Source organism: Etheostoma cragini, chromosome 11 (assembly GCF_013103735.1).
Source record: "Etheostoma cragini isolate CJK2018 chromosome 11, CSU_Ecrag_1.0, whole genome shotgun sequence".
NCBI lineage: Eukaryota > Metazoa > Chordata > Actinopteri > Perciformes > Percidae > Etheostoma > Etheostoma cragini.
In genome coordinates, this window is record NC_048417.1 from 14524647 (window position 1) to 14596735 (window position 72089).

Here is a 72089-nt window from a genome sequence, read left to right on the forward strand (position 1 = left end):
GTCTAAAAGCTTTCCCCTGTGTATATGGCTAACAGGGCTGTCAGAACTGCTAGTTTACCCAGGTGAGGCCTCTGTGTCATTATGGAGCCCCTGTCCATCAAGATCAGAGCTGCTAACCGAGGTAGAGCCATTCTCTCAGCTTTTATCACTTTATTTGGTGTCCATCCTTTCACTGTCTGCAGACAGCAGCAGAGGCTATCCATTTCTACCCCGACACTGATGGGAGGGAGGAGCACACAAAGCCTGGGTGGTACCAATGTTGGTGAAGGGGGGAAAGTAACATGAGGAGAACAGAACTGAGGAGACGGGAGGGGATGGGTTTTTTATCCTGGTAATTAAGGACAAAGTGGCTTCCATGCCGGGTGTGCGGACAGGATGTGGCAAATTACCGGAGACTTTGTGAAGAGAAGCTGCTCCTTTTCTGCTCTGTCCATTCTCAGGGGACCTCATCATCTTCTCTAACAGTCAGGATGGGATTTTGTACCCTCTATTCCTTCACCTTCTCTTTCCCTCTTTCTGTCTTTCCTTTCATTTCCTTCTGTCACCTTCCTCCTGAAATGCATTTCAAAGTCTAAAGCAACATTGCAGCTTTTGAATTGTAAATGAGTATTCTTATTGTTGACTGAAGTGTAAAACTTTTGACAGCTATTTGTGTGGATATTTTCCACTGAAACATGTTTTCATGATAAAATACGGTTTCGTATTTACATTCTAAGAAAGACTTCAATTAGCCAAATTTTCTAACATTATTAGACGGATTTTGATGATTAACTGCGTGTTTCACAAAGCGATTCCTCTGACATGCAGAGAAAGATAGAGAAACAGGCAAACCATAAATGGTAATTTATGTGCACATTTCACTGTCACAAGCGACAGCTCACCAAACACCGCTGAGACCACAACAAAAGTGTTTTGTTATTTTGGCATCGCTGTATAATTTCTGTAAAAGAGGATAATATGCCCATTTTTTCTCTAGACATTTTGCTCTGTGTTCCTCAGGCTGTGGTACTCAGGTGGGCCTTGAGAAAACAGTGGCCCTCATAGCGACACGCGGTAACAGCAGCAGCCGCATGGCAAGACAGCAAGAGAACACTCTGGGGTTTAAAAGTACCCAAAGCATCCTGGGTAATTAGCCATTACGGCGCTGTCACAGAGGGTTCTGCAGTCAATACAGAGATAATTTGGGCAATGGTGAATGACAGTGCTGTCCAGGCTTTTGGGATGATCAAGGACAGATCCAGCTGCACCAGGCATCTGTCAGGCCCATGAATCACTCCTCCAGCCAGCAGCTGGGTGAGTGGAGCAGAGAGAATCGCTGAAGAGGCATGTGCAGACACACAAATAAACATGTTCCCCCCCATCCCCTCACCACACCGGGAAATGGCTATTAAAGGTCTGCCGTTACAGAGCACAGAGTGGAAAAGGCTTGTTACCTTCAGTGGCAAATGAATGACATTGGGAATAAGGTGAGGAATAAAAGTCAGACCAAGAGGATATTTCTCACAGTTATTTTGGCTGTGGTGCTAAAACCAAGGAATGCAATTGGCATGCAAAATTCGATCAATTGTTTAATAAAAGTATTCTACAAACCAATGCATTTACACAAAATTAAGGATTTCCTTCTAGATCTGGAAACCGTTCCTTGCTCTCTTTGACCCACTTTTTGACAGTTGAAAACTTTAGTTGTATTTAGGTTCTAGCAGGGTTTAAGATTTTAGATTCGAAGTAAAATGGCATTCAGACACTATATTGTCATTTTACATATAAGAGTGAGCTGAGAAGATAGATGTTGAGGTACAAAAGAGCATACTAGTGTGGCATGTTGTTGACACAACACTCCTCTTCTTTGAAGTTATAAAGTGTTGGAGTCTCATCCACCTGTATGTTGGGCCTGATCTCACCAGGTTTCAACCCAATACTCCAGCCAGCATATGTGGATCAATAATTATGTTTTTAATTTATACCTGGAAACATCGAAATTACAGCATCCCTGGTGATGCTAACATCTGTTTGTTCAAATACATAGGCTAGATATACATACATAATTATTAAAATAAAAGTAAATAAATAAGTACAGTACAGGCCAAAAGTTTGGAACCGCCTTTTCCTTCAATGCGTTTGTTTATTTGTATGACTATTTACATTGTAGATTATCACTGAAGGCATCTAAACTATGAATGAACACATATGGAATTATGTACTTAACAAAAAAGTGTAGTAGAAGCCACCCTTTGCTCTGATTACTGCTTTGCACACTCTTGGCATTCTCTTGATGAGCTTCAAGAGGTAGTCACCTGAAATGGTTTCACAACAGTTTTGAAGGAGTTCCCAGAGATGCTTAGCCCTTTTTGGCCCTTTAACCTTCACTCTGCGGTCCAGCTCACCCCAAACCATCTCGATTGGGTTCAGGTCCGGTGACTGTGGATGCGCAGCAAACCATCACTCTCCTTCTTGGTAAAATAGCCCTTACACAGCTTGGAGGTGTGTTTGCGGTCATTGTCGTGTTGAAAAATAAATGATGGTCCAACTAAACGCAAACCGGATGGGATGGCATGTCCCTGCAGGATGCTGTGGTAGTCATGTAGGTAGAGGCCTGATTTGCGCAATCTCCTCTTAACAGTTGTTCTAGAAATGTGTCTGCTGCTAGAACTCTGTGTGGTATTCTTCTGGTCTCTAATCTGAGCTGCTGTTAACTTGCAATTTCTGAGGCTGGTGACTAGGAGGAATTTATCCTCAGCAGCAGAGGTGACTCTTGTTCTTCATTTCCTGGGGCGGTCCTCTTTTGAACTAGTTTTGTTGTGACGCTTGATGGTTTTTGCCTCTTCACTTGGGGACACATTTAAAGTTTTCGCAATTTTCCTGACTGACCGACCGTCATTTCTTAAAGTAATGATGGCCACTTTCTCTTTACTTAGCTGATTGGTTCTTGCCATAAAATGAATTCTAACAGTTGTCCAATATGGCTGTCGGCTCTGTATCAACTTGACTTCTGCACAACACAACTGATGCTCCCAACCCCATTAATAAGGCAAGAAATTCCTCTATTTAACCCAAACAAGGCACACCTGTGAAGTGAAAACCATTTCAGATGACTACCTCATGAAGCTCATTGAGAGAACACCAAGGGTTTGCAGCGCTATCAAAAAAGCTAAGAGTGCCTACTTTGACGAAACTAGAATATAAGACATATTTTCAGTTATTTCCCACTTTTTTGATAAGTACATAATTCCACGTGTTCATTCATAGTTTTAATGCTTTCAGTGATAATCTACAATGTAGTCATGAAAATAAAGAAAACGCATTGAATGAGAAGGTATTTCCAAACTTTTGGCCTGTATATACTGTACATTATAAGAAGTGTCTGTGCAATCGCATACATTTTAAATTTAAATTCAGTCCACAATACTGTAAGTAAAAGTCAATATGACAGTTTTTACGCTAAACTGTTGTGAGATTAAAAGCTCCACTGATGTTTAACTGCACCAAATTATTTCAGATGAATATATGTTCAATTTTTCAGACCACTGTGATTTCGTATTTTATCAAAATGAAAGAAAAAAACATCTCATCACTTTGGTGGAACAAAAATATGAATATTTTACTGTTTGTCTCAGTGGGGCTTTATTACCTTGAAATGGGAAAAAATGATATACAATAAGAATGAATTCCTTTGCAATAAACCCACTTTTGTGGGATCATCATACATTTTGAAATGTGACTTACCCTTAACAAAACCTTTTTCCTATTGATTAAATGCCATTTGTTAATTTGTCTATTGAAAAACTTGAAACCTCAAATTTATTTTAATGTGTCATCTTAGCGCACACAGAATTCTGAACACAAAACTAACAAATACGTTGTTATGATGTTTTTAAGTGAAGTATGTACAGTACATATATACAAACTTTTAAAGTCCATGTTTGTTTGGCACCCCTGTTAAAAATGTTGCCCCTCTAACATTTTTTTACACAATAATTGAAGGAACTTACATGTGACAGTTAAACATGAGTTTAATACAAAGTTTTGTTTAAATTTGCAAATATTTGTGTTAGTCATTGATGAGCAAACCGCAAAACAATTTCTCTACTAATATTTAGGTAATCAAACTGCTACTGTTACAGCTACTTATATCGTATAACTGTCTCATTATCATGTTATACTCACCACTGTATGTACATTCCTAATAACTGTGTATTAGCTACTGTATTTGTTAGAAGCATTTGCATTGTTACAAATGTCATCTTGTACCTTTGACATTTGTTAACCAAATAATAACTGGACTACATCTGCTTTGATATTAAAACAGCTATATAAGGTTCTTAGAGCTCTTATTTGCTTCTATTCAATATCAGTGGGAAAGATCATTTTCTGTATAGCTTCTGTCTGAGATGTAGGTCTTACCTCTGTGCAGCGTATTTAATCATAGTGGTAAAGGCTCTGCCTTGGGACTGGAGCTTCTTCTTATCATACTTTAATCAATATCTTTCTCACTATGTTAACACAAAACAGTCCTCTCTACACTATAGAGTGTCCTCGTGCAATGGATGATGAGTCTCCAGAAATACATGTGGAGAAGAAGTGGGATTTTGTGACCTGTGAAAATGCTGTATTATTTAATTTGTATATATTTTTTTAGATGGAGATCAGCTAGTTTGGTATGCATTTAAACAGTCCAGCTTTCTATATTCATCTTGTGAATATACAGAATATCTTTAATTTCACTGAAGAGTTTTTGTTTGTTTGTTTGTTGTTGTGTTTTTTGGGGGGGGCGGGGGTTCCTCAGTATAAATTGGGATTGCATTATTATTATTATTTTTCTTTGGGGGGGGGGTCCTCAGTATAAATTGGGATTGCATAAAAAAACAGCAACCTATTACAGAAAGGGGAAGCAGATTTAGAGTAAGTCACCTTCCTTCAACATAATCACTACCATTCATCTATGAGTGGAATTAACTTCATGATAGGCAGTGAAAGTACCTATCCATCTCTGATACAATGAATTTAAAGATGCACACCACTGACAGTCAATTAAAAATGAAATATAATCCACTCCTTCCTTTTAGTTAAATGCCCGTATTCAGTTTCACATACTCTATGTGCTATAAATACCTGCCATGATTTTACATCAATTTTGCTTTTATCTGTATTTTTTTCTAAAGTGCAGAACCATAACATCTGAATATCTACCTGTGTTTTATCAGGGCTGCTAGCTTCTGGGTGACTGTTGTATGACCATACTTAAGTATTCCTCAGGGATGCATTCCCGTATACGCGCCTATAAAGGGAATTTGTAGAGAGCGAAGTGAACATGTTATGTCGGTCATTTGCTGTGCAAGGATATTTTCCTCCAAACAGCATTTTAAATGCAGTTTCTCCACATTACTCTGCACCGAGAAACACTTAAATGCCTTTTAATTAGTGTGTCCTTCCTCTCTATCGATAGGCCGCTTGTAATCACTCAGAGGACTAACGACTCCTAATTGAATTGCTTTAAAGTGAAACACAATAGGTCCTGTCATTAGTTCCCAAACAGCAACATTTGGGAGTCAATCCAAAACACAGGTCATTTTGTTCAGCATTTCACTAATCGAAGTTACATATTTTCACAGTAGCAGAGAAAGGGCTAATGTTACTGTGGTGATGTAAGATCATGCTCTCTCAATAGAGCCAAGGGAGGGGGATCTGGATGGGGGTTGCTTGTGGATCATCAAAATCTCAGTAGATATTGATTTGATCTTTTCATATTGTCAAGGAGAAATCTAATCATAATAGAGCAACATAGCCTGATATCTCCCTCAAACGTATTTTAACAGCCATTGCGGCTTGTTATCCAGTTTGCCTGCACTAGACCCTCTGATACAGCATGAACTACTCCTGAGCACTACAGACCTGTGAGGGTTGTCCTTTTCATTCACATGCTAACAATCAAAAAGCACTGCTTTTAAAAAAAGACCTCTGGATTTGCCGAATACTATAAGTGGGCAGTCGTGCGATCTGACAAGAAGTATTCATGTTTTTCTCCGGCAGGTCAAAGCAGTAATTATGCTAAATATATTCACAGGTAGTTATAAAGATAGTTAAAGTGGCTACATTCTGACATGTCTTTAAAACAGAGGTAAGGGCTGCACCTCGAGTTAAACAGAAAAGTTGTAATGAAAAGGATGAAGCGGACGAGCAATTTCATATAGATACACTGTACATAGAGATTTTATATAGAACTTAATGATCCTATTTCCTGTAGAGTGTCATTGGCATCACAGAAACTTTCTGTCCTAATTATCCATTTCAGCCTGTCTGTTTCACATCTCTGCAGTCCCTCATTATCCCTACAGCCACCTCACAGTCTGCTCAGTGTTACATTAGTAAAATAGAGCCTTTGATTTGTCCTCAACAGCACAGACGTTTGAAAACAGGAAAGAATGAGAGCAAGAAAGTGAAACAAAGAAAGAGAAGAGAAGAGGCGAGAAAAGCTTTCTATATTAGCCTGGACGTGGCCTCGTGTGTTGAATATATTGACTGTGTCACCCTCCAGTTTTAGGGAGAAACTAAATTCAAGGTTACACAAGGGATTTGATGCATCACAGACATAATAGGGGGATATTTTGGTTTGCTCTGTGAAGTATGAGAAACATTCCCCCCTGTTGTAGGGAGTGTGAGCTACCAAAGGGCATTTGTAAAAACAAAATACTTGACTTGACTGTGGAAACAATGAGTGTCCACACCCCCTGTGGCTGTAATGATACAGTAAAAAACACTTCAAATGTGGTTCTTAAAACAAAACTGCCCTGATTCAGAGAGCCTTACTCTGTGATGTTCTACATGTTAACCTGTGTTTCTGAAACCAAACATACTGCACAAAAATATCTCTGGGCTCCATTTACAATGCACTAGCTGCCTCGGGTTCGCTTGCTATGACATTACGTTGGTCTTATTATAGCACTTGTAGTACCTTACCGGCAATATTTCAGCACAAAAATGACAGCAATAAGAACCTGATAATGTTGGGTCACTCTGTTTGAAAGCCGCCCCTGCCTCTGCCTCCCTTAATTAAACCCACACAGCACTCTTTCCTCTTTGCATATTCCACGGCTGGGACATTGATACTCATTATTTCTTAAGTCTAAACACCAAGACTGTGTCAAGAATGCATCCATCACTAGCAGGCTGCTTGGAGTCAGCAGAACATTTTCCACTCTGTCAGCAAATTTGGCAATTTGCAATTTTCTTACTGGGGTTCTGACATGTTTTTATTGCCAACGATGACTTTCAAATGCAGAGATCATGAGGACGGTGACTTGTTAGTCCTCTGTCCTAGACCCTGCTCTAATGACAGTAATTAACAAGGCTACATTAAAGAGCCACCTCATAAAACATCTAACTGTTTATTTGCATGGCGTTAATACAGGAAGGTGCCAAGGCTTTCCATCAGTACAGCAGTGCAGCGCTGCCTGTTTGGCAAGCCCTCCTGTTCTTAACAGCGCCAGGGCCTGTTCTCCTATTCATTATGTGCCTAAAGCTTGAGTTATCCTCTCCTTCGTAAGGGGATGAATGTTATTAAAGGCATAGCTGCCTGACACAACTCTAATGAAAAATAGGATGTTTCTGAAGGTTATGTTGCCAGCTAGCTCACAAATGCCTGCTTCATTTTTCCCGGCCCCAGCACAGGGCAATGTAATTCGCACCTCTTGATAGATCTTTTTTCTTAAGTTTTTTGTGGCTCTATGTGCAGGAGCCTCATCATAAAGAGACCTTTATTATCTGTGTTTCTTCCTCTGTAGATGCTCAACAAAGGGCGAGTCTGGACTTTTTGGCAGATCATACAATTGTGAAAAACTACATCTGTGTGTCCTAACATGGTGGTCACTGCTGTGTGGGTTTAATTAAAAGGTATTGCTGTATTTTTCATGCATGATGGACTGGTTTTATTTTGCTGCATTTTATTATCATTGAGACTTTTGTCTCATCATTGTTTGTAATCTAATTACATATAAGGTCATAAACATTAATCGAGATTGTAATGAACAAATTACACAAATAGACATTATAAATAGAGGAGTATTACACTCCAGTGTACACTTTGGTCTTCATTCATTTGATGCTGGCTTTGGTAGAGAGGAACAACTGCTCAGCATTTAGGGTCAGATTGAACTTTTTAGATCTCCGTCAGAGGTGGCAGGTTACGCTAAAGACGATCCAACCCTCCCACATTGACGGATCCCAGCTCTGGCCATTTGGTATAAATCCTCCCCTCCCCCTCCTGTAGTGCCCTGCCCCAGTTTGGCCTCGCCAGTCCATAACAGCCTCAGCCACATGAGAGGCCTATGACAGACATCCAAGATACCAGACTGTCCCAATTTACCCCTGTATTCAAATAAAAGACTTTGTAAAGTCACCATGTCAACATCTTTCATAAGTTCATGACTGGGCCCATTGCTCTGAACAAACACAACACTGACGTTACAAAACCGACTAAATCGCACCCAAAGACAGATTGATTCCTTATTAAAAATCAACGTAGGAGGTATTTAAGTGCAGCAAATGCTCTTGTTTTTTTATGTGTGCCCAAAACATATAAAGTATAAACAACACAAAACTAGACTGACTCCCCTTTCTTTATTTGTTAAATGCTCCTTAAGGAAATCAAGTATAGCTGTCCTTTCATTGATCTTGCACTGGTTATCTTAGAAGTTTGAACGAGAGCAATGTCGCCGCCAAGTTACTAATGAAACGTCAAAATACAAAGCTTATAATTCTCTCATAATCTTGATTTAAAGAAAACAAACTGCAGTCTTTTAAAAAGACCTGGGTTTATACTCAGTCATTTCTTTATTATGTAAATATAAATACCTTGGTATTCAAACTTTGTCACAGAGTAAAACTTTCACTACAATCTGTGTTTACCAGACACAGTGGTGGATGGTGGAAACAATCAGCTTTTTTTTTTTAGAACAGATATCATACCTTATTCTTTTAATAAAAAAAGTATAGAACATACTTTGGAAATTTGACAATATATCAGATTTTGAGTGACAATGAAGATAACAACATGCTCCGTAAATAAACAGGGACAAGTGTGTTAATAGGAAAACTGCATTACCCAATATCTAAAAAAAAAACTATGTAAACAATTGCAGTCAGAACTTTGAAACTCTGAAAACAGCATTAAATATTTTCATTATTAAAATAAGGCTTCATATTAACATTCTTGGAAAAAATTAAAGTAGCCTATTTTTTCAACATTAGACAGATTTTGATTTTGTCATAATTGTGAGTTTCACAAACAAACTATGAAACTCTGGAGTTTCAAAATTAGTTTCATAACAGTAGCACCAATTATCAGTTGGAAAATTCTGTCTGCCTTGATTAATGTTCTTTTAACAATCTTTTCTTGATCCCTTCAAACTCTTGGAAATACTTGTCTGCAGAGCCACATGTTAGCAACAAAATGTTACATACAATTCTGTTTTAGGGTTAATTTTTCCCTAAAGTGTGAAAACTAACTGTGACAGTGCTGACTGAGGGATTTATACCTTTACATTGATATCAAAAACATGGAAGTTCACCTTCAGACACAAAGACAGCAGAGTGTAACTCTCAGCAATGTCTTGTTGCATATTTTCTTCTGTATTACTGGACCCCTGGGAGTACACTTGCCTGTTTTGCCTTAATGTTACATTCAAAAATCCCATTATGTGTTGCTGCCATTCAAGTATAATATGTTTCAGCTGCACTATTGCCATGGCTATATTGTTATCTTAGCTGCCTTGTCTGCTGTGTAATCAGGAACAGACCCTAAACACAGATGTTTCAGGGTCAGCCTGCAAGACCTCTGACAATTGGTCACCACCTCTTACTGTGTGTAAATCACAGCCAATGTCAGTGTCCCCCAAAACCATGGGTATGTGGGTGTTCCCTTTCCAAAAAAACATGAGTTATAAGCCGATAGTGATTCCACTTTAATGCTTAATCTCACTTTAATGCTTAATCTTTGCACACGGAAAATTTGGCGTTGGGATCCATGTTAGCATTTTATAAATACTACGTCCATTGTAGTGTAAACCGAAAGCTGGCAATTAAGAAGTACACAGTATTCGGTTTAATACTGTTCATTAGCATTTTTTTCTAACAATAGTTGATGTCCTCATCTTAAATACCTGATTAATTTCATTTGTCGACTTGCGACTGGCTGAAATCATAGCACATAGCATAACATATTACCTGTGTAGCATTTCAAAACATGCAACCCTCGTCACTGTTGTCTGGCATTCGTGGTTTGTTAGGGATGCTTTTGAAGCAGCGACTCGCCGTGTCAGATTATGCCACATATCCATTTGACTTTCATAAGCTGTTTACGCTTCAGAAATTCAGCATTGGCTTCTCTCTTGTGCAAAGGCTTTTACATATGTTGTGTGTCTCAGAAATGCTGCCCCAGTTATAGCTATCATTCTAAAAAAAAAGAGAAATAACAAGCGCACAAGGTTACATGAGGCTTGTCATTTTCAGTTTTCTTTTTGTTATTTGCATCTTGTTTGGTGTGTGGATGAAGCATGCAGAGCTCATTTTAGTGCAAAAAGAAGACAAAGATAAACATAGCAATGAATTCTTACAATCAAAGCGTGAGACAAGCTAATGGCACCTTTTATTTATTTTAACTTTCTCACGATAACCTAATAGCAGTCCTTTTATTTCTCCATTCTTAAGGAGAAACTAGTCTTCCGTTTTTGTAAGAGCAATTCTGTGAATGTATTTAGTGCTTACGTTTTACACAAAGCCTGGTAATAATGTGTTTAATGTGGACAATATTGCTTACACATGGGCTCTTATTAGTGAGTGGTAGTCTGGTGTCAGGATCAGTGGCAGTATCCTTAAGGGATGGCCTCTCTTAGGGAAGGATGAAACAAGTGCATGTGAAAAAAAACAGCATGAGTCCTGTTCAAAGCCGCAGACGAGTACTGACTGGATTAACATTTATTGACCATTCAAGCTTTCCTTTTCTCCACCCCCTTTTTTATTTTCTTTTTCCTTTTTTTGCTCTAGGACAAAGATTCAAACTTAATTGCAGTGGCTGTTCCACCAACTGATCACCAATGTGCCAACAAAAGCCTCCTAATAGGCGCTTCATTAAGGATTAGAAAGTCTCTATTACAAAACAAATTAAGCATGCTCTGATCTTAACCTATAGGTCGAACGGCATTACAGCAAAGTTTAAGCTGTTAGATGGCTGAAAAACTTATTACGGGTTAGCGCTGAGGTAGCAGTTTGGTATTGATTTTACGATAGCTAGGTATGATGATTTATGGAGTGCTTGTGTCAGTATAACAAGCTGAAGGACACACAATATCATCTCCAACATCATTAAAATTCAGAGGTCTCCAGAGCTAGCTCATCAAGTACTGTTCACCACCTTGGAGTTTCACACACACACACACACACACACACACACACACACACACACACACACACACACACACACACACACGCACACACATATGCACACACGCACACACTCCCACACTCACATAGTAAGAAATATCAGGATCAAGATAATGTCTGTATTCACTCAGGCTTTCAGCTTTTTACAGAATTTTTGTACCACTTTGATGCAGTGCTACATTGTACATCTGATTTGTTTAAAACTATAATGTTTTTATCCTGCTTTGGGTTTAATTTGCACCATTACAGCATGCTTATATTCTGATCAGCTTGGTTAATGTTTATATCAATCGTACAGCACAGCAGTTCAAAAGGTCTACCCTCAACACAATCAGCACCTTGGTCTCTGAGCAGCCGCTAACAGTCTGTGCAGTAAAATGTATGGTACACTAGAGCCCCCTGTGGGCACATGAAAGTAATGCTGGCTGGTAGTAATGAGCTCTACTTACTTTCATTTGGATGAATTGGTTGTTGAGAATCTGTCCCATTGGTCGTAGTGACCATGATCTGACTGCTGTTTTTTTATTGTTTCAAAGCAGATTTCAATATTATTCTGCTCAGTTCTTCACTTATCGACATTCCTTACATATGGATAATAGCTACATTTAGATATAAATGTAGTAGTTTTTCTTTGTATGCTAAAAGTCACTTATTCTACTAATGTACTACTTAAACTGTGAACAGACATCAAGCACAAAGTAGTGCTTCTTAAACTTGTTTGCAAACACACATTGTCTGTTCTGGTTTTGTAAATATGTTCCATTAATTACTTGTAAAGTCAGTCGGGCTGCCAAATACAAATTTGATAATTAATTTAAATTGCACTTTCAACGTCAAAAACAACGTAAAGCTACTTTGCAAAAAAAGATGCCTGTAGAAGTCATAGTGCAGTAATAAGGGTGGTGATCATTTAAAAGCAAACAAATCATTTAGCTGTCATTTTGCAGAAACACCCCTCCTGCTTCCCCCCAAAAGAACCCCAACAAGGAGACTTCAGACTACCATATCAGGTCGGGCTGTCCGAGGATCGGCCTGTGGGATGGAGGTAAGCTTCTGGGCTTCTGTCTGTCTGTCTCTCTCTGTCTCTCAGATTCCTCTGGATCCACCCCCCTCCTGGATCCCAGATTCTCTCCATCATCTCCTCCAACAGTGAGGTCTAACCGGCAGGGCAGGGGCGTGTGGGTGGACATGCTGGGCGCTGGCAGCGGGCTCCGTCTGCTAGTGAGTAATGCAAGTACAGAGACGACCCCCTCCACCCCCTCAAACACACACACACACACACACACACACACACACACACACACACACACACACACACACACACACACACACACACATACATCTCATGCTCATAGAAAGAGATGGGGCATAGATGGAAAGGCAGGCACTCCTGCTGTGACTTGGCGCACCCCACTGGACAGCTGGAGACTTAGGGAAAGGAGACACTGCCAAACATGCCTGACAGAGCAGGGGAGTGCTTGAGGTGCAAGGTTGGGTGAGCCCTGAGGTGGCTCCCATACCTGCAGCTGATCACCGGCACATCATCTGTAATTATCTACACTTATATACCAGTGAGATAAAAACAGAGATGGTGAACACACATGCGCATTAATAGTTACATTAAAAGACAATGAAAACATACCGGTGGCCAGCTATAATTATTTTGATTGCTAAATTGTGCAGCAGTTATAGGCCTAATGTGCTCCTGCATTGATTGGCCAATGTCAATTGTGTTTTATAACAACAATTTGCGAAAACTGTGATAGTTATTACTGAACCCGAGGGAACAATGAAATCTATTACTGTTTTGTATGACAATATTCATGTTTGGCAAATGGAAGTAATGTTGACTTAGGGCTGCAGCTAATGATTATTTTACATTATTGATTAATCTGCCAATTATTTAATATGTTTTTTAACTAATAGTTACAGCAAAAAAATGGGGGAAATGCCCATTATAGTTTCTCTGAGTGTGACATTGTAGTTTATCGTTATATCTTGATAGCATTCCAAAAACCCTAAATATTCAATTTATCATATATCTGAAAGACTAGCAGAAAAGCTAAAATTAGAGAATGTTGTTGCTAGATAACTTTTTCATTTTATCAGAATTTAAAGAGCTTCTAATAACCCATAAAAAGAACTATCTGAAGATGGATTACCAAAAGCCAACATTTCACAATTTATCCCTCTCCAGGTCAAACAGCTTGCACGCAGCATATGCAGATTAGAGCAAAGTGTTGCAATCTACATTGAGACTCTTCATCATGGCAGGGTCGGGCTGGAGCTATCTTGCAACTATTGCCTCTAATGCAGTATAGATCCCCCCCTGTACGGAATAATGCTTTAATGTTCTGAATATCAAGCTAAGCAATGTGGCTGTGACCCATTTTCTCCTCCTTCATTCTCAATCTATCTGCTTAATTTTGATTCATCAGTTACTGCAGCTTATTATGGAGCCCTGACAGCATGTTCGGGTTCTTGATAAATGACACTGCTCAGGCCAGATTCAAAATGTAAGGCTCAAGTGCCAATTATCTATGCAGCCCTGGTTAATAGGGGGATCTCTTGTTAACTATCTGATCTCAGCATGTGCATCATTTGTCATGAAGGCCCATGTTTACCTCAGAGACAGGAGTTCCCGAGACCTCCCCTGCCTAACATATGTAAAACCTGGATCTTTGTTCCTTTAATAACCTTTTATTAACAGCCTGACATCATGATTAAGTTTAGGTCCAAACACACACACACAATGAGGTACACAATTACCCTCACCCACTCACAAAACTGCATCAGATCACAGTCAGAGAGAATAATGAATATTGAGCCGGCAGTTGATCCATCCCACATTGAAAGCCCAATTTGCTCAAGCACCTGGAGCTGTGCCACTGCACGCAGTTTTTTGTGGCGATGATGGACTCATGGGAGCTTATTTCCATGAGCACATTTTCTCTTGATTTGTAAAGATGATAAGTGATTTGACCTTAACATTACTCTTATCAACATAACTGATCATTACTGCTCATTAAAGCTTTTCTTTGTTCCACCTTGGAAGAAGAAGCCATTTTTAAATCAGCTTGTTGCAAAGCATTATGGCTCTTGACTGTTAAGAAGTTGGAAGTGCTGCATGTCTGTGCTTTAGTCTTCATTTAGCAACTTCTCTGAGGTCTCAAGGTCTCCGATTAATAAACACTCGCTGTGGTCAGAAGTGCGGAGCAGCCAAGGGAGGTGAGATGCCCCCTGTCCTCTCTAAACCCAGCATTGTCATCCTGTCCGCCACTTCTTGATGTCTGGCTCACAGGCTCAGTGCTCTTTCTTAGTATGTTTTCTCTTCCTGGGAAAGCAGCAAATAAAACATTTTGCAGGTCTGCATAGCCAAGGGACTTTGTCTTCCATCAAGAAACACCTCTTGCTCGTAAGTGCAGAAGTTGTAAAATACTTCCAGACAGCACTTGGAACATTCCTTTTAACCTTAGTTGTCTAGCATGAAATATAGAAAAAATGATTCTTTGAAATAAATAAATAATCTGTTTGTTTTCTATTATTGCTTGGATATGGAGTCAGTAGGAAGCCAGGTGGAGCGATCAGATCTTCCCAGCATCCCCACTTCCTGTCCCCCACAGATCGCTAGACTGTCTAGGCAGCATCTGCTGAGGAAAATAAAGCCCCTTTCCCTTCTCATGTAGAGAGGATCATTTGCATAATATCCCCCTCTGTAAGGTGAAAACAGAATAATAATTGGTTTGCCCTTTTCTCTCTGTGTGTTGTAAAACATTTAGGAATTAATTTGAGGATAACTGTGCAATTAATTCTAAATGCTAAAGATGGCGTGGGGGCTTTGATTCAAAGGAGGGGAAAGGATATACAGGCTAAGGTCATGAAACAAACACTTTGTGTTTCTGCTGCTGCTAGAGCTCACTGCATTTAAAGAGTGCGCATGGGGGTCTGGGAGTATTTGGTTGACAAACAGGGGCGACTTGGATGCACGTTTACCCCTCCACATCTATTATTACTCATTACCCATTTTAGTACCAACTTGCTGTATATACTCAGCTGTGTTTGGGTATTCTCATCTTAATGATGAATAATAGTGCTGCAAGAAAAAAGGGTGCATGAATACTAGGATTCATGAGTCTGTTTTTAACCTCGTTACAGAATGCTGTAAATTCCATATGTATCCCAATCATGGCTAATGAGCAGCATTGTAATTAGTGGCTGACTGAGTGTTGTGTTTTCTTGCATAAATGCTGTGTTTAGTGTGAAGGAACATGCTCCACCTTCCTCAGACAGATGTCAGTTACAACCCCAAGAAGGTCAACATCAAAAAGGGTAGATTGACATGACAATAGAGTTGCTCTGACATTAGAGTTAAGGAGATTTGACATAAGCGCATATCCGTTGAGCTTTCATTTAGGCCAGCCATGTGATATTGGGGCATACTTTACAACCAGCAGTGGCCCTGGATGTGTCTCCTTTCTGAAGCTCGTCCCATTAGGACTTGCAGCTTCATTCCCCGATACTTCCACAGCAGAAAAAGAACACGCCTCACCATGAGTCCCAATTACACCTAATGATGGCAAAAGGATAGAGCACATGCAGATTGTGCCGCAGTTCCTTTGTCACGCCAGGCACAAGGCATGATCATTTATCACACCAGTCATATCCTGCACTCCTCCCTGAGCGCAGACAATGAATCCCAACACATCATCCATGCTGTTATTTGTGTTTAACTACCAGGAAAAGGAAAATAAAAGCCCAGTTACAAGGCGTTGCAAGAACACGGCTGTATCCTGTAAGCAAACGTGAGAGTCTTCTCCATCAGGGAGGAAACGCTGCCGTCCTCCAGTCCTCAAAATAAATATGCTTTGACAAAGTCTACACCCACATACACACACGCACACACACACAAATACACATGCACACAACCAGCCGCCTTTACCCCTTTGGTTTTCAATAATTTAGTTTGTAATCAATTTTGGCTTTGAAATCCAAATGAGATGAGTGAAAGGTCTGTGTGTTACATGTTGAAAGGCGGGGGAGAGCTTAGGGTGAGATTTGGGAGGTGCTGTATGAGTACTCGTGCTGCCGCAGCAGAGAGGCGGCTTGGTGCTTGTCAGTGGCTTTCTCCTAATCCTGGCCTGATCTTCGTGTTTGATCCGCAGCATGGTCCTGAGACAGCATGAGCAGCAGCTATTGCTGTAATTTAAAGTCAATATTGTACTCATGATCCCTCTCCCCGGGCTAACGGAACTGCCTCTCCCCACGATGAAGAAAGTCCTCTCTGCTGCTTAGAGGGAATCCTCAGCTTCTCTTTTCTGATTCTCAAAAGAAACCTGAATGGTGGGTTGTGTTTGTTCCTGGAAAAAGAAAGATTTTGGATTATATTTTCCTCTTCGCTGGTATCTTTATCCTGACTGCTGACATGCCATCTAAACCTTGTACTACGAAGTGCTCATTTCTACAAAAACACAAAAAGAACTGAACATTTTACAATTCATAGTTTTGCTAACCTGCATGAAAAACGTCAAATGTTTTCCAATCTTTCGGAACCAAAGTGTAAAAAATTAAATATATCATACGCTCACTTTATATTATATATATATATATATATAGATACACACACATACACACATATATATATATTTCAATAGAAAATATTACAGTTGCTCATATAAAGTTACTGTTTGTGACCATTCCTACAAACCCCATCAGAAATTGTTATTGACTCCAGGATCTAGCCAACAAGCCCACGGTGACATCAATAGCTTTGATGATTCATTCGGAAGCACTTTAATAGATCTAAGATTAGAGATGGGGGTCTCATCCACAAATCTCCTTCTGTGTTATTATACTGAGAGCTAGATATTTATCCTGTGTGAATGGCATAAGATATATACTGTAAGAGTGGCTCAAGGGCCCCTTAAATCCATACATGTCATGATCTGCAATGTGTTGCACTAAAACTTTCGAAAAAATGCGTTGCTGACCAATTTGATTGAGGCTGTACAGAGCTGTAAATTTAAAAGCCAGGGTCAGTGAACTCTGAATGGATGGAGGTGAAATGTCAAAAATTGATTTCTTTTAGTGGCCACAATTTGTTTTGATATAGTGTAAACCTTTTGAAGGTTCTTGTTTCAACCAAAAGGCAGCTAATGCACTGATAACCATGTACAATCAGAGGAGGAAGGGACCAACCATTTTGATTGTTGTGGCAGTCTACATTTCAGAAAGGTTAAAGGGCCTTGTCCTATAGGAATACACCATAGATTGGTTGTTTAATAAAATCATCCATGCATTCCTGTTAGGGCTGGGTATCATTTAAAACATTATGATAGCATGACCAATACCAGTACCCTTCAAGTGAGACCAATACCAATAGAGAATCCTTCCTTTTCTACCTTTTTTGTTCTGCTTCATTTGATACCCATCATTTGAATGGCAAGGCAAGGCAACTTTATTTGTGTAGCACATTTCAGCAACAGGGTAATTCAAAGTGCTTTACATAAAAAACGTTTAAAAGAAGAATTTAAAAACAGTTAAAATATAAGAAAAAAGTTACAATGCAGTATAAGAATTTAAACATTAAAGAGCAGGAAAAAAACAGCTAAAAGTACAAAATCAGATAACAAGGCAACTTTAGTATAACAAATGAACAATTTATTTAAAGAAACATCAAAACATCAAAAAGAAAGGTCTTCAGCTTTGATTTAAAAGAACTGAGAGTTGCAGTGGACCTGCCGGTTTCTGGGAGTTTGTTGCAGATATGTGGAGCATAAAAACTGAACGCTGCTTCTCCGTGTTTAGTTCGGACTCTGGGGACAGAAAGCAGACCTGTCCCAGATGACCTGAGAGGTCTGGGTGGTTCAGAGTGTAGGACCAGACCAGAAATGTATTTCTGCCCTAAACCGTTTAGTGATTTATAAACTAGCAAAAGTATTTTGAAGTCTATTCTTTGAGGGACTGGAAGCCAGTGTAAAGACTTCAGAACTGGAGTGATGTGATCCACTTTCTTGGTCTGGCAGCATTCTGCATCAGTTGCAGCTGTCTGATTGATTTTTTAGGCAGACCTGCAAAGACACCATTACAGTAGTCAAGTCTTATGAAGATGAAAGCATGGACACATTTTTCCAAATCCTGCTGAGACATAAGTCCTTTAACCAGGTCTGAGTCCAAGACTACACCAAGATTTCTGGCTTTGTCTGTTGTTTTTAACATTGTCATTTTGAGCTGAGCGCTTTCTTTTAATTGGTCCTCTTTTGCTCCAAAAACAACCGCCTCAGTTTTTTCTTCATTTAATTTGAGTTAAAGTTAAAGTTTCTCGTAAATACAGTGATTATTTTGTTCAACTTAGTCAGTTTTTGTATTAGAATGGAAGCATGCAGTTGCGTAAAATCCCATCACCCCTCCAGTATTGGGCCAATCACACCTTGCATTAAATCGAAGAACGCGTGTGGTGATTGGATGCAAGCAAAAACGTTCAAATAGTCATTTATTTTCTAGATCTGGACACAAAACGGATCAAATGCAGGTTTTGTTTAATTGAAGTTTTGATACTACTTGGTACGGGAGTATACAAAGTAATAAAAACAGTAAACAGCACATACATTTCCTAATCAGCTGCCCTTAATGTCGTAATAAACAACCTGAGCTGTGTGGAGCTCTCCTGGACTCTGAAATCACCCTTCAATTTCTTTAGAGTTATTGTCTTTATCTCATGTGGAAGTATCTCGAGTGAACAGCACTGACACCCTAGGGTTCACCTAGTCCTGCAAAATATCCTCAAATTCTCTCTCGATTATAAAACCACACAGAGCTAATTACCAGTGCTTATCAGTGCTAACAACTGCAAAATGTCTGCTCTCAAATTCATCAGATAATTATTCCTGTTTTTTAGCTCTTAAAGCAGGTCATGTATCATATTGCATTCTTATTTTTTAAAAAGAACACTCCAACTTATTGGGACTTTAGCTTATTCACCGTCACCCCCAGAGTTAGACAAGTCGATACACACCCTTCTCATCTCCGTGCGTGCTGTAACTCTGTCTGACGCCCCCACTGGTAGCTTAGCCTAGCACAGATTCTGCAGGTAACTGGTTCCAACAAGCCTACTGCTCCCAATAAGTGACTAAAACGCTAACATGTTCCTAATTACATGTTGTGATTTGAAAAGGGTATGTATTAACTTGTCTAACTCTGGGGGATGCAGTGACTAAGCTAAAGTCCCAATAAGTTGGCGTGTCTTTATAACACAAATAGCTTTGGCATAGCAGCCCTGTCAGATATGCAGCTTTGTTATTCTCCCAACACAAACGTATGGTTGCAATGAAGTCACATAGGTCTGTAAATCTTTACTTTTTTAGTTTTTAATTTAATCTTTCACTTACTGTTCTCATCTACATTATGGACACAAGGTTAACCTTTGGCTTTTTCTCAATGGCAAGTTGACTTAATACCCCATTTAGCCCTTGAGCAAATCTTACCCTGTAGCACCAAATTATATAAGTCAACACTAGGCTAAATCTAGGACTGTGTCTATGAAAAACAATTGGAGTTGCTGCAGCACTAAGCTTAATCAGTACCCATGAATGCAGACATACACCAGTGGCCCACTTATAGCTTAAATGACTAGTTTAGTTAACCTTCCTGTTTAAGTCTAACATATTGTTATGACAGCAATAGTGCACTACATAATTTCCACGGCATTAGCATCAGTCATCAGCCTGCCTGCTATAAATACATCTGACAGCAGAACTGTTTCGGAAGTGTTCTTCGCAGGATAGTGCACAGGACTCCAGAGGTGAGGTACTTTGATAGTGCAGCTCATGAAATATTTGCTGACTTCTATCACCTATGGGACTACTGTTCTGATGGAGCCAATGATATGTGTCTTTTATTAGTCTCTAAGGATGTTTCCTAGCCCACTTTCATCCGAGCCGTGCCAATTATGTACCAGAATTATGTATATTAGTTGGAGTCACTTGCACTTCCACGCAAAGGAATGCATATAGGAAAGGGTGACAGAGGGATAGCGTTGAATTATTAGAGTGAATTTTCAGAGCCCTGGAAACTCAATCATATTCTGCCATATGCTAACTATTTTTAACCTATTCTTTGCTCTTATTCTCCCCTCTCTTTTCCTCCTTCGTTCATATATTCCACTGTAGAAATGAAGAACAAACGCGGTCTGCACTGCTGTTACTTTACCTGAAGTCATTCTTCAAATTCCATATAACGACTAAGGCTGATAAAAACACCCACTTTGAAAACAGCCTTTTTGAAATTTTAAAGGCACACTTCCTTAAAAATAATCTTGTTTTAAAAATGTGTGTGTATGACAACAACTTTCACTCTCATGTCTAATTATCATTTTCCTTCAGTAATAACAAGTAAATGAATCCCAAACGCTACGCATGAAAAAACATTAATTGAGCTTTCTGTAAACTAATTACGTCACGCTTGGTTTGTCATCTATACAATGCTCACAGGCAATGGCTCTTTAGCCTTATTTATGGAGCTGGGTGGTTTGTGGAAATATGGAGTGTCACAAGCAGACCTCTAATCCTCACAGACACTTCCCACAGTCATCAGTATTCTAATTACTCACCACTGCCGTCCCAGGGAGTTTATTTTTAGAGATAGAGAGATTGATGAGATGCTCATATCATCCTTAACCACCAACTAATTAACTAATTAGGACATTCAAATAAAGACTTGCTTTGGATAATGCAGCATGGCTTTGGCATAGGCAAACAGCGCTTGAATCTAACTGCTTGACTCAGCTTCAGTTCAGGAGGGGCACAGCATCATGGTCTTTTGCTCATGGTTCATGTTCACTTCATTGGTGCCAAATAGTTTTGTTACATCATTGATGAGGATATATATATACAGTATATACACTGTATATACACTATTGGTTTTTTTTTAACCAATGACTCATTCACCCTGTCACCTTGTTCTCACCATGTTTACATTCTCTCTTGGTCAGACCTGTATTCTTATCCATCTGTTTGTGCTGATTGATAGCCCACCAGGAGTGTTGTGTCAGCATTTAGTTGGAGATGATAGCTTATTGAAGTTGTAGCTCCTTAAAAATGTGTAGACCAGCCCACAGTCTCCTGATTATGATTGAAATGATGCACCTCATTCTCAGCTTGTTTTGTAAAATAATGCTTTTGACACTTACATTCAAGGGTTTAATCCCATATGGCTCTACTTTAAAGGTTAATAATCCTTTTAATTAAAGGATAAGCCTGGTATTGAACACAAAATGTAATCACCAACGGATTACCAGCGGGATGAATATAGCCATAGCAATTAGTCCAACAATTAAGGTTTTAGTGCCGGACAGAGATAAGAGAGCTCTGGCGATATGTCATAAAATTCATAGAGTTGTTAGGACGCTGTGAATATGTTGGTTGGAGCTTTACAGCAGCGCACCTGCATGTGCACTTGGGGTGGTGGTAAAACATGGCGTCCCAATGGATGGAGCCGCAACAGCTGTTCTCGCCTGAGCCTGGTGTTCCGTACAATATGATTGCTCCATCAGCAAGCCCACTCCCCAAACAGCCGCATCTGCATTCACCAAACACACTTATCAATAAACAGGGCCGTGCAACAAATAAATGATCTCTGAGAGGGAACAAAACAGCAAGCCTGGAAAAGAATGTCAGCCGTACACTTTAATCACTGATGTTGTTAATCAATAAACCAGCTTCATATATTTTAATTAAAGTTTTATTTGCAGCAAATGTTTACTGAATCCTTCTGCATGACTTTTGTCTTTTTCATTAATGGGACCAGTTGGGGCTGGGGAATGGAGGTGGCAGCTGCTGATGACCAGTCACGATGGGGCACTTGTGTTTGTAATTGCATTTTGTCACCTACAGAGGGTGTTAAGAATCCTTGTTAAAGGCTGGGGGAAATCTCACAGTAACAATTACTGTCGAGCAAATTACCAGGTAGGCAATATCTAAGCTGTCAGGAAAGGTTAGGAGAAATGAGAAGAAGAAGATGGACTATTCAGATATTCATCATGGCCATAGTTGCCACTTCCAAATTGAAAATTGGAGGAAATACATCCTTCATTTCCTCAAAATTTGAACGAGTTAGTTCTGATTATTGCTGTGATTGACAGAAAGGCCTTGATAAATTAATAGAATGGCAATTTGTGTCTGTGCTTGTGTCTTAGATCCATTCTCACATATATTTTCTTAGGGTTTTGGCGTGAACAGTAAATGACGAATGAGATGTGTCCACGTGTGCATCAGGATCAGACTGCCCACATGAACATGTATGTGAACAGGCTCATGATAGATGCACATGAACATGTATTAATAGATCTTATCTGGCCTTGGATGGTTTTGGTTGGGTTTTTTCATTGGCACTGGCTGCAGTGGTACCATTGCGCAGGGTTGCCACATGAGAGTTTCACTCTACCATCTGTCTCTTTTAACGCTGTATATTACATTTATACCACGCACTTGGAAATGTAGCTTCCTCGTTTTAATGGGAATGTGAGGCAACCGTAAAATAAATATTCTCTCTTTTTTTCTGGCAACCGGAATGTTGCTAGAGCCAAAAGCAGCCTCCGTGTTCATTTGCAACAACATTGTCCTTTGAATTCCATTTTATAGCGAGCTATAAATTGAATTATTGAAAAGCTATTGTTTGTTGCATGAAATCAGTGAAGCAGTAAAGGGGTTAAAGTCAAAGAGTCATAAAAACAATAAGCAAGAGTGTGAAAAAAATCTACTCCAATCAGGATTGGGTCAATATTTAGCCCCTCTCCATATCACAGAATTTAATAGGACATGCTCCATGTGTATTTATGGATTGCAGACATCTGCTGAAAATAGGAAAAGGTTTAAGTGTTATTGATTCTGAATTTTAAAAGTTTTACTCAGTAACACATAGGATAACTAAGTTTATTGGGGAAAGATTTTGGGACATGATCTAGTTTAGTAGAAAAAGTAGTTTTACTAGCTTGAAGTAATTAAATGCTTTTCATATTCATTTTAAATCATATTTTAAGCAGAAATTCTAATAAGCCATAGGTTTTTAAACAACATTTATTTGCAGGTGTTCTTCTATGATATTGCACTGAATATGTTGGGGTTTTATACTATTGCTAATTGATTGCCATTTTTGTACTATTTTCTGACATCTTATGGACCAAATGTTTGATGGATGATTAAGTATCAGTGCTGGGGAAAGTACTCCGATCCTTTACTTAAAAGAAGAAATACCATAGTCTAAAATATTCCATCACAAGTAAAAGTTTAAAGGGTTTAAAAAGGAAAGTACTCATTCTGTAGAATGGTTCCTTTCCCGGTTGTAGTTCAAGTTAAAGATTATTAAATATTCTACTTTTATCACTAACCGATAACATGCAAGAGCATTTTGATGTTGTAGTTCATCGATGTGGAGCCAATTTTAGATACTGTGTATACTACTGAGTAGATTAGTAGTATAAAACTGCATCATATCATGTAAGCATATGTGTTTTTAAAAGTAAAAAGTAGGTACAATATTTACCTCTGAAATGTAGTATTAAGTATAAGGTAGCATAAAATGGAAATAGTAAAGTACAAATGTCTCAAACTGTACTTAAGTACAGTAATTAAGTAAATGTACTTAGTTACATTCCACCACTGGCCTTTACAGAGAAAAAAGAGCTGTCCTAGTACAATGTATTATCCCCCGTCTCTGTGCTTATCACAGTGTCTCTGTTTAGTCATTTGCAAGCTGTGACCATTGTTGATTCAAGGTGAGACCTGATATTATTGCCATATAGGCTTGTGTTTTTATTGTTGTTATTTTCAAGAATGGGCCCATTTTGTCATTTAATTGAGGCTCATGGGCTTGGCTGTGAAACGGCACACGGGGGAATAAGACGTCAAGTGGCTGAATTTCCAAAGCCATTAACTGTTCCACACTCAATTAGAATGCATAGGATCCTGACATTTCATAACTTATGGGTCTCCAGGCTGATATAACCCCCCCACTATAAAATAAGCCACATTCTGAAGACACAGAGCCAGATACTTACGTCCTCTTTGAGATTTAAGCGATTGTGAATTTTTGCAGTGCAAAATCAAGGCTGGTTAAAAGGCATGCATGATGTGATAAAAATCTTCCAGGGGGCTCAGTGTTATTGCTGCTGTTTATCGTGCTGCGTTGCACAGTGGATGCCACAGATGACTCTTCAATTAAATTCAGTTTCATGACAGCATTCTCATATTTTGATGTCAAATAAATAATGTTGCATACTAGAAATAACAAGAATGCAGGACACATGGATAACACTGTCGTGATGCAGCATAAATATAAAATATGAACATCAGCATATTGAGCTACAAAAACTAGGATTTGATGTGTTGCCTTGAGCCATCTTAGAAAGGTGATCCTGACAATCCGAATTATGATGGTAGAAATGTACTTTGATGGCTGTTTAATTTTCTTTGGTAATCTCTCACCACCACTATAACTCAGTTTAAAAACAGACTGGTCCTATTTGCCAGGTAATTAATAACAGGCCGCTGAGGCAAGATTTAGCTATTATTTCTAATATGTTGTGTGATTGTAAAAAGCACCTTTTCCAACAGTACGATTGCATTCATTTATATCTTGTTATTTTGTAAATGCTTTTCCAGAGCTTTAATTTATACAAAGTGAAGGCACATTTTCAGCATAACCATCAGCAATCTAATTTTTTAAAAAAAGAGTCTGCTGCTATCTGGAGGGTTACCAATTAATTCAAATTGATTGCCTGTATAATTTAGTATATTACAAAGCGCAGTATTAAGCTTTCATCATACTGGGCATTGGCTGTTGGTTCTTTTGAGTTTTTCCAACTTATTTCCAACCAATTTCATTTCAGCACTTTTAAAAGAAGAACCGTAAAGCCAGTCTGATCCTTAATCAGTTAAATCCTGAATACCAGCATGTAATGTAGAGGTGATGAGTTTTAAGAGCGTCACTTCTAATCATAAAGTAACTAACATTGATTAGGAGCAAAGGAAAGAAATTGAAGTCAGAGGTTGTTCAATAGATCACACATTCTTTGGGTTCTCCGTTGGTGGCCAAGCAATAAACTCGAAATAGGTGAGGCCCTCTGCCATGGACAACAAAGCGCCATCAGCCGTGCCACCAAGGTGGAGCCTCCTATAGGTCACTGCTGCTGTGACTCTCGACAATATGACAGATTAACGACAACAGGTTGAGCCCTGCACTTTCGGCCGCCCACAATCTCAATTATGTCTGTCTTAATGTACACTGAACAGCCACAATCGCAGGGCCATGGACAGGGTAAACACACTTGCAGGAAGCAGACTAGTGACAGGATAATAAAGTGCCATGATTGATTCAGCTCGCTGTGTGCCAGATCGGTTTATTGTTTGGGAGAAGTGGTACCAGATTGTGGAGGTTTCTGTGGTGTTGTCTTGGTAGAGACTAGAGCTGAGGCAGGCTTAGTGATGATATGTAAATGTTATGATTTCCCATTCCTATTATTTCCTTATTATTTCCTTCAATAGATCTATAGGTCTGCATAGTCATTTTGTATTTTAAAACATATTATCACAGTGGAGGAGAAAGTATACATGTCAAGAAGTAAAAGTGAAGCACGCTGTAAGAATACTTAATACTCAAAGTAAACGTGCAATTAGCTAAATATACTTAAGTATCAAAAAGAATTGAAAGTAAAATCGACCTCTGTGATAGTAATAGATGTAATCTATATAGGAAATCGATAAAAAATCGATTTGGTAGTTTAACCTGTTCATTATCATGTCTTGTTTGTAAAAGCTTAATCAGCAAAGGAACTAGTTATTGTAGCTGTCAAATGAATGTACAGACGTCTAAAGTACAATATTTTAAAGCATTTATTGACTAATCTAACAAGCATTTTTTTGAATATTATTATTGTTATTATTATTATTATTATTATTATTATAATTATTGTCCATCACAATTTCTCGAAACCTAAGATAAACCTTATCTGACCAAAAGTCCTTACCTCAGACAAAATGAGTCTATTATAATAAATGACATACAAAAGCATCAGATAATCACTTGTTTTAAGTTGGATCCAGTAAAACTTTGACATTTTTGGTAGAAAATTGATTGAAACAATTAATGGATTATCAAAGTAGGTGTGGATTAGTTTTCTTGTCAGCAATAGGTTTTTATGATGTCAAAAGTCATTGTGTTTTACAAAAGATTAAAAGAAAACCTGTTACCTGGGTGACGTGTGGTAAGCAGCGACTGTTTGTCTGTGCTCCAACATTGGAAAAGGAGTTAATGCATATTAATGGTGCTTGTAAAAGCAACTAATTGAGCATTCCGGATCTTGCTGAGTTGGGGATCTGTGAGTGACATTGTGCAGCTCCAGGACCTCCACCAGGCCGCCTTTATTAGCCCTCTGAACTGGGATGTAGGTCAGGCCATTAAAAGCAGGAAGGGCTTTTCCATTAAAAATTGGTGTGACTGCCTCATATTTGACACCCCAATCTGTGAGCAGTGCTTAGGAGACATTTGCAGCAACCGTGCGGTGAAAAGCTTTGAGTAAGGAGACGTTATATAACGGATTGCCCCTCCAAAAAGCTAATCCTAGTTTAAAGCGATTAAACGAGCACAATAAAATTCAGCCATATGCATCCCATAAAAATCCACAGCGTTTCATAAGAGTGCAAAGTAACCGTGCCTTGAAAATGACTTTATGTGTAACAAGTTTAATATACAAGTGTTGGTAATGGAATTTTGTTAAAGATTGAAACAGAGCCTGCATTTGTTTGTTTTTCTTTCATGGTGATTTTCATATTAGTTAAAGAGTGAAAATAAGCTTAGGGGTTGAATGTTGTGAACCCATCATTATTTTAGAGTATAGATTTGTTTGATTTAACAAAAGAACAAAGCTTTGGCTACCTCCAAAACGAAGAAATCTTTTTAAATCAAAAGCTCACACATTATAAGTCGGAGCTACGACTGAAATAAACCAAACTAGACAGAACGCACTAAATCACCATCTAAAACAGTAAGTAGGAGGGCAATAATATTTCAATAGGGGGCAGCACACTGCCATTACAGATTGGCCTTTAAATCATATTTAATTGCTTTTTCGTGTAGTAGTCTGTAACTGCAGTTTGACTGGAGCTTGAAACACACCGTTCTTCTAATCTACTATACTGTGTGCCCCATATACTGTCTGTCTATCAAATCCACACTCCATATGCCGTCCTTAACAACCTTCTGTCTGCTGAAACTAACGTGCACATCTTTGTAAGGTGTTATAATAAAAACAGACAACAGCACATCCTAGTAATGGATCACAGTATGAGGTCAAGCAGATTCCTCTAAAGTGGCCGGCTCGTTTTCTTTTCCTGTCATCAGCTTTGGGTGGCTTTTACTAAAGTGTCATAAGCCATTTCATTATAAATCTCGGTGACCTTGAAGTCACTAGAAAAAGCACAGATCCGTAAACCAATCATCGCACGGCTGCCCCTGTCAGCCACGCTCCTGTTCACACAGTCACTGCTTGAATTTCCTGATGTTAAACAGAGAAAGGAAAGAGAAATAAAGCTTAGTTCACGCAAGTGTTATATGTCAGTTTTACAATTTATTTAAAATCTAGCTAATAATAGTATTACAGCACTGCTGTTAAGGAATTATTATTAAAATCACTGTTCAGATGAAAATCCCTAGGCATGGGGCGTCCAGTTGATATAGAGGTGTTACAGACTTAGCTGAAAAGTCAGGATAAAGACTAATGATACCGCATGCCTCAGCATTTCTTAGACCATTTCCAACTGCGCTGCTCACAAGCTGCACAAAGATCAGTGTTATTATGGATTTGTTGAAAAATCAATTTTGTAAATGCTAATGTCCTTTATATCTTTCAGAGCTAAAGAATCCTTGGTGCATTTCTGTGTGATGATTTCCAGTGGTATCAGGGATACCGTGGGCTACTGGACTGTCTACACTGTCAACGAAACAGGTTCTCAGCTTCTTTCTATGACCCACACAGATTAAAGAATTCGCAAGATGAGTCATTGCCGAGCTCAAGTGTGTGTGAAGGTCTTTAAAACAAAGTGATCTGGATTCAGTTTCAACCTGATTTTCCACCTGTTTTCCCAGCAAGTCCTCCAGACCATACCACGATACTGTATATATTATTCCTACCCTCTATATAAGACCCACAGAAGCGTTTTATAAATTAGCGCCCCTAGTAGTGCCATGAAAAACAACCCACTGGTGCGTTTTCCGTCCATCTGCCACCCCAATCTTAACTCCTTACGCAGAATTTGGCTCCCTTGACTTCAACAACTTACCTCTTGCTTTGCTCCCTTCATAATCACTATGGACACCAGGGGAAACAACCACTAGAAAAGTCATTCATATAAAAAAAATTAAAAATGATATATGTACAGTATATCAGTCTTAACTGCTGCTTGAACAAACAACTTATGTGGGCATTTTTCAGGGGGGGAAAGTCTTGTTATGCAGTTTGCTCAGGGAATAAAACAGCAAGTGTTACCATGGTGTATGATGATCGCTGTTTTAAGATTGACTGTACCACCCCGGAGAAAAGCACCGTCACATTCTGGTTATTTAGAAATGGCTTTCTAGGGATAATTTAATTGTCTACTTCTCCTGCTTTAAGCTTGAATTGATCTAATACCATAGACTGTAAAGCCAAATAAATAACATTTGAATTGATAGTAAGACTTATACGTCAACAGAAAAGATAACCCACTACCATAAACATTAATATTTGAAACCCTTTGATGATATTGCCTGTTTGCCATATAAGAGAGGAATGCAAATTACACTCCTACGTTTCTGAGCTTTAAGGCTACTCTACATGTTTGGGGACTTTATAATAAGGACCCAAGGGCGTAACATTGGATTTGATTATTTGGGAGGGGCTGTAAATGTAAGGACCCCAGGAATCTGCACTCCCACTATGTCTTTCAAGGAAAGGACAGTTACTGTATGTGTTAACGTGTTCACAAATCAAAATGGAACTGGAACCACTGGAGATGCAGAAAACATTGTTTATTACAAATTAAAACTTTTGCTATGTTTCTGAAGTTATTGAAATCAGTGTGTATCATAGACGTGTGTGGTGACCTGTGTTATTGCATTTACAGTATGTAAAATTTGTTAAAGCATAACTCTGGCTAAAATCCAAGCTAAGGACTTTTTGTGAATGTACCGAGTCAAACTTTTGTTTAAAAGCATATTTAGAATGGAAGCGCCCCTTTTAAGATTGATCGTATTCTCGTTTTTCACTCAAATGGCCTTTTGAATGGGAGTGCTAGTGGCACTTTCATGCTAGTCTCCAAATAGCTATTTTTAAAACACTAAAAAGGCTCGACACAACATGAGGCTTTGCTCAAAGTATTACTAGGGGCTCTGCATGTGAACTCCATGAGAACATGTGTACACAGAGTTTACTCAAATGAAAGGTTTTGAGCAACTCACATTAGCAGTAGTTGTTTACGCGATCTGTGGCATTAAATTGAATTGAGAATTAAAGGAGTGGGTTGGCAAAATAATACTGTTGTCAGTACATTGAATGTAAAATACAGTATACTGCAGATGCATTTTATTTTGTTTTATTCACAAAACCATAAGGCACCTAAACAGTAATACCTGAGAACAATGCTTACCCAAGTTGGATATTTAGGAAAGAAATAAGAAAAAAAGTATTTGAACACCAGAAATGTCCTGACGTTTTTTTATTTGAGGGGTCACAAAAGTGATTGCTCCATCTGCCACCATTTATCAATGTTAAAAATGTTGCAAGTGAGCACTTTATTTGAAGGGCCTTAAACGTGATGAAAAATGAAGAAGTAATTTTAAGTTAAGTATTGGGTACTGGGTGAAAACTTAATGTGGGTGACATCATTTTCTGTCGTTTAGTCCTTGTCTTTTATATAACCAAAGAATAGTGTTGTAGTTAGATCTTGTAGTTAAGTTATTAAACTTCTTTTCCTGATTTCTTTTTGTCCCCACAATCAGATTTTCCGAATGTTTGGATAGATTTAACTTGCCCGATGTCTTCATAAGACGCTATCTGATTTATCTATTAGCTTTAGTAAATAACTGCCTTAAGCAATGTACGTGGGAGTAAGAAATCAGAGGTGGAGCGCAGATGAACTGTGGGCCTACAGGCTGTGCATCCTTGGTCTTGACAAAGAAGGGAGCCTTACTAGCTTCTGCAGCATCCAGGAATGAAGATTAGCATGGAGCCATCAGCAGCGCTGCAGTCCCTCCCTACCCTGCTTCTCCTGTCAGATCGCCTCCTCCCTGCTTGTCAGGAGCTTCGACGAAGAGCTGTAAAAACCTTTTCCCCTCTCCTTAACAACTGCAAAACAACACGCACACACCCCGGCTGAGGTGCCTGCTTTTCTGAGGCCTCTGACAGGACGTGCTGCAGGCACAAATTGTAATTCATAAAGGTTAAGGGGGTCAATGCCTTTTATTACCAGTCTGAGTGCATCCAGCTTGATGGGGCGGGCATGCAAATGGAATGTCTCCGAGTGTTCTATGCAAGAACTCAGACAGCGAGTGCGTGCGTGCCTCTGAATAGGAGGAAGTAAAAGGTGGTGGGGGGTGCGTGAGATCGGTTGCACTCCCCACCTTCCACAGCCATGTAGGACCACACAGCCGCTGCCTGGTTAATTAGACAGTATGACATTGACCTCAGGTAGTTAACGGCCACTTTGATATGTGCCGTCTTGCAATTAATATATTGTAAATCTTCATGTTTTATCATACGGCTAGCTCTGACCTATAAGGGTCCGCATTACACTTGGGCTTACAAAACATTCTTACACTTACATTTGCATTAACAGTAATACAATATCAGCAATGTTCTGACATATGATAGTATTGTCTTAAACTTACATAATTAACAGGAAGATTAACAGGTTTAGACCAATCTACGAACAGAATCACAAAAATGGCATAAATACATATTTTATCCATGGAATAGTTTTTGAGATGTATAACCAGAACAGGATATTTTCTGTTCTTGATAATCTGCCAGTGAATTATAGAACAATGTTGTTGTGATATTCTGTTGCTCACCTCTTTTGTGCAGTTACCATGACCCCGGCAACCAAGGCTATGATCACATTAGACCATATTGCACCCTCTGCTGGACCTTTACAGAAATGACCTTATTCTTAGTTGCTACAACTAATATTTAAACTATTCTCAGTCTCAGACCAGATTGGGCATATAATGATGCAATAACAGGTTTGTGACTTTCTGGTGTTATGATACAGAAGTTTGGTTTGAGCATAGCAGAGGTTATTGCTAACACTGACATGGTGATGAATTCAATCATGTGAAATAGGCTGTTAAAAAGGACCTACTTGGCACACAACTACTACAGCAGAGTGAAAACGCTCAAAGCAAACACTTGAAACACTCTGCTAACAGAAATATTGAAATAGAATGTTTGGAATATAACAAAAATAGATTAGGACATAACAGAAAAGAATGGAATAGGATAGAATACTATAACAGAATACTATAGAAATAAAAATTCATCAGAACAATATATAGTTTAATGGAACAGATTGGAATTTTATACACAGAATGTGAGAATAAAATACTCAGAATAGAATAGGATTGACCCTATGGATAGAAAAGAAAATGATAGAATACAGTACAACACGACAGAATCGGATTTATCGTAGAACAGAATTGAGTAGAAAACATCAAAACAGAATAGAACAAAAATAAACAGCACAATAGAATTCAATCAAACAGAATTAAATATAATAGAACAGAACAAAATAGAATGGGACATAACAGAATAGAATTACTTGTGTTCAGCTATTCTGTGATTTTTAATGCAATCAGGTTCTACATTTATGTTCATATTTATGATCTACTGGCTGTTTGAATCTGTGGCTTCATGTTAGCTATAAAACTGAAAAGATCATACCTGAGGAGCCACTGAGACATTCTTCTCTTAAAGCCAACATGCAGCAAAGGCAGACTCCCTGTGCTCATTACCTTTCTATCACAGACCAGCTGCTGTGGAGTCATTCATCACGATTACAAATCTGCCCCAGTGTTGGTAGCCTACAGCTCCACCATCAGCCTGTGAGATGCACAGGCAGGGCCCCGAGCCGTCAGTCCCTCTGGGCACAGTGTTAAATTTACACCACAACAGGTAGTGGACAGTGGCAGGCAGCTTTTGTTACGAGGAAAAAACTCATTTTGAAATACTGGTTGAAATTCTACTTCGTCTGCAGCCACAGGATGGAGACTATTTGACAAAAATGTTAGATTTTGTGCTGGTATCATGCTAATCACAATATCATTTAGTACCCCTTGGAAACAGGGTTTTCTCCTTCTAGCTACATTCTTGATCCACTGAAAAGGTGTCACTGCGCTGTATGCAAATCTATAGGAAAGGGAAGCACATTGCCTTTCAGAAATTAGTAAGGATCATGCTAAGCTCATCTAAATTGCCGATATTTCCTGGTTTGACCCGCAGTAATGCTACAGCCAAATATTTCCACCTTTAGGATAGACCCATGTTCCCATTGAGCAAAGGTCTATAAGAATGGGTTATCTTAATGGTAACGGTGACAACTTCACAAGAAGATTTTACCACTACTTTCCATCAAAAATAAAACTGTTTAACCAGAAATGTATTTATAGTTATTTTAGAGGTAACCTACATTATACAGGCCTATTTTATCACCCATCATATGCATACAGAAACAAAAAAAACTAATCTGTTGAAAGCTTCCTCAGAAGTCTGTTGTCAATGCAGTCAGGCCAAACTACTTTTTATGGTGAATGCATCTTTAAATATCTTTAAATATCAAATAACCCATTAAAATCACGTTCCCTTTTAGTTTCCCCTCGATGTAGCTGTTGGAAAAATAATCTTTTTCAACACTTTCTGGCAACACAAGTTATTGGATATGGTGTATGCACCATGGATGTAGCCAAGATATCCGAGTGTTTTTAAATAAAGTTTTGTGAAATGACCTTCCATTGTCATCATCCGGGCTTCTGTATACGTCACATAGCGCATGCGCACTTTTCCACTGTGGTTCGACCTCTGCAGTCGGTAAGTGGGCAATGGCAGTTTGAATGAGAAGTCTGTCTTTATAAATCTCTTTTCATCCTCTCTCTTAACTTCACATTGCAGTGCACAAGTGAGAATAGCATGCAGAATGGATATGAATGTACATATGAATGGCTTTATTTTCTTTGTGGAGCATTTTTACACCCGTTTGACCTTACTTTTCTCCGGTCTTCCTCCTCAGAGAGACCCGGGCTTCTACCAGATTTGACCGAACCGGTTAACATTACCTAAAGTAGAAAATGTACGCCTGTGCAAAGTTCGTCTCCACGCCGGCTCTGGTGAGTTTCTTTTATTCGTTGTTTTTCATCCTGCAAGTTTGAGTCTTGCTTTCTTAATATCACGATTAAATCCGGTGGGCCTCTGGTTGAACTTGACTGTAGCTGACTGGCAAGGATATTAAATGGAGTCTAGGCCAACAGGCTAGATTGCTAATGCTAAAGCACAGAATGACATCTTTTTAACCGGTGACTAATATTCATGAATAAGGTGCATGCATGTTATGTTCAAAAGACTGCCACTGCCTTTGCTTTCGTTAGTAGCCGACATGTTTAGTCATGGCCGTTAGCTAAGGTCATTACGGCCTCTGTTTGCCCAATGTAGTGCATTGTTAAGCAGAAAATTCATAAACAGGGCTGTGGCATTGATGCACAAACTATCACTTTGTGTATTTGTGCATTTTTTTGTTACAAAATATATGCAGCCCGTGTTGATAGTCCTACTCCAAGGTCATATTTCTGTTTTTAAGTAGCTTTAGCAGGTTAACCAGTTTGAATTACAACAGGACAAGTTGTTAGTAGGCTTGCCATCAGTGTTTTTGTAGTTTGCCAGCTCCACATAGGAACAAGACTTCAAACTAACCAGGAGTGACTTTGACCCAAAGACTATACTCAAATCATTAAAGGCCACAAGTCATAAGTGTTTGCATTGCAGTGAATGACATGGATTGACAAAGTGTGATACAAGTTGCCTCCCACCTGCTCAGAATGGGAGTAGCTAACAACAATATATTTTTTGTAACTTTGCTGCAGGTCCGTGCTGGTTCCCGGGCTCTTTACAGACCCCTCTCTGCCTCTGTGCTGTCCAGGCCTGAGCTGCAAACACAGGTAAGAGGACCATTACCACTTATTGCTAATTTTGACTGATTGCTTCTAGTCATTTATCCTATAAAATGTCAGAAATAATGTCCAAAATCCATCACAAATGTTAAAGACCACAAGGTAAACTAGTCTGGCCAATAACCTAAGACCTAAAAAGACCCCCAACCCAACTACCACTTACTAGCTTTTCAGGATTCAAAACTAGTTTTTAATTTAAAATGTATAGAAAAAAATGAACTCTTTGCATTGCGAAGATTAACATTGAAAATGGCTAAACAAAATTATTAAATGATCATGAAAATTGTAATTTAGTCGGTGTGTAATTGTTTTTTCCTATTACCAATATTTGTTTCAGCATTGTTTTGAATGTCCACTAACTCATGGCATTGGTTTTAAAGGTGACATGTATAGTTTTTGTCATTTCTTTCTCCAGAGCAGTGTTGCTGTGATTCAACAGAGCTCTGTCACCCAGGTCACACAGAGGGGCTTCCAGACTAGCGCCATCAGCAGGGACATTGACACCGCTGCTAAGTTCATTGGTGCTGGAGCTGCCACAGTCGGAGTAGCGGGATCTGGAGCTGGAATTGGGACTGTGTTCGGCAGTCTCATTATCGGCTATGCTAGGTTTGATGCTGCATGTATACATCCTAAAAATATTACAATTAGATTAATAGATTTCTGGTGCATGCTTTGTTTTTTAATGTTGATGCATTGACGTGGTTTGTTTTTGTTTTCAGGAACCCATCTCTGAAGCAGCAGCTGTTCTCATATGCCATCCTGGGATTTGCCCTGTCTGAAGCCATGGGACTGTTCTGTTTGATGGTTGCTTTCCTTATCCTGTTTGCTATGTAAAACTCTGCTGCAACTCTGCAACACTTTCATTACAGATGTGACTACATATTTTATTGTGGCTACCAAAATTGTTCCGCGTTGGCGTCATGGAAATGTACATTTTCAAGTCTTTCAGACACTGTTGAAATACGCAAAGCATGTATTGTACAAATGTAAGGAATTACGTGATTAAAATACATGTATTTGACTATTTAACAACGGCAGTAACTTTTGTCTGGGTATCAAGCTAGAAAGGGAAATCTTTCTTGAATGTCATCTTTTCTGCAAAGCAGCTGCTTAGTCTTGCCATTAATCAGCCTTGATTTCTCAGCACATCACATGCAAGCTTTTTGTGGTCCACCCTAATGAATTCTTGGTACAGATGCAGTTATATTGTAGTACTGTAACTAGGCAGCAAGCAAGTGAGTGCTTGCTTTTGTAAATGATATTAAATAAATCTAGATTTAATTGAGCTATTTAATGAATTTTGACTTCATTGAATGTCATGTAAAGTCCACTGGGTTGTTAAAAAATTGACCAACTGTGGTCATTGGACCTTTCTGTAATGCAAGCCTAGTTTGCACAGAATTTAGTTAAAACTGAAATAAGTAACCCTAAGTTTTAATAATCAGTCATGGTTTATCAGTTATAAAGCAAAAATGGAGGATCAGATTTATTTTTAAGTTTTCAACTGGTAAGTGACAAGGTTTTAATAATTGATATATACCAAATGAACTAAGCTGACGGTTTAGGGTGTCGGACGAAGTTGAACGCTGCTATTTGACACTGTACAGTAGCCTAAAACAATAAAAATACTCTCTTTGCTTCTGCAACAAACCGTTAGGATGCAAACCTTTAAAGTGAACACTGGCTACCACGATACAATTCTTTAAATGAAGTATGTCAAGGTGTCTGGTATGCAGGAATTTAACAACTAAGCTGTACTGAAACCAAATTATCAAGGAGCAAATATAGATGATGTGGCAACATAAAGCCGACAAAATATGAAAGTCATTTGTTTATTTTAGGTTGGAGGCATTTTGTTTAGTAAATAATAGTATGAAAGGAAAATATTTTTCAAAGCAGTTTATATGTTTTTAAAGATTTCTGAAGAGGATATATACTTAAATTAATGAATGTTTAAAAAACGACTTGAGTATCCAAATCAAACATAAGAAAAGTGCATAACCAGATTCTGGCTCTGTCCCGTAGACTGAATACAGTCTATGCTCTGTCACTCCCCGACGTAAGTCGAGTGCAGATTTGAGTCGCGCATGCGTCACTTTGCGACAAGTAGCCTACAATGAGAGACGAGAGACTTTTGTATTATCAATAACGAATATAATGTTTATGATGAGATAAGTTTATTATTTCATGGATTTCACAAGTTTCCGTAGGACACGTAATGCTGTAAACCGTTTAAATCAGAGCATGCGCGACTTAAATCTGCAATCGACTTACATCGGGGAGTGACACTCCCCGTGTGTGACGTTTACGGAAGAATTCAAGCTGCTCTCGCGAGACTTTGGAACAGCAGTGGGATTTTGGAAATTAAGGGTTGTGGCTGAGGGGTAAGTGAGCCTTATTATGGATCCCACTGATAGGGAATGGGTAAAAAGCGGCTGTAATAGCATAATTTCTGGTACCGCGAGCGACTTGTGCTCCGGTGCAATGAACGACCTCGAAATATACGTTGACATCTCTGTTTACAGTGATATAAAGGTCCAAATATGGCGACGGTTACAAGGCTCGGGTTAACGTTATTTAGTGGAAGCTGTACGAGATCAGATGATCCTACTCTGTAATTACGTTTTTGTGTTGTGTTTCGTCTTTTCATGATACTAAACAATATAACGGTAAACATGTCAGCGGAGGATTACTCAGGATGTCCTCCTCAGCCGCGTATTTGGAGCAAAATAAACGGCCCGTCTTTTTCATGACACTGAGGTGTAAACAACCAAAGCAACCGCCCATCATCGATATGCTTTGTCCACATTTCTAGCTGTCCTCTCTCAGGACATTCATCTGTACAGTGCCACTTCAACCGTCCTTTAGTCACACATCATCCGATATCAGCTCTAATTGCTGAAATATTGTTTTACTATAGTTACAATGTTTATTCTACAAAACTTGATGGAGCCATAATCTTGTTTGTAAACCATTGACTCTTTATTGCATGCACATCTTTAGGTCTAAAATGTAACTCCAGGTTTTGTTTTTTGCTATTTAAATTTAGGGTGACATAACAGGAATTCCTTAATATGAGTGATGATAAACCTTTCCAATGCACTGCTCCTGGCTGTGGACAGGTAAGTCATCTCTGTTATTTCAAATTCTACTTTGTGCCACTGTTTCAAATCACCCTGTGAGTAGACAGGCCTCTGCCTGGATCATCATGTTTGGGAGAATGCATTATGTGAGCACATTATCAACTATAAAATACTAAAGGTGTTCTAGCTATATTTTAACACGTGGCCACTTTAGAAGAGAGGACTACAAGATTATGCAACAGTGCCAGACCCAGATGATTTTGTACTCTAGTGACCGATTCACAAACAAGTTAGCAAGTAATCAAATTACCCAAATCCAACTGACATGAAGTGAACCTGGGGCTCGTGTGGGTGACATGGACTCCCGGGAAAGTTTCTGGTTCTGCCTGGTTGGTCATCTAACTTGGACACGCCCTTAGCCAGAATTTTCAGTATTCTAAAGTCATAAGTCCAAGCAGCCAATTTCACAACCCTCCAAGATAATTTTAAAGAAAGTTGTTTCTGGCATTAAGTCTACCCTCATTAATACGTGAATGCAGACACAATATTAGAAATACCTGACACTCGGGGTGGGCGGAAACATCGATTCATAGGTGCATCCCAATTCTCTCTAGAATTTTTAAATTCTTTTATATTATATAAAATTTATTGATTTTTATTTAAAAGTTAATGTCTCCAGACATGTTCAAAATAGAGTGACTGAAAGAGGATGGGACAATGGACAACTACTTAGATTTTAAGCAAGAGTGCAGGAAGAAACAACACAAAAAAAAAAAAATATATATATATATATATATATATATATATATATACACACACATGATCCAATAAGACATACATAAAATAATTAGGCATAACACATGAAGGCTGTTCATCTATTTTATCACTCTACATCTGACCATCTCATGTTTCATGTTCTAAGAAGCCAATTCACTTGTAAACACGACTGAGCCTCTGACATAGAAGCTCACTGTAAGAGGAGGTTACTTTCACAAGCATCTTTAAGGCTTAAGCATGGAATGACTACAAAATAAAAACCTTAGTAGACAAAACATTTCATTAAAACTTGTCTGTGATGAATACTGTAAACGTCAAAAACTAAGAAACTCAGATTTATGTGTATATATTTTTTTAAATCACGTATGGAAATGTACATTAAAAAGTTGTCGTCGATTTTTCGGTTTACAATTGAATCGTCGGCCTCTGAATCAGAATTAAATTGAATCGGGAAGTGCCCAGAGATCCACACCCCTACCTGACACATATTTTTAATCTAATATTTGGTCTTAACCTGAGGAATGACAGTAAAGACGTTTAAAGTGGCCGCCTGCAACTTATTAATGACATCTTTGTTGGATGCTGCACTTAAACTGTTAATGGGTGTTCCAGAACTTTTCTTTCCTTTCTGTTTTCTGTTTTGACTGTACTTAGAGATTTACAAATGAGGATCACTTGGCTGTCCACAAACACAAACATGAGATGACACTGAAGTTTGGCCCAGCGAGGAATGACAGTGTCATCATTGCTGGTAAGTGTTCATGAAGGTGAGATATTTTTATGTAATTGATACTTGATACATTACGTCTTTTGTACTGAAGGTTTTCCTTTGCAGACCAAACACCTACACCTACCCGCTTTCTGAAGAACTGCGAGGAGGTTGGACTGTTCAATGAACTTGCAAGTCCATTCGACCATGACTTCAAAAAAGCGACAGAAGATGACATTAAAAAGGTTGTTCTCGTAGTCAAGCTCCTTGTCAGCAGGTCATCTGACTTCTCTTTGCCCCATGGTTAGCATTTATATCACTGATGGGTTTAACTGAGATTCTTATTTTTCTGTAGTTACCATTGGATTTGTCACCTCTTGCAACGCCTATCATACGCAACAAAACTGAGGAACCCACAGCTATGGAGGCCCATCGAGATAGCCCCCTGCCTCACCCTGAATCTACCACAAGTGATGATAAGGTAAAGCCTTTGAATTAGGCGTTTCTAGTATTTGTGCTGATCATGGAGAGTTTACAACGCTGTCATGAAGAGTGAATAACAGGTGTTCTCCTGCTGCTTCTGCTATTGGTTTCCTGTAGAATTACAGATCCATTGGTATGAATATCAATTAAATAAGTGATCAGATTATTTTGTTTCAGTTTTACTTTTTTCTCAACACTCAAAGATACATGAAAAAATGCTAACAGTACTGCCCAAAAAAATTGTTTATCTCTTTTAATCCTTATTTCTTTTTGAATTACATTGACATTTGGCCTTCCTTTTTATCATAAGAAGTAACATCTGGTGTTCATTAAACACTTCTTTCAGCTAAGGTCTTGTATGATGTTTTCAGGAATTATCTTTGCAGCCTGCCTCACTGCCAACATCCACTATAGTCCATCCTGCATCCCTCCAAGTTCCCAATGTACTTCTAGCAACCTCAGAGGCTAATATTGTAATACAGCAAGCTCTTCCATCACCAACATCTAGCTCTGTTATTACCCAAGTCCCATCCACTAATAGACCTATAGTGTAAGTAACTCAAAACGTCAATGTTTTTTTTTTAAACATAGTTTTAAGAAGTCATCTTTTTTATATTTGTGCAGTTTTGTCTTGGTGAGCTCATATTTCATGAGGCATGTGCTTGTTTATTTTTTTTAATTTAATTTCACTCTACAGGAATTTTTCTTTTTGGCTGTAGACCGCTGTAGTCCCATCTCCAAGAACAATATCAGTGTTGCTCAATTATGGACTCATAGCTCCAGTTCAGTTACTGAGAGGTGGAAAAAAAAAAATAATGAAACGGTTTTCCAAATAATAATCCTAGTCACTTTATTAGGCCAAATGATTGTTTAGTATATTGAGCCTGTTTTTATTTTAACAAAGATACAATACAATAAAATTATTGTTGTAGAACACAGTGTTCAGTAAATCACAACTTAGCCAGAGCTAGCCAGCCAGATGAATGTGTACAGTGTACATGTTTAATAACAATTATAATAATCAAAAGCTTGTGAAACTGAGCCCCAGCTTCAGTAAGTTTCACAGATCTAAATTGTTCTTGTTAAAAATCTGTCCAAACAATGTGTTGCAGTTAAACATGGACAAGGATTTAATTCTAAATCTGTATTTAGCCGAGTCTCCTTGGGCCCACACCTCACAAATGTAGCTGTTTACGCTTTGTGTTTGATCCCACTGAACCAAAAAAAGGACTTTGGTTGTAAAATATGCTTCAAATTAAAATACATGGGTAAAAATATTCTGTATTTAAACGAATTTTTGAAAAGCCAGTAGGTTTGGTGAAAACACCAAACCAGAAATCCATATCTGGGCAACACTGATACCACTTATGGGGTCTAATGTGATGACAGAATATGTTTTCTAATAATATTGCTTGAACCAGATGTATTTCTTAAGTTGGATTTTGTTTTGGTTCCACTTTATTTCCATAAGTTGTTGCCTGATTATGACATAATGTGTTTGCATTAGTAGCCACCTTTGTTTTTCATTTGTGAAAGATTCTGTTTTATGTTTTAATGAAAAAGTTATTTATTTTTCTCACTGGGATTGCTGTTCTCTCCCCTTTCAGCCCGGTATCTGGCACCTTCCCTGTGCTCTTACAGCTGCCTAATGGCCAGAGCATGCCAGTTGCTATACCTGCGTCTATTACAAGCTCGAGTGTACATATTCCAACTGCAATCCCTGTGAGTGTGCTACTGGGTATAGTATGTTAATGTTGTGTTTCCATGTGTTTTAGTTAAAGCAGAATTTTGAAATTAGACTTTTCTGATAATTTGGTGACTATTTGATTAAAACTGTCAGAGAATTAAGAATGCATGCATTGACCTCTACAAACAGTGATGCTACTAACAAGTTTTTGCCGACAAAACAATCTCCCCTCAAGGTCCAGTTAGTAGCTGTCTGTAACTTTCTATCCTATCGCAAAGTTCCTGAACAACCAATACATAAACCTTAGAGTTTGTTGTTGAATGCTCTTTCCTAAATAACTATTAAACAAAAGCATTTGTTTCTAAAGCAGGGACATTTTAGATTACTATATTTTAGTCCAGTCAGTGTGCAGACTAACAGATTGACTTGACTGTGTTGACTTACTTAATAATTTGCCGGTCAGGAGTTCACTGTTTGTTACTCACATTTTAAATTTAAAATGTTGCACGGACAATTGTTAACATCAGTGAAATGAAAGTCCTTCCAAAAGTGACATTCAGACTACACAATGCTGTAGCGATACATTAATACATATTTTCTTTGCTCTACTTGGAGAGAGGGAATGTTTACAGCTTTGGCACCTCATATTTGGCAGTGAATTCAGAGCAGTAGCGGTTGAGTGAAATAATGGACTTTAGAGTATAACTGTGTGTCACTGTGGCAAAGACACAGGGTTTGGCTGGGGCACAGCAGGCTCCAGTCCAGGATACTTCACTGCTATTTGTCCTTGTACAATTTGAATCAACGCTCTTGATTTCTGGCAGAGCAGATAGATGATACTGCTAATGTGTTTTGCAAAGCAATTATAACTGCAACCCAAGACAGTGTGTCATATAGAAAACATGTTGTAAATGGAGATCTTGTTGGTATTTTTGTTTTAACTCTCCCATGAAGCGTGTCTTGTTGTTCACCATGGACCTGATTGTCTGCGTGGAACACTAAGCACCAGGTGATTATCTCCTGATAGCAGCACAGCAGGAAAAAACACTCTAGTTTCCCTGTCTTTGGGGATTGGGAAAGCTGTTGACGAGTAAAGGAGGGCAGTAGTAGATGGAGAACATGAGCCACCAGTGGGCCTCCCTTTCACTCGATCATCTCTTCCCCCCTTACTTTCTCTCCCTCTCCAGCTCCCCCCACCTTCCGCTGTCTCGTTGTCAGCGGCTGCAAGAGGAGGCTTGGCTCTGGCCTTCCGACTTGTGTCTCTCCATCCTCTCCTCAGCTTCCCTGCCCATATGCTCTCACGCAGGCAGGCAGAGGTTCATTAGCGTGCACACTGCATCTTCATGTGGCGCTGCCTCCACGAAATAACAGGCCATCCAACCTAATGAGGCTGAGATATGAGGAAACTCTCAGAGCCTGCCATGACTGTGTTGTGTGGGTGCGCCGCCTGCCTTTTTACTGCTGAAGACTAATTTCCTCTATGCTTATCTGTCTCTGTGTCTCTGCCTTCAGCTTGTCAGACCTGTCACCGTAGTGCCTAACGTCCCCGGGATCCCAGGACCTCCCTCTCCACAGCCACAGCCCGTCCAATCAGAAGCAAAGCTGGTATTAATTATATCTTCTTTTACATTGAATATTATTTCCATGTTGAGTCTGTTATTCCCATCTTAGAGAGAAAATAACAACCAAAGTAATGAGGGAGCTTGGCGATAAGCGGCCTTTCTTTGACCAGATGATAGCGCCAGTGGTGGGCTAGACCAATATATTCCAAAAACTGTGTTGTTAGATGTGTATAGCTTGCATAACTGCTTTTGTATAGCACCTTTCATGCAAAGATGCAGTCCATTAAAAAACAATGTTCTGCCAAAAACGAAAATGAACCATTATAATAAATAAAACAGTTGATAGAAATACCAATAAAAGGAATGTAAGCAAGGTTTGCTGCTCATCTTTGTCATACATGATAGTAGACTGAATATCTGGGTTTTGGACTGTCGGTCGGACAAACACTAAGGCTCTGGGAAATTATAATGGGCAGTTATCACTACTTTCTGTACAAATTGTATAGACATAATTATGAATTCATATTTAAAAATAATAATAACAAACTGATTTCATAAAAGAAAAAGCTGAAATCAGAAAGAATAAAATTCCAAATATTTCTCTGTGTAGTAGAGATGGTCGTAACAGTCTTGTAACTGTTACGACACTCTTGTAAGTCCTCTTGTATAAACAGTGATAGTTGAAGGGCAGGGATATGAAGTGTTGAGCGGGAGATCAGTGGCAATGTGATAAAGCATGGATCACAGAACATTTAAGTGTTCGCAGCATGCTCCGCCTGTGGAAATTAACAGATAAACTGCGGAGAGGAGGTGTGTGTTGGGTGGGAAGGATTGATCTTGAATGGCCAGGAAGGAGTGAAGGGAGGGGGAGGAGAGGGGGTTGTCGAGGATCATGGGGTACGGAGATGACAAACGCGGAGACAGCATTGTGCTCAGCACGCCATCACTGGGGCCAACCAGAGGGGGCTACCAGCGAAAGCCAGCTGGGGGCATCCTGGCACACGCTCAGCGAGGCACATTAAGTCGGCCTCACCCTGCATGAAACCTTTTGTTCAGCAGAATCCTGCCTGACCTGCATCCCCCCCCCCTTTCACTCCTGACGCCTCCCACCGCACTCAGCTCATCAGCAAACACCTAATGAGCGTACGTCAAGAAAACAGACCCCCTCTCAACCTGCCTGTTCCCCGCCCCCACCCGGCTCTCGGGGGGCGCAGAGACGGCACTTTACAAGGACTGATGATGCTGCAAAGACCACAATAATGATAATTAACTTGCTGAATTTAGAAGATTATGCTGTTAATTAGTTGCAAAATAAAGATAAGTAATATAGTAGCAGATGGTTGAATAACACCCATGAGATGGAGGGTTATTACACTGATGAGGTTTCCATGGCAGAGATGAAATATGGATCTGACTGGCTTTTCTCTCTTTCTATGGGCCATTCCAAGAGAATAATATCTTGTTTCTGCCAGAAGAGCTTCTGGAAGGGTATTACACGATAAACTAATTTGGTAGATAGATTGGCCTGGCAAAGGCAGTTGTTAGAATAATGTGGTCCTCTGTTTTCTCATGTAAATGTATTCCCTCTCACTTTGTTATTGCTTCGAAAGGCTCATTCACTTTCACCTTGTTTGCTCAGTGTTTGATACTAGAGGAATTGGCCTGTGAATCATGGACACCAATCTGTAGAGCAGTAGTTTCTGTGAATGGGCCGTGTTTGTGTGTGGCATATGCAGTCATAGTCAATGTTCGAAAAAGTATTTTTTTTTATAGTTTGGGTCACATTATGTAGCGTGGAAGTCCATCACAGTTGGTGTCCAGATAATATTACAACCTAAACATATGCAAAATACATGTGAGGAGTGTGTTCTTCACCAGACAGTTCAGTCTGTAGTGTCTTTGTGAGGTTACTTAAAATTCAACTTTTTAAAATTTGTTTACGTTGCATTACTATTTTCAGGATTTTTTTTTCATAGTTTTAGTTTTTTCCTGCTGTATTAGATTTTTATTTTAGAAGTCTTTTTTATAATCTTAATTTTGGGGGAACATGGAATACGTAGCTTTATTGAAACAAGCTGTTACAGTATGTTCACTAATGCTAATGCTCTAATAGGTCTGGCGTTTTTAGTCACCTTTAGGCACCATGTTTTCAAATTTCTTGGTCTTTCTATTTCATTTCAACTTCCCAAACATAATTCTCAACAGTTAGTTTAGGATTTGTGTTCTAAATGATCCCACAAACTGCTAGCTACATTTCCAGCGTGTAATTCAGTGGCTCAGGTTAATTTTTTTTACAGTCTTATTGCAGTGTATTTTGGTTCATTTGAATTTAAGATTAATTTTAAATAAAGGCTATATGTTACTAGCATTTGATTTGAATTAACACCTTTTTTTATTCTTTTTTTTTTATTTGTTATATGTCTTAATTTATTTTAATAACCATGTTTGTTTTTCACAACCAGCCTAATTGCTAAACCTTCGCTCAAAAGAAGGTATTACAGATGGAAATCATAGTCATGAAACTTTGTAAAGTCTTACATTAATAGTCTTATTCTTTTAAATGTATTGAATGATAAATGATACAATAGCAAAAGTATCAGCATGACCTCCTTTATACCATGTTTATGTAACTGGATATAGTTTTCCTCTTGTATCAACCATTTCTTTACATGAACATTTCATGACTGTTGTCCCCAGGCCAAATTCTCTTCCCAGAATCTGAAAGCCACATTAAGCCAGCAGCTTCCTCAGGTAACCAATGGAAATGGTGGTGAAGTGCAGAGCAGCGCCATAACCGACACTGCTGCTCCCACTTCTCCTGCTCCGACCCCAGCACCAACTCCAGCCCCGATCGCGGTCCTAACTCCACCTCCAGCTCCTCACCTGCCCACAACAGAGGAACCTTCTCCCCATTCCCTTCAGCAGCCAGCCACCTCCACCACAGAGACACCTGTACGTATTCACAAGTGCCGTACAGGACAATCTTCTGTATGAGTGTTTCATAAAAGAGACATCTTCTTTTGTGTCTTTTATCTGTGGGTATACGTAAATGCAGAATAATGATCTTTATAATTTGAATAATTTTCAAAAAAGATGGTGTCAAATCTTTGGTCAAATTTGTAATTGCAAGTATGGTATCAGAAGAAAGTGTGTTTTTGCTGTTGGTAGCAAAAAAGTACTTTATTAAAAGTAATATGAACATATTAAACAATACCCAGTCTGGATGTACAGTAAATACATGTGCAAAATTAGTTTGCTTTCTCATTGTTAGCTTTCAGCTAACGCTGAGAATCATTCCTGCCCGCGTTATTGTGGATCCCACTGTTTTCCTTGGCAAGGCATGCCCTGCATAGCATTCTTTCTGTGAGTTAACTGACATGCCAAATGTATTACTCTGGGAAATTACTGTCCTGATCAACAGAAAAAGGCAACTAAATAGAGTACATAATGTAATTAATCACATTAACTTTAGTATTTTATGAGTGTAACCACACCAGTTCAGTTACTCACTATGCAATATTCAGTGCTGTACCACAATGTAATTTGCACATTACAGATGTGGTGGTGGTTTTGTTCTGACAGTTATTATTTAGTCTTATTATTATTTGCTCAGGCTTCCCCGGCACCCCCTGCGCAAAACCCCCCAAGCACAGGGGGGCGGCGGCGCAGAACCACAAGTGAAAACCCTGATGAGAAGCGGCGCAAGTTCTTGGAGCGTAACAGGGCCGCAGCCTCTCGCTGTAGGCAGAAAAGGAAAGTTTGGGTCCAGTCTCTGGAGAAGAAGGCTGAGGACCTCAACTCCATGAACGGACAACTACAGGTGCTCTTTTCCTTTCCCCTTAGTACAGCATGCAACAGCTACTTCATCTGTCTTGGTTTTCCTGCTCTTATTTAGCAGTGTCAGTTTGTATGCATGCGTTTGTCTATTTATCACCATGTGCTGTGCTGTTGGTGTAAGCGTGTGTACACAGACTCTTCCCTTCTATGGTGATGAAGTCATTAAAGACGATTAAGAAGAGCTGTCATGTGACAGCAGCGGTGTGTGAGCCCTTTACATTGATATGTCCCTGTCAATAAAGATGTATCCTCCAGATGTCAGCCGCGCACAAGCGTGTCTTCGCTTCTGTCTCAGCAGTTTACGGAATGGCCTCAAAAATCTCCTAGGGAAAGGTGTCTTTTTGAACCTTCATTTTGCTGGAAGCAATTAGGATCTGATGCTGACAAGTTCGAAACAGTTCATGTATCTGCTGTCTCTGTTGATAAGTGTGAGCCGGGGGTGCAGCACATCGGTGTTCCAGACAATTAAATGAGATGTGGTTTTTATTTGTTTACTGTCTTATTTTTCTATGATGATTAAGATGTGTAAGGTGGAGGAGGGGATAGACTACAATATAAAGAAATAGGTTCATGTTGTTAATCTCTGGTTCAGAAACATATCACCACTTGTCGTGAGTGTGCTTTTTGAGATTGTATTTGAATATAGGTAGATGAAAAGGGAAGGACAGGTGAGGGGATGGGGTTATACACAGAGGATTGCTGTTAACTACAAAGAAGGGAACAACATGTGGCTGAGAATAAAAGGATGCTTTAAATTAAGGCATTAATCAGCAGTGCAGTTTTTGGGGAAAAAAAACCATGCTGACATGGCCCAGCTGATCAGTGAAACTACCTCTAATGATGCACAATTATTTAAACATCATCCTTAACTGGCTTTTTAATGAGGTGTCAGACCAGGCAGCTCACAGGGCTTCTAGCATCGCCCAAGGCCCATTTGCTCAGTTTTGATTAATTCATAAAGTTAGAAACAAGTTTAACTCTCAAAAGTCCAGTTTATTTCCAGGTTAAAATTGCAGGTATGATGCAGTTTGACGTTTATGTAGGCAGAGCGTCAATGGCAGTCTAAATGGCTAAATGTTTTTGTAAATGCAGGTGAAAATCAACCAAAAACTTTGTATTTTTCACTGCAGTAGAAGTTTAGTTTTACTAAATCAAAACAGGATTTTGGATGTTAACATTTGTGACTTTTCTCATATGCTTCCCCATGGCTGAGTGGAGGGAGAGTTTTAAATGTTTGTGTTTATTTTGGTGGTAAATGGCAACAGTCATGGTGGAAGTGATGTGAATATGGCTTTGGCAACATGTGATACATACGCTCGTCCAGCTGTGTTTAAATCTGTCTAACAATAGCTCACCTGCCAGCAACATAAAGACTAAACAGATGGAATCAAATAAATTGGCTGCTTTTAGACTAATAGATTAAGCTGCCTGTAGTCCTTTAAAGGAGAAGAGAAGGAGCTTAAATCTGCCATTGGGTGTTCTGCGGGGCCCCGGCCGTTCTAAATCCAGTTAAAGTCACCTTCAGCATAATGTGGCCGTCTTTACGACATGCAGAAATCCTCAGCTCCCGTGGGAGCTGTAAGGACACAAGAGTGTAAATCTTAGCAGCATCTACAAAGTTGCAACAATCCGAACAGCTCACCTCTGACAAATGTGCCGGTCGGTAGCCAGTGAAGGGCCATAATTATTGTGTTGGAAAAACATAAATGAAGAAGTGCATCATACTTTATCCTGAATTCATTCATTACGCTGCTACCTTTCCCTTTTGTTTACTGTTTCTTTTAGAGTTTATCTGCAGTGATGAAGTAGTCTTGTAGCCTTACTATACAAAGGAGGTCTTGAGAATTTAACCCAGTGATCCCATTAATAACTGGTATTAAAATCATCCATGGTAGATAAGAGACAGGGCTGTTCATTTGGAGCAGGCACAAAGCCACATTTAAGCTACAGATGGTGTATTTACCGTATAGAACATTTACTGTATATATGCAGGTTTTTGGGTTCAGACTAGAGCTACACTGAAAAAATCAGGTAGGGCTGACAGATTTGCAGATATTTTCTTTTTGGCAGACACTTAAATGTGAGTCAAAAAGTAACAAGAACAATACTGAAATGCTAAAGATATGTTTGAGATCATGTTAAAACAGTGTCATCATTACATAGTTTGTCCACCAGAGAGCACCAACATGTTTATTTTTTTTAACTGTAAAATGCCCCACTCAGTACATATCCTGGTAACAGATCTTTACAAAAACAAACAAGATAAATGGTCCTAATTAAAAATGTTTGTGTTACATATGTTGTGTGTTTATGAAAAAAAAAGAAAAGTGGACAATGCATTGTTATCGGGCTATCTATCAGGGCTATCTATCATTGTCAGCCTTAAACATCAAGTATGGGTCTGTTTCTAGTAGTTCAAACATAAGTTTAAAACTTTATAACTGGATGAAGAAATGCTTTTCAATTGTTTTTTAATTAACTGAAATCTGACCTTTATCTGATTTCGGGAAATTCCTTTTCCAGATCTGAACTATCTGTGCATGTCGTCTGTTTGAATACACGCTGTAATCTGACATATTGTATGCTCCAAAGTGACCATTTAATTGAGTGTTGTTGTGTGTCTCCTCTCTTAAAGAATGAAGTCACCCTGCTGAGAAACGAAGTGGCTCAGCTGAAGCAGCTTCTTCTGGCTCATAAAGATTGCCCTGTAACCGCCATGCAGAAGAAATCTGGCTATCACAGTGAGTAATGCTCCATTATTTTCAGCCCGAGGCTTCCAGTGAAACACTTCTAAAATGAGCTCCAGCTAACCACTAGAAGGACATGTCTTTCTTATGGCCAAACAGCTATTGATATATTAGATCACCCTTTTTTCAACTTTGCAAAAGTTAAGTTATTTATGGTCAGTGCAGTTTCAGACAAATTCTTGCTGGCGTCTTTTCAAGAGGCCACAGGTGCTAACCACAACAAACCAATTGTTTCCTCCTCATTTGACACCTATGTGATGAAGCTAACTGTCTTGGATGTTCAGAAACCAACTGCTTGGGTTACCTGGAAGTAAGCATGATCTTACTTATACCATACAACTAATATGAATATTTGAATATATATAAGAAGATTCTGCCCGTTTGCAGCCTGTCCTGTTGTTAGCCTGGACAGTGTCCTCTCCAGGCCAGTGCTCATAACATGGTCTCATTAAAAATTATATCACCAATATTTCTTTGTTTCCCGAGGCAGTGGCTCTGTCATTCAGATTTTTATGGTCATAACTCACCTTCCCTCACAAATGAGCCAGTATGCAACAAGAACAAACGGTGATCCAAGCCCCCTGTCCAATGTTCTCTAAATGCCTCCGCTGACTTGTATTGACAATGATTGCCTCTGAAATGAGTCCATTAAAGCCGCAAGCTTGACAAGAGTGCAGAGCATTCTCATTGCGGGGTGTCCACCAAGCTAGGCTGTTCATTATACATCCCTTATTGCTAACCATCCTACTGACACACGTCATGGGCATTATGGGACTGAGGGTTTCCAGGCTAGAGTGGGCTGTCAGAGCCAGGTCTCATTTGGTATTGTCTGGATTGTTTATTAAGAACGGATCCACAGATGAATTGCGTCATCTTTCTCATGTGTTTGCTGAGGACATCTGTCCCATGTTTTGAGACCTTTGTGAAGGATGACACTTGGAGCACTTTTTACGCTTTTTGGGAAAACTCTCCCAAAAACTTGAACTCTCTTTCTGTAGCCATCTACTTCCTTCATATATCCATTACTTTTCATGTGTGTTTAGATGTCTCTGCTTGCTTGCTGACTAGTTTTTATACACTCACAACATGTAGTTGACAGGTGTTATGGCAATATTTTAAATGAAATAGTAATTAAATCTTTTTTTAAATGAGCTTCTCCACAATCTTTCCATATGCCCCCTGGCAATTGCATAAGTACACCCTGAGGTATAAGTACCCCTGTTTGGGAATCACTTACTAATTAGTGAAGCACATTATTTGATTCTGACTGATCTGTAACCCTCGTTCATGTAAAGGCCTCATCAAGCCCCTCTTTTACTTTGTGTTACATATCCCATAAGAGTACACTGCAACCCCAGACATGGTAATACCCTTCATCGTCCTGCCCAGGCGTGGCCATGGCAGGTGGGAGGAAATTACCCGGACTGCCCCACAAACAAGCCAGGACATGCTTTCACTTGGCACACAACACTGTCCATCTGCTTACAGCAAACCCCACTTCAGAAACCAAGAGAGCAGAAAAAGCTCTGGCTGCCCAGGCAACCAGAATTTCTTATTATTATGATATAGACAACCACCTCTTAATGTCTTTAGGAGTAATAATGCTCACTTGAACATGGAACAAAACCACCAAGCTGATTTATCCTCAGGTTGACCTTCTATGTAGTAAAAGAGCAAGGGGGTTTATAGCGCTTTGACATTCACTTGCACTAAATCACACGGTCAAAGTCCAGTTAAGAAGGCAGATGAAGCCTCCAAAGTGAAGGCATTTGTGTTGCATTTTAATTGCTTCTTCTTGCTATGGAATCTGTATTTTATATTCCCAAATACGAAACCCAGTCATTAATTACAAAGTGCTATAACAAGTGACTTCATATCATTAACAACATTAATTATCACTGTGCTCCTTTTTCCTTTACTAAACAGAGCATGAGAGTAGAGTTTTTTTCCCGTCAGGATCCAATTAATTCAATGCAACTGCATAACAGCTGGTGGCATTTCGACTCCAAGTCTTCCCTACTCTCCAGTGTGAGCATCATTAAAATCAGGTGCTGTAATCATCTGTCGCTGCAGTAGTTGGCGAGGTAACAAAAAAACAAATGAGAATGCAGTTAGGGAATGGAAACTGCCACATGCCCCAGAATATAATGTACCCTTATGATGTGGGTTTAAATTGACATTGGAGCTTTAATTAAAGGAAGGGGTGCAGAAGTAGCATTATGGGGATTAATGAAACAGTTTGCATACACCACATGCAAATAGCTGTTTTAAATCTGATAAGGCCTACATGACAAGTCCTTCCTGAGCCTTTCTGGATTCTTTCAGTTAAATGCTGCAGGTAAACTGCAATGTGACGAAATCCAAACATTATAATGCTATGAGCTATTTCATTGGTTATTTTCTCATCTTCTGTAACAGTCTCTGACAAAGAAGAGAGCTGCGAGGAGATGTCTGTCCCCAGCAGCCCCCAGAACGAGGCCATCCAGCACAGCTCCGTGAGCACCTCCAACGGGGTCAGCTCCTCGTCCACGGCCCCGTCCGCCTCGGCCCCGTCCAGCGCCTCCACCACCTCATCACACCAGAGCACAGAGGAGACCCAGTCTCAGCCTTCAGGGAGTTGATCGTCCCAAACTGTGCCCGAGCCTCAACACTGGAGTGCCGTTGCCTCTTCAATCTCTCTGACAAACGGAGGAAGGCGATTTTTGTTTTTTTCCCGGGCTTCAGTTTTGTTTTTAATTTATTAATTTATGTTGGATCAATTTTGTCCTCCGTTGGCAATGCTTTTTAAAAATGCAAATGTTTTCTCTGGAATTGATGAAGACAAAAGAACAGGCACTTTAGGTGAAAGATGTAAAACAAGTGGTTCTAAAAGGTTTTTGTGTTAGTTATTTAATTATTATATATAAAATTTGTTTTTTAAGCAATCAGCCGGAAGGTTTGATCAGTGAATTGTTTGAGACTTTATAAAAGTGTGATGTGGTTCATTTGTAGTTTGCTTGATTATTTTCATGACTTATATAAGCACTGTCTTTATGATAGAGTGACATAAAATGCAGTCACTTTTGTCATAATTTGCTTTTTTCCATTTTGCACATTTTGAGAAATGACAGGTTTACCTTTTTAGAGTTTTGACCGTCCAATTGTTATGTACTGGCAGCTTTTTAGAAGTAGATTTCAATACTGTCACATTAAGCAAACGTTAAATGGCTGAATCAGATTATAAATTTGACAACTTTTCTGTGAGTGAAATCAACTGTAGTTGCATTGTTCAGTTTGAATGTTTGAGCTCACCCTGGCTTGTACAAATAGTCTTAAAGAGGTGAGCTGGTTAGAAATGTGTGTTATTTCTTTAACATTCCACCTGTAGTCTGATTGTTCCTGAAGCAGTGATTGTAGGATTGCAGTACCTTTTCCATTACTCAATCTGGTGACTTCATTCAGTGCCATTAATGTTTTTGTATGAATTACTTCTGTACATTTTTATTGCAGATTACCTTTAGTTGATAGCTGTTCTCTCAGAATAAGGGTCTCATGAACATCATTTCCCAGTAAGGAAATATCTTGCTTTGTATACTGTCTTTGCTTTACAAGTGAGTGTTTCTGGCTTTTATACAGAAACATTTAAGGGCAATATGTGGTTTTAATGATTTTTAGAAAACATTGTAAATAACAATGATACATTATATGTGATCTTTCTAGGTGTTATGTACTTTGTTTTTTTTATAGAATAGTCTGGTTTCAGTAGCTGAACCCCGCGGATCACTTAAACTCTGTTAGCAGTTGATCGTAACAATGTTTCAATCATTAGGCTAGGCCTCTTCCTGACTCCATTCATTTTCATGTAATATTAAAGCATTCAGATCTGAACTGGAATCACATCATGTATATTAGAGTAACACTTCTACCGCCTGTAAGAATTGTAAGCATTTCATCATTGCATAGGGAGAAAATCACACCATGAAGTCAATTTGCCTTTTCTCTTAGTCTGTACTAGCTTACTACTGTGTAGTTTTATGAGAACCTAACACATTGTTTTCTTAAAGTATGATTTTTTTAAAATTTATTTTACTATGGGCTGTCTGCATGAGATAATAATTCTCTGCGAGAATTTAACTGTTTATTCTATAATGTCTCGGTCCGATAAATATTAAACAAGTTGGTTCAACTTGAGTTGAGGCTCTAAGTTTATGAAAGCTTTGGTTATTTGTTGTACCTCGGCTTAACTGCTAAAAAAGGAGTGTTATACTGTGTTGAAAATGTACTTGTAACTTGTGAAAGTTCTGTATAAAAATTTAAATTGATAAGTTGTTGTAATAAACCTTTTAATATGTCTTTAAAATCCAGATTTCCTCACTTTTCATTATCCAGATGAAAAGAAACTCTGAATATGTTATTTGTAATAACAAATAAATGGCTGTGCAATAAGTTTCTACCAATAAGATGAAAATTTCAATAGTAGACAAGCCCAGTGCTCTTAATGCAAAACAGGACAATGTATCATTGTAGCTTACACACAAAACGCAGTATATTGATTTGAACTGAGGGGCTGAAGTCACGGGAAGCTGTTGCTGCTGCACAAAAACATGTTACGGTGTATTCTGCCACCTTGTGGTCGAAGAATACAGACTTGAACATATCTTTTATGCCATTTTAACAACTTTACATACTGCTGGATAGTATTCAATAATTATTGCATCATATTTTATGTGTTGATCATATGTTTGGTGTGTAAAATCTGCAAAGTAACTACAGCTGTCAGATAAAAGTCGAGTCACATTTACAATATTTCCCTCTAAAATGTAGTCAAATAGAAGTATAATCATTAAATGGAAATATACTAGAAGAGTGTCCTCTTCTACTTGTGCCTTGTATCTATGTGGTTATATGTCATATGTTACCTGGTTAAGGACTATGGATGTAAATAAGCATTCTTGCAATTTCCCGCATGTTCACATCCTGTATATTATACTGATGTTCATTAATGTGCTTTGTCCCTATCAAATTAATAAATAAAAATAAATTGTTACAAGTATACCACAAAAAAGTACAATACTTGAGTAAATTGTACTTGGCTACTTACCACTGTTGATATTAAAAATGTTGTATTCTGATGCAATTTGAACCAGCCAATGAACTTGTAGGCTAGTTCATTAGAATATTTTCATGTTAAAATGTGTTCCCCACTACATTTGCAGATTATGAGTTTAGATTCAAACCTGATCAACTGAGGTCTGTCCAAACTCTTAGTTTTTTTTTTTAATCCAGGCATAAAGGTGCAATATGTAATATTTTTCACTGTAATAAAGCCCAAATTGACCCCAATGCGTCATCAGATATTAAGGACACATGCTAAATTGAAAGACTATCTATTCTGACAACAATGCTAATGCCTTTTATATTGCCATTCCACGAAATGTCCGTTTGTTTTTGGGCCTGTGTGTTGTTATCAGCCACCGAGTTTGCCAGCCAGGCCGGATTGCCAGATATACCTGGAAAAACTTAAACCCAGCACGCTACAGCTGTAACGTTAGTACAGCCATGAAAGCAGCAAACAAAAAACAAACAGGGTCAAATAAGATAGGTTCTACCCAACCTAAAAAAAACTGGCATGTTTCTAACAGTTGCATGACCAGAGACGTAACAAACCCGTGTAAATATTGGAGATGTAATTGAAAGATGAAGCAGTTTAGACTTTAGAGCCCAAAAGGACTAATTTCCACCTGAACAGGTAAGCATTAGCTTCTGGCTAATTCATCACTGCTACTAGGGACGGGCTATTATGTCCTTTCAACATTCAAGTACTCACGTGGAATTATATGGCTGTATAGTACTCGTGTTGGTTACTCACAAAAACAATTGAGACACAGCAAGTAAAGTGATCCCGACTGGTCCTGGCTAACGCCGCCATGCTAACCCTGCTGCTAATGTTACTGGAGGAGCAGGCCAGCGGGCCACGGCTGTTTACAGCGTGTAGCCTGTGTAGTGGTAGTAGCAGACAACAGTGAGTTATTTTAAGCCAAGAAAAGGTGCTGCAACTCGGGAAGAGAGGACCGTGAGTTTGCAGTGTGTTTAGCAATTGTTGCCTTAATTCTAAGCCAATAAGGTGGGTATTTCAGGAGGATGGCAATGTAGTATATTTGGCGGTATTTTTATTTTTCTAAGCCGATGAAGTGTGTCTGTCTGGCGTGTGGAGAGGACGATGAGGTTGTGGGGTTTTTAGCGGTTCCTACCATAATTCTAAGCTGAAGAAGTGTGTCTGTCATTTGGGTACAGATCTCCGCGTGAGCACGGGCTTTTATGACTGTCAATATAACCAGCATCTAACGTTAGCTACTCCGCTGCGCTGTGGAGTAATGTCTGCATATGTGAGATACGTTTAGCAGCAGTTGGATGCTACGGTCTCAGCCTGGCAACCTCCGTGAACTTCAAGTCTGAGGAGGAGGGGCTGGGGTAGCTGACTCTCTCCAGTATTTTGAATTTGGACTGCAATAACTATTTTAAATGCTAGCTGTCAGTATTACATAATTCACCTTTAACACTTTGTTGTTTACATGGACTATCTAGGGACTATTCCTGTCTTTCACTTTATTGCTCTTTTATTGTTTATTCATTTTAAATTTGAATGTCTTGTTGAATCCAATGCTTTTTGATCTAAGCAGAGTGTTGGTCGTCACTCCAGGCACCCAAATGTATGTGCACAAGCACTGAAAAAGCGAGCTTTTCATAAAGTGTCAACTTTAAAACATATATGTGTGTTTTTATGTTGCCTTGTGTATCTTTTGTAGCATGTCTTCAGGGCTTTGTATACAGTATGTAATGCACTTTGAAATGCCTTGTTGACTGGCGCTACACAAACAAACTTGCCCTTCCTTACTGAACCAACACTGAGCTGTTATTTGTCTTTTATCACATTGTACACAAAACACACCTGAAATGAAGTAGCCTCGGTTATCTTGACGTAGCCAGAATATAAAAATGTTTCTTGTAACTGCAGCAAGAAGCCAGTACATACACATATACTGCTGTGCAGGAAAAACTATCCTGCCTTTCAATTTGTGGACTATTAACTGAGTGCAACATAGGATGATGTGGGCTCAGATGAAATAAACATTGTCAGCTATTGACACCCTGCATTAATATAATATGAATACTACATAACTTTGATTGTTTGTGATATTTGCTCACATAATTGATTAAACATTAAACCTGAGCAAAGGATGATCTGCATTACTCACAACTGAATGTTTTTTTGATGAATCCACCAAGCACCAGCTCAGAGTGTCCAACAGGTGGCGATACATCCAAACCAATGCCTCAAATGGCATTCAATGGCATTTCATTTAATTATTGGATCTACTTTCATGAAAACTTAACTCAGATTAATGTTAGGAGAACTTCAAGACGTTCATTTAAGCAAATAAGCCGGTCAAATTGAAGATTTATTTTATATCACAAAGTAGATTCAGTTTTTTACTACTTTAAACATTTTTTTTTTTAAATTGAGACTGTAATGAGACTATAACTTTTCCTTTAAATGTCAATGATAATTACAAAATACTTTCTTTTTTTGTCACTCAGTTTTGTGTGTTTATTATGTTACGGAGACAGAATTCTGCCTTCCAACACATGGACATTCCCTAACAGTGCTTAAGGGGGGCAGTCTTGATTAGCTGCTGATCACAGAGAGGGAGAATTGTAAATTGTGCTATGTAGGTCACAGTATTCACAAATAACAACACTTTTGGCTCAGTGCTGCATATTCACAAATCTGGAACTGAATGATGATACTGTACAGTTCTGCATCTTTGAAGTGAAATCAAAGGAAAGAGAAAAAGCGGAGCATCGCGGTGATATTTTTCTATTCCTTTTCACCTCCACATGCAATTAATTTTGATTGTTTGATTAATTAAATTCCCCTTGGCAAACAGCTCTGCCTTATTCATTATTCATTCCATAAGGATTTTATTGTTAATTTTGATGAGGTTTTTGTTAATGAATGCATGTTTCGAGGTATCCCCATTTTCTGGCTTCTGCAGCAGGAAGAGAAGCTTTCAGACCGACAGCAGAGTCCTGTGTGGTGAACACAACCCACACGTTGTGGAATAAAAAGCATCATCAATGAACAAGACACAACACTCTCCATATTCCATAAAACGATGAGTCACACATGTGGAGCCATCACATACGGCAGAGCCTAATTGGGAAAGAATGGGAACGAGATAAAGATGGCCAACGTTGGGAGTCTCTCTGCTTTACCCTCTCAATAAATGAGCAGGATAATAATGTGAAGCTGATCGGCTGACAGGCAGGCTGCTCCAGCTGTTCCTATTACTCGACAGGTATACGCTTTGGCTCTTAACAGTCTGCCTCAGCAGACTGGCACTTAATTAGGCAAGGATTAAGGCCAAACAGCCTAATTTACGTGAGTTGTATCATAAATACAAACTGGCTACCCTTTCCTTCAGGGGGCATGAGGGGTGAATTTGAAAAACGCAAAGGTTTACTGAAAAGAAGATGCTCCAGGGCCTAAACTCCAGATTTCTCAACAATGAAGACTCTTTCCCCTTGCTGAGGGGTGCTGTTTTTGAGCACACGCTTTAACCCCTCAAATCCAGGGAGACAGAGATGAAACAGCTTGATTTACATTTAATTCAGATTATGTAAATATACTGGTTGTGTCCCAAACCAAACATGGGACTTAATGCAAGCTGCCTGCAGCACCCAGCAAAGATGGCCTCTATTGTTATTCAAATTGGGGGAATAAAGTACTTCGTTCATTCATGGTCTGGACATTTAATTAAACTTGTGATGAGATATAATATGTTCTCTTTACAAATACTGTTAACCACTCATTATTTTTACTTGGCAACCTCCACATATTTTCATAGCGAGTCTGTTTGCTTTTGCTCTAGATTGGAAGTCGACTGGGCATGGCATCTGGCTTCGCCAACAGAGATGTGCATCTCTTTAATAGTATTATAGGGTGTATCAGCTCAGTTATCACCGAGTGCACTGCTCTGGTGGAAGCAAATCCCCAATGGGCATTTGCATCGGGTGAGCTTGACTCTGCCGATGCCTCCCCTGGGCATATCCTGGTGCGTCTGCAGGCATCAGGATGTCTCCTCCTTTAGCCACTGCTGACATTAAAATGCACGAGGTCTATTCACTTCTGCTTCCCATGTGAATTTGTTCATTTTGTTATCAATATTTTATAGTGGTCCACTTCACTCTCTATGGTGACATGAACGGATTATGAAACCACAGGCTTCCTACCCCTCTTACATTGAAGTAGGGCACAGACATTTCAAACAGTTGCTCATTGTTTTCATCGTTTGTAGTCATTTTAAATCGGTTGTGTCTTTTGTGTCTCTTTGCAGTTGCTTTGCATCTCGTTGTGGTTGTTTTGCATCTCCTTGTGGTTGTTTTGAGCTTTTTTGCATCTCAGAGGGATTGTATTGTGTCTCTTTGTGATTGTGTTGTGGTCATTTTACATAACTGTAGTGGATTAGACGTATAAAGTAAGCGGATTAAAGCATTTGATGCAGTAACAAGACCTAGTAATTTCCTACCACTGTTTGCTAGAAAGTTGTTAAAGACCTGCAATTTAACATTAGTAAATCTTATTATTATTATTATTATTATTATTATTTTTAGCCTTTGTAACACATCTTCTATAATTCAAAATGCAATAATGCTAAAACCGCTTCTAGATCCTGTTTTCCTCTTTGACCTAAAGAAAGTTATTCAATCTCATCCTTCTGACCTAAAAATGATTGAGAACGTCCAGAGCCGTACATTTCCTGACCCCAGCTGATATTTCAGAGGTGTTTTCTTCTTTCAGTATTTGCTACATGTCTCATATCTGATCCATGTTTGTCAGCCACTCTGTTATATCTTCTAATGAGGTGTTTGGTGGGAACCTTTCCCCAGTTTTATTAATAATAGAAAGTTGAGCAAAGGTATTTAGTGAGTTAATGAGGATTGGAATGGTCTAGGAATGGTGACCGAATATTCTTTAGGAGCTTGAAGTAGTAAAACTAAAGCGTATTTTCTCAAGAAAAACACAAAGATTAGAGAAAAAAATCTCTAAAATTCAAAACATTTGAAATATAAAATGGTTTGGCAGAATTTAATTAGTGAAATTATCTTATGTCTTATCTCACTGTTTTAGGAAATTGCTGAACCTTTTATTTTTTTTAATTCTACTTTATGTTTGTGACCTGCTCTCTGTGCTTGGGGCTCAGAGCCATAGACAAGGTAGGGAAAGCAGAATGTATTGAAAGATGAACAGATTGTTGATTATGGTATTATCATTGGATTGGACAATAAGAAAAATATAGACAACAGAATTATCTTTAAAAATAAACTATTCACATATCCTCTGTCCTATCTTCTACTCTGTTGCACGATGAAGTTTCAAAGCTGCTCTTGTCTCCATCCGCATGTCGCTTTCTTTGTTCATGCCAGTATTTAAAGTTTAAGGATGTTTGTTTCTGTTTCATAATTCATGAATATTGATTCCCTGATGACAGCGGTGGAATTGTCTTCTGATCTCAGTGTGAGGACAATTTATATATTAAATGATTTCAAAATGGGCTGTCAAAGGATTCTTCTTCACTAACTGCTGATCAGTGCAAAGCCTTATTGATTGTCAGACACTTCAGCACAGATCTGAGGATTGATTTCTTTTGGAGAGGTGTCAACAGGAATTCTTATTAATAGCAATAATTACCATATTTATGTGGATTTATTCGAAAGTTTTTACTGATTCATTTTATGATGAAGATTAAGAATAAGTCAAATTATGCATGTATAATGAAGCTTTTCGCTTTCAGAAACCATAAAACGTTATCAATTTGCTCTTGACATTGACATGCAATGTCGACCACCATGTCTGTCCCCCTCCCCCCTTCAGTCTTTCTCCACCCCCCTCTCCCTCTGCTCCATGACCAGTGGTACTTATTGCTCCTGTATCATTGTAGGCACAGTTGTGTTGATTTATTGGCTCTGCAGCGATCTTGATCCCCCTCATTAGCTCTTTCATTACGCCGTCGATCATTTCATGGTGGGCCATATTGTACACTGAGTTTTATTGAGCCGGCTCTGAGAATATTCTTGTGTTCGTTGGTTATTATGATATAATTCCCTATTTTCTCCCATTTGAACTTCAGTTTTTAGTCCCTTTTGTTGTCAGAAATAACTAAAGGCAGTTCAAGGACCAGAAGAATTTCCTCAGTTTACTTTATAGCATGTTGATTTCTCTAAGTTAATGTAGGGGTTAGATTTGACCAAAATAACTATTACACCATAAGTTATTAATACACAACTGTTAGTAGACACACACTTTGTTTACAAGTGCAATAAGTGTACACTGCGATCTGCAGACATAAGACACTTTATCCACCGCCCAATCCCATTACCTCAAGTGCAATATTTGTCATTTTTATTACTTCTTCCTTTAGTCCTTACTTATGAATACACTTTACAGTTACTAACTATGTAGGTTGAGTGTATGTATTTAGTTCTAGATTAGTTTCCATGCTTTATTTTGCTTAGGAGTTCATAATGAATATAGTATTTGATGTGATCAATAGTGTTTATCTTCCCCTTCAATTCAGAATTGTTTCACTAAAGGCTTTGTTCTTTTCTTAGCTCTACTAACACCCACAAAACAAACAAGCAAATAAACCCATCATACAACATCAGGGAAGAGTTAAATAAGTCCTGTTCAGCCAATCGTTTGAGCATCGAAAGGAATGAGGGAAGGCTTTAGTTTTTAATTTGATGTGATAGAGAAAGTAAACAGGCTTTCAAATAAGCCTGTGCCTGTGCCTGCTGCTGCTGTTCAGTTCATTTGTTCATTCATTATCAAAGCATCAACAAACTGTACACCAAGTTCAAGGTCGAATACAACACTTTGCTGCCTGGACAAAGTGTTTTGTGTGTTTCAATAAAGTTACTGATTTATTACAGATATCTAAAAGAAACTGATTGGCTTCTAAATGATGCTTGGCTCCATTGTCCCTGCAAAGCGGTCGTCTCAGGTTTGACTCACCGTTCTGCTCACAGAGTGCAGCTGCAATGAAATGACCTTGAAGGATATACATAGGTGAGAATTCACATAAATACAGAATGAAAAACACTCTTTTTCTGCTGTCACTCTGAATTATATCAATCAACACACTCTGCTGTTTTCTACCACTAAATGCAGTTATAAAATCTTTTCATCAATAAGCATCTATCTAAACTGTCTATGATTGTGCTGCTGCAATTTTTAATTTCATCTGAGCCATAAGAAAAATGAGCCAAGTCCATTTTTGTCACAACAGCTGTATCTTCCAATTTCTTCAGCACTAACTCAAGTCAGTAACACCTTTAATGGGATTTCCATAAATCAACTAAATGGGTTTAAAAACCGCCTAACCCCGATGTGGATTTCAAAACTCCTTATGTGGACTCTTAAAATGTTCTTAAGATGCACACAATTTGACCAAATTTGTTCTGTCTCAGCGAGCTCCTCTTGGTCACACACCCATTTTCTCTAATGATTAAATCGTGTCTGAGCTTGATGAAGTTAATGGGATTACAGAAGAGGCTGCTAACCCAGGATTTAACTATCAAATGTTTAAGAGCAGTGCCGAGCTAATGAGGGCACTTCTCATCAAACATGAGGGGGGGCGGGATTACTGTGGTTTATCAGATGACACAAAGGACTGTGAGGTCACCGCTTTTATTGGCAATATTAAAGTCTGTCTTGTGCTCTTCTTGCTCATAAAGTGTGTTATAGCGAGGTGAAACGGGGATTGTGTCTGCCTGACAAGCCAACAGACAACATAAACTCCTCAGCTCTTCTGTGCCAGATGTTGACAGAATCCAAACACTGAGCTGTGAGAGGGACAGACATGATATCAGGACAATGAGCACCCACTGTTTACATACCAGAAATCAGTAGTTTTAAAGGTCTGATATATCTTATTTCGTTGTGCCATAGAGCTCCATTGTTGTCCATATAAATGAAGCACACTGTTCCTTCATTATACACACACATTGTAGTTTATTTTGAGTCAATCCCACATAAACCCGCTACTATAAATACTCGCTAGAGCACCAAATGCGTATTAATCCGCTGCTAAAAAAAGTCTAAAAATAGTCCCCCAACAAATTATCCTGTTTGGGACTTTGGTGTTGCTAAAACACTACAGTGCAGGTGTTTTAGGAAATTACTAAGCCTCTCAAAAAAGAAGCTATTCTATATTTATGCTGCATGAATGTCAGTATGGATGGATGATGAAAAGGAACATTACATATTTGTTTATTTATTAGAGCCCAGTACTTGGGTGCACCTAAATTTCCATTGTATTTCTTTTTACAATGACAATAATGTATCTATCTCTATTTTAGTGCCACTGTGTCTGCAGCATGATAGCAGGACCCTGAAACTGGTGAGTGAAGTAAAGTCTACACCTCTACACTTATGGTTTTCCTGCATAATCAAACGTCAAAATACCTACATTCACAGGAAAGGGATGAAAAGCAGACAAACATGTTGTTTTTTTAAATCAATATTTCCGGTCTTAAATTCATCTTGTAGGGTTTCTTTGACTTTATTTTGAACATGGCGAATACAGAGATTTGCTTTTATGATCCACTGTCACAATATTGTGTTTAGCTGATGAGAGCAACTATGTATATTGTGTCGGCTTTGTTGATTTGATCAGACAGTATAAAGAGGAAAAAGACCTTGCCGTCTACAGACATAAATTGGTCATTGTGCACCATTTACAGCACATCCGTTTACACATAACATCTTGAATGCAAAATAACCTTTAAGAAGTCAATTTTATGATGTGTTTTAGATACTGCCAGTCACAAAAAACCATATGTAGGAGCCTTAGATTGTTCCCAAACCTGTGCCACGGACGGGTCCTTTGTTTTAAATAAACAAATTAAAAGATTACATCTCTATGAAGCAAAACAAAGAAATCTCTCATCTACTCCTTTTAAAGTGTTTCAAGTGATTTGGAGGAGTAGGCGTACACAGATTTGATTCTTAATTAATATCTGATGCAGTATCTATCTGCTTGGGAAATGCAATCTATAAAACACAATATAATTCAAAGCACAACATTTAAATTTGAAAACACCGAAGACATGATCACCATTAGAAGCAAATGGAAAAATATGTTGAATCACAGTTTTTTTTTCTCTTTTATAAATTCCAAAATCATGATTGATAATTTTGTGCTCTGTAATATCTTTCCTTTATACCAGACAGTCGTGAAGATTGCTAAGTTGTGATGATTGTTGCTACTGATTAGCAGACTTGCAGCTGCCTGCGTTCACACCAGCGAATGAATTAATCAAGCCAACATAGACGACCTAATCACTGTTTTAACATTCCCCCATTAAATAAAGTGACGGCTAATTACTGTTTGTGCTTTAAGACTGGCTTTCGGGAAATTTCGAAGTCCTTTGAAGTCAGATATCATCTCTGAATGATTTAAAAAAGATATTGTATTCTATCCTTACACTGATGATTTTTTTCTGATCGTGTGTACTGAGATACATAAGCAACTTTATTTCATCTATGTACTGTATGTAATATGTACATGAAGTAAATTCTCCCATAAATGTACACTTAAAGTATGTCAGAGAATTTAAGGACATAGGGTTAGTTCACCAAAATTATAACAAAACACATTGTCCTATTTCTGCTCTATTAGCGTCTGGCCATGAAAATAGTTTGTCCAGGTTATGGTGGTAACAGCGCTGTGGAGATAGTTTGCAAGACTACAATGGAGGTGAATGGGGTTTTGTGCAGTCGCAGTTTTAAACCATTACGTTTAAAAATGTAACTAAAGTCTCTCCACCAGGTACTCCACAGAAACTATTTGTTCAGTAGCAAATTGTTAAAAACTGTCCTGAATAATAAGGGATATTTAAAGTGCTCATATTATGATCATTTTCAGGTTCATAATTGTATTTAGAGGTTGTACCAGAATAGGTTTACATGGTTTAATAAAAAAGAAAAAAAACACCATATTTTTGTTGGACTGCACAGTTGTGCTGCTCCTCTTTCCACCCTGTGTGTGCAGGTCTCTGTTTTAGCTACTGGGTGCGACATTTCACTTGTCTACCATCTTTGTTGGGAGTCACACATGTGCATTAGTTAGGTAAGGATCACATTAGCTAGCTAGCTATCTGTTTCTTTAAGTTTGGTTAGTACAAGGCAGGATTAGCTAGGAGACTCTTTCTAAACAAGGGCGCACTTCCAACTTTGTGTGGAATACCTGCAGAACAGGGACATTTAAGTAGTTCTTTTGTAGATAATGGTGAACTTGTGTGTGTTGTAGCAGTGTTTTGCCATTGAGAACGAGGGGGCTGAGGCATGCTAGCGGTTAGCCCCCTCGTTTTGGCAAGTGACGTAGAAAACCCTGTAGATTTTGAACTCCCAGAGAGTGTACTGTAGTGTAAGTTGGTATGCTTGTGGAAGCACCAGAGACATGAAATAACACCCCAAATACCAACATGTTTTTATAAGATGGGCACTTTAAGAATTTACTTTAATGTCAACTTTTCATCCAGTATGGACAACAACTCCTTAACGTGTTCACACAATTAACATTTCTGAACATCTGTGATAATTAGGCACCTCCATCTGTTGAGTAAGATCTTGTAATACAATAGAAAGCCACAGAAAAGCCACTAAATGGACCATGTAGCGCAACTGTTTGGTAAGCTATTTTGTCCAATTTTTAAATTTTTTTTTCTAACTTACCATTAGAGGCAATTGCAACAAATGCTAGTTTTTGTTTTCTTTCCCTTTTTTCATTATTTTTGTTGAACCTATAATCTGGTATAAGTTACAAAGGAAAGGTATTTTCATGGTACAGGCTTGTCACACCCAAATTACAAAAAACATCTAGTTTTATCAATTACCTTTTTCATTGTAATTACTTTTTGAAAAAGAAATAATATCTATGAACACTTTGTATTTTGTCCATTAACCAGACAAAATAACCAACAAGACACATGATTTTCAAAATTACCAGTACACACGTGCTGTCCAATGACCTCCAGTGTGTGTGTGTGTGTGTGTGTGTGTGTGTGTGTGTGTGTGTGTGTGTATACACATACAAACATACATACACACACACATAAAATGACCTTTAAACAATTAGTTGAATTATTTAGTTACTTATTACTTACATGCAATCCAATGGCCACCAGCTGATAGTGGGAGTCTTTTTAGATCTAACAGCATTTAACAGTGAAATTATTATTTTGTACTTTTTAGTCAGCAAATCTAACAAAAACAACTTGTGATTGTCCTGTTAGCAACTTTTCTTGGTATTCTGACATACTCTGGACTCTTCTTGTGTAAACATGCAGCTCTGGTACATGTCAGCCATGACAAATTGATCGGTCCAGACATGTGGTGATATTTTCATCCTTTTATTACTTTTATGTCTCTGTGCAAACAAACCTAATGCCCTTTCTACCGTGTGTCAAATCTAAAATTGCGGTTCTCCATTTTTTCCTGGTCAGGGTAGCAATAACGGGGAATTAGTGTTTATCCACAATCTTTCTATCCACCGCATAAGCTAAGCCTTGTAAAGACTTTGACATTGTATATGCCACAGAGTGTGGTCTGAACACCACAGCAGGAAAACAATTCAAAGAAAATGCAAATGCAGTATCTTTATTACACATGCATTTTTATCTACTGCATTCATGTATTCTTCATTTGATCCATTCATGATCAATTCAGATTCTTTCCAGTCAGATTGTTTCTGACTGGCTGGGCAGGAAACAATCAGTGGGATCAATGTTGGTCTGTTGTATTCATCATCAGGAGAGGCTTGCCCAAACAATTATATAGGGGGCCCGGATAATCAAAATGATAAGTGGTTTCCACGTCACTACCTGCAAGTCCGTGGCTTCCCACAATAGCCATTTATTTGTCAGTTCAAATGGTACAAAAGTATTAAACAAGTGCTTATATTTGTAGTTTGCTGTACAATTGTACATGCATTGAATTCATTCATAAAACCCTTAAATAGCGTTTTTTGCTTCACCTGTAAACTGGGACTGCATATGGAATATAAAAGGGCTTATTACTACAGAAGTGCTCTTGAAAGGTATTTCTGGAAATGATGTAACAATGGCAGCAGGGTATCCATTCATCCAACATGAAAAAGGTATTGTGCAGAGTTTCGCTGTTAAAGTACAGACTGAAACAAGTAAAACCTTTGCTTATTCATACTAAACACTGATCTGTCATGAGTTTGAGCGCAAGTTGTTTCTCATTCAATGGATATAAAGGATGCTAAATTAGCTCTGAGTCTCACAGAGACAAGACTCTGGAGGAAAATGCAGCCCTCAAACAGACAACCAGCCAGAGGCAGTCATTGTGGACAATGAGGAAGATTGTCCTTGCTTAACGGCGCAAGCAGAGATTATGTAGAAACTGACAATTTCACATTGCTTTAAAATACATTCAGAAAATGGAGCGACCTCTACTTTCTTCTGCAGTGTGTGTTCTCACAGTGCAGGGGATTCATAAACAACGTTGGATAATAGTGGTGGTGGAGGAGTTCAACCCTTAGAACAAAGAAACACAGTTTGGAAATCTTGGCAGATTACATTCATTAGCCCAGGGCTTATGTAATGTTTTATTGTGGGTTTATGTAAAGTGAAGGTGTTTTCGTGTGGACTAAAACATCCAGACAAAACAATATTTTGCACAGTTCCAGTGATTTCAATTGTTCTCTCTCTGTCTGACTAAGACATTTCTGTCTTTGATATGCTAACAAGCAAGCTGCATGGGGAGAGTATCATCCACAGACACCGGTTGACCAGATGTCCGCCAGTCGCTGTGCTTAGGGTAATTTTGAATGATTTGATATTCATGGCCTGCTGATTTGAAAACTGCCTTGAGCCAAGTGCCTTGGATTAGATAGAAATACATATATACATTCATTCTAACTGCTGATTTGTTGTTTATGGAAAAATCAATGTCAATCATTTTGACCTTGCCAGCTTCCATGATACCACAATCCTGCATTACTGTTTGACTTGGGTAAGAAATTGAACGCAAAAACAGACAACAGACAACTGACAAACGCACATAAGAATCACAAGTACAGGTGTCATTTTACAGCTGATTACAGGGAAGAAAGGTAACTATTGTTAGCTTGATCTGATGTGTGAACATAACACAATGTAGCTGTATGCATTTCAAGATGAAGTATGAAACGGTTCTACTTTAAAGAGTCAACCTAACAGTGAAACGATCACGTTTTTTGAAGACAAGACAGACATTTGTAATTCCTAGATGATTTATCACAATAAACATATTTTGAACTAATGCCATTCCCATCAGCCTCAGCTGTGTTTACTCCTCTTTAGCTAATGTTAGCATGCTAACAAAGACCTAAAGATGATTAACTTGCAGAACATCAGCATGCTAGCATTGTCATGCCCAGAATATTTTCAGGTACTGATTTCAGCTGCAGGCTACCATGCCACAGCTTTGGAGAGCTCTTCACTGACACTGAGTATAGCTCTTATAAATTACATTATTAGGTCTCATTGTGCTCGCTCAGAGATTACTGTTATTGTTACCTTCTTGTGTTATTTACAAATGTGAGATGCATTTTCTTTTCTTTTTTTACATAAAACACTCTGTTGCTCAGAACGCAATATGTTTGCAGTGCAGTGTAGTTTATAGCACATTTAGGAAATTATTCATACATCAGCACCTCTAAAATATCTATTAACATCACCTCCTCATGGGACCAGTCAGCTAATTTCAGCTGGTAAGATAAGCAGCAGTGTATGAAAGAAGTCCACTGGCTCAGAAACATTGTTCTCATGGGAACCTGGCACTCTAAACAGATGCTCTTCTTTTACAGCAAGTGAAACATAATAAGATACAATATGGTCAGCACTCCACAGGTTTGTGTCCTCTTCAGCCAGAACAGACAGCCAGCAGATTACTAATCAGAAAGTTGAGCCCCGCTGCCAAAATGTGACTCTGGGCCACCTGTCCCCAAACACTGAAAAATAATGCTAGAGGAGCAGTTCTTTTGAAACATATGTACTGAAACATACATTTTCATTCTTCTTTTATGAAATGTAGCATGCTGTTAGGGTCTGTGAAGCTAGCTATATTTGTCCAATCTGAGATTTCTGTTGCACGACTAAACAACTTTTAAAAGTGCCAAAACAGGTTCCTTCCCGAGGCTATTTTGCAGAGGCGCCGTTGCTTCATACGGTGCTTAGCATCTCCCATGACGATGTCAAGCTCACAGAGAGATTGGACCCACAATGCATGACTCAAGTAGTGTGCAATGATTTTATCAGCAGGCTTATAAACTCAAGCAACATTTTCAAATGATCGTCTGGCAAAGGGAAATCCAGGAAAACAGGCATTGGTCAAACTCCAACTCACTGGTAACCGTATCCAAAATGTCAGCTAAAAGGTGAACTCCAAAAACAGGCAATGGTCAAAAAACCGGAATACAGGGAAACCCGCTCAAAAGCTGACACAATGGAACGGACGATCTTGCACTGGGGTAAGGGAAAGACTGAACCTAAACACACAAGACAGGGGAGACAATGAGACACAGGTGCAACACATTAGTGCGGGGACAGGTATCACACAGGCGCAAAATCTACAACACAAAGTAAAACAAGACAACACAAGGGACAAAAGAGAACTTTCAAAATAAAACAGGAAACAGAAAACATGACACGTGACAGCCGATTGAGATGGGTTCAAAGAAATGCCAATAAACTAGATCACGTTTTTATCTCATCTTGTGTGGACTCGCTGCAAGACTAGGTCTTCCCCAAACTTTTGTATACAATTGAATAAAATGTTATTTCGTTCTGCAGCATTTAGATTTCCTTTCATTGGAACTTTGTGGCCTATTACCCACACCATAAAAAGAAGGCTAACATTTAAAATGTATGTGTCTGTTATTTCCTAATACTGTAATTGTCTAACGTTTTCTTGTTAGTTTCCTGGAAAGACCTATGCAATTCTATGTGTTCCTTTGGTTACACTAGCTTTTTAATTGATTAATTGGAAGTGTATCATTTGTCACTGTCAATGTCTCTAATTTATCTGTGTATCTGTGTGTGTGTGTGTGTGTGTGTGTGTGTGTGTGTGTATATATATATATATATATATATATATATATATATATATATATATATATATATATATATATATGTGTATATATGTGTATATATATATATATATATAGTAGCAAAATATATGCATTTCTTCAGGAAACCTAAGAAATGATTGAGTACACAAAAAAATACACAAATTGTATGTAGAAGTGAGTGCGCTAATCCTGTAAACACATGGTGTAATCTAATTCTGTTCTATCTGAATGAATCTGAATGAATCTGTTGGCAGAAGATTTTCTGAGTGGTTTTGTGGCCTCTGTGTTCTTAAAACGAAATGATTTCATTGTAACTAACAGGAAATGACATGATGACCCTGAAATAATAGTATATTACCTGTGTGTGTGGTGGGTGTGGGTGTAGGTGTGCGTGCGCTTGGGTGTGCGTGTGCATGCCTTTCTCCAGAGATATATTGTATCAAATCATAACAAGGGTTAACTGAAGACAATTTACAGATAGAGTAGGTCTGGACCATACTCTACAGATTCAACAATTCCAGTTATTCCCCCAAGAGCAAGCATTTAGTGCGAAAAGGGCGAGGAAAAACTTCTTTTTAGGAAGAAAGCTCGGACAGACCCAGGCTCTTGCTAGGAGGTTTCTGATGGTGCCAGTTGGGGGTGTGATAAACAGTGTCAATAATAGACACAAAAGAAAATGGAAGAGATACTAGAAATATTAGTTTTAGTATGTCATGGCATAGCAGGGCACTGCAGGCCGTGGCAGGGCATAGCATGGCACGGAGCGGGACCAAGGCAACATCTGCAGGCATGATTTAGGTGCCACCCTAATCCAAGGAAAACTGTTGGGTGAAAAGAAATAAGGACTCTGGGAAATAAGCTCCCCAGAGCTAAGTTGGTAACTAGCATTTCTGGGACATGGATGCACACAGATGGTAAGAGAGAGGAGAGAGGAGCTCAGTGTGTCAAAGGAAGTCCCCCATCAGTCTAAAACTTTAACAGCATAATTAAGAGCTGGTGCAAGGCAAACCTGTTCAAGGCCAGTTCAATAAGGGTTGGTAGATGAATCTGACAACTATGAAGAGAAGCAGAGAAGAGAAGGTGTGCTGTGTCTGCAGCAATACACCCTCCCCTGCTGGTCTGATGTGAAGGAGTAAGGAACAGTTACATTATAGGAAGAAAAAAAACAGCTGATTAAGCTGCTTAATCCATCTATGATTATGCATGACAAGTGTGTGATGTTCTGCATTCAGATAGTCCACACTGGACGCTCACAGTGACATTTCAAGAATTTATTTTTCAGGTCTCCCTCGGAAAAGAGATTTCAATCTCAAGGGATTCCCGGTTAAATAAAGGTTAAATGAAATGTATAAAGCACTAATTATTTCACAGTCTTTGCAGATATCATGTATAATTTATAAAAGCTTTACACATGGTAGGAGACTTTACAACTTTGTTTTTATGACTCCCTAAATATTTACATTTAGGGAACAGTTTAACATGTACCAGTTCAACATTTTAAGAAATACTTATCCACTTTGCTTTGGTGAGCAAGATGTGAATTTTTTATACCAATCTCGAGTCTGTGTCTAAGTAAGTAGCTGGTGATAGGCAGAAGTGGAAGAAGTACTCACATCCTTAACTTAAGTAAAAATAGAAGTAACATTACTAGAACGCTCAGAAGTATGTATGGGGGATCTTTTCCATCTCAGCCGTCCACCCCAAATGACGTGAAAACAGCAAACACATGTACATGAGATTGATATACATTTACTCATGGAAAGAAACAAAATTCCATCAAAACTATTCCTTTATGTGAAAAGCTTTGCTGCTGGAAAAGTAAATAAACCCGATCTCTTTATATTCCACAGATTTGGCAAACCTTTGCTATTCTAATAAAACACCCAAAGACTGACCAAATATTTCAGGCATTAACTAAATCATCCTATCCTGTTATCATCCACCCTGTTGCCAAAATAACCGACGCACAATGAGCCATTCATCATGCTTTAAGCACTGGTATTCAGACTGTTGTTGGGGGAAACTGCTCTCTGTAGAGCCACACAGAGATAAAAGACCACTCAAGCCTTTTAATTATTCCTCACAACCATTTGTCATTCCATATACTATAGTTGTTCTTTCTAAAAGTAGGTGATTCCCAAGTAGATGGCTTTATGGTTACCAAATTGTTTCCCAAGATAGAAGTAATGGTAGCATTTGTACATAATGGACTGTAGTTTTTTTGGTTGTGAGAACTCACTAATTCACATAAGTATATCGTATAAATATATAAAGTAATATCAATATTTAAGACTTATCTTCAGGGTGACTGTATGTGAATGTAAGCTTTTACATTTTATTTATTTCTACCAAT

At 38.6% G+C, this 72089-nt stretch overlaps 2 protein-coding genes across 7 annotated transcripts; both read left to right on the forward strand.

Moving 5' to 3' along the window:
• Positions 1-33431: 33431 nt before the first annotated feature.
• Positions 33432-35956, forward strand: atp5mc3a (ATP synthase membrane subunit c locus 3a). Of its 2 annotated transcripts, none has more exons than XM_034885097.1 (5): positions 33432-33538; positions 33738-33834; positions 34585-34659; positions 35087-35277; positions 35391-35956. In XM_034885097.1, the coding sequence occupies exons 2-5, from the start codon at positions 33796-33798 to the stop codon at positions 35503-35505; spliced, it is 420 nt and encodes a 139-aa protein (XP_034740988.1). In that variant the 5' UTR covers positions 33432-33538; positions 33738-33795; the 3' UTR covers positions 35506-35956. The 2 variants fall into 2 exon arrangements, with proteins under 2 accessions (XP_034740988.1, XP_034740989.1); XM_034885098.1 differs by having other exon boundaries at positions 33503-33626.
• A 1034-nt stretch (positions 35957-36990) lies between these two features.
• atf2 (activating transcription factor 2) lies at positions 36991-53895 on the forward strand. 5 transcript variants are annotated; one of them, XM_034885058.1, is made up of 12 exons: positions 36991-37055; positions 37721-37793; positions 39186-39282; positions 39367-39485; positions 39596-39721; positions 40095-40273; positions 41331-41445; positions 42923-43015; positions 45688-45924; positions 46586-46792; positions 49445-49550; positions 51975-53895. In XM_034885058.1, exons 2-12 carry the CDS (start codon positions 37746-37748, stop codon positions 52175-52177), a joined length of 1530 nt encoding a protein of 509 aa, XP_034740949.1. In that variant the 5' UTR covers positions 36991-37055; positions 37721-37745; the 3' UTR covers positions 52178-53895. The 5 variants fall into 5 exon arrangements, with proteins under 5 accessions (XP_034740949.1, XP_034740952.1, XP_034740953.1 ...); XM_034885059.1 differs by lacking the exon at positions 36991-37055 and adding an exon at positions 37065-37285; XM_034885060.1 differs by lacking the exon at positions 36991-37055 and adding an exon at positions 37086-37150.
• Positions 53896-72089: the final 18194 nt, after the last annotated feature.

What these genes read in the sequence shown, in the direction of transcription:
- atp5mc3a (XM_034885097.1), top strand. Translation starts at nt 33,796, where the DNA reads ATGTACGCCTGTGCAAAGTTCGTCTCCACGCCGGCTCTG. An exon ending in TCGTCTCCACGCCGGCTCTG is followed by an intron (nt 33,835 to 34,584) that starts GTGAGTTTCTTT and finishes ACTTTGCTGCAG; the next exon opens with GTCCGTGCTGGTTCCCGGGC. An exon ending in CTCATTATCGGCTATGCTAG is followed by an intron (nt 35,278 to 35,390) that starts GTTTGATGCTGC and finishes TTTTGTTTTCAG; the next exon opens with GAACCCATCTCTGAAGCAGC.
- atf2 (XM_034885058.1), top strand. Translation starts at nt 37,746, where the DNA reads ATGAGTGATGATAAACCTTTCCAATGCACTGCTCCTGGCTGTGGACAG. An exon ending in CTGCTCCTGGCTGTGGACAG is followed by an intron (nt 37,794 to 39,185) that starts GTAAGTCATCTC and finishes GACTGTACTTAG; the next exon opens with AGATTTACAAATGAGGATCA. An exon ending in ATATTCCAACTGCAATCCCT is followed by an intron (nt 41,446 to 42,922) that starts GTGAGTGTGCTA and finishes CTCTGCCTTCAG; the next exon opens with CTTGTCAGACCTGTCACCGT.